The sequence below is a fragment of the Vigna unguiculata genome, chromosome 6 (genome assembly GCF_037176805.1).
Source record: "Vigna unguiculata cultivar grain cowpea cultivar isolate G323 ecotype 2 chromosome 6, ASM3717680v1, whole genome shotgun sequence".
Taxonomy (NCBI): domain Eukaryota; kingdom Viridiplantae; phylum Streptophyta; class Magnoliopsida; order Fabales; family Fabaceae; genus Vigna; species Vigna unguiculata.
Genome location: NC_140797.1, coordinates 5,665,017 through 5,720,166, shown reverse-complemented (window position 1 = coordinate 5,720,166; position 55,150 = coordinate 5,665,017). Strand labels below are relative to the sequence as shown.

General features: G+C 35.9%; 2 protein-coding genes and 1 pseudogene across 2 annotated transcripts; 1 reads left to right on the top strand and 2 right to left on the bottom strand.

Annotated features, from left to right (window-relative positions):
• Positions 1 to 15,116: 15,116 nt before the first annotated feature.
• LOC146885434 (uncharacterized) lies at positions 15,117 to 16,001 on the top strand. Its single transcript, XM_085674926.1, has 2 exons — positions 15,117 to 15,194; positions 15,324 to 16,001. The coding sequence occupies exons 1-2, from the start codon at positions 15,117 to 15,119 to the stop codon at positions 15,999 to 16,001; spliced, it is 756 nt and encodes a 251-aa protein (XP_085531052.1).
• An 8,708-nt stretch (positions 16,002 to 24,709) lies between these two features.
• On the bottom strand, positions 24,710 to 27,948 carry LOC114188307 (wee1-like protein kinase). The gene is made up of 10 exons (XM_028076904.2): positions 27,810 to 27,948; positions 27,678 to 27,744; positions 27,524 to 27,602; positions 27,091 to 27,333; positions 26,905 to 26,981; positions 26,675 to 26,784; positions 26,557 to 26,597; positions 26,319 to 26,467; positions 25,590 to 25,943; positions 24,710 to 25,054 (listed from the first exon to the last, which is right to left on the bottom strand). Exons 1-10 carry the CDS (start codon positions 27,896 to 27,898, stop codon positions 24,965 to 24,967), a joined length of 1,299 nt encoding a protein of 432 aa, XP_027932705.1. The 5' UTR covers positions 27,899 to 27,948; the 3' UTR covers positions 24,710 to 24,964.
• A 15,598-nt stretch (positions 27,949 to 43,546) lies between these two features.
• Positions 43,547 to 46,085, bottom strand: LOC114188305 (uncharacterized; annotated as a pseudogene).
• Between the last annotated feature and the right edge of the window lie 9,065 nt (positions 46,086 to 55,150).

The window sequence follows — 55,150 nt, the reverse complement described above, 5'->3', positions numbered from 1 at the left end:
AATTATCACCATTAATGGCTTCTGAAAAAGAAATTGGACCATTATCAATACTTAAGTCATTTTCTGACTCTTATAGATAAACCACATAGTCATTTGAAATAGCAGACTTTCTATCTCTGTGAGATCTTCTTAATATTACTTCTTGATAAAGAAGTACTAGGTATAGGAACTTGTACTCTAACTTCCTTAATCTCCACATTCCGTGAAGCTTCACTCCCACTGGTTTCACCATTCTCAATGAACCAAGCATTTCCAGTTTCAATGATTCTTGTACTATGGGTAGGACAGTAAAACATATACCCTTTTGATTTTTCTAGATAACCAATGAAAAATCCACTGATTGTTCTTTCATCCAGTTTTTTTCTTGCAGATTGTATATTCTTACTTCTGCCTGACAACCCTAAACATGCAGGTGTCTCAAATTGGGTTTCCTACTCGTCCACAACTCAAAAGGAGTCTTTTGAACAACTTTACTAGGAACCCTGTTCAACAAATACATGGTAGTCTTTAAAGCATACATCCACAATGATATAGGTAAACATGAATTACTTAATATACTCCTAACCATATCCATTAAGGTTTGATTACGCCTTTCTGATACACCGTTTTGTTGTGGTGTGCCTGGCATTGTGTATTGAGCACAAATACCACATTTCTCAAGGAACTTAGCGAACAGACCAGGGTGCTGTCCATTTTCATCATATCTTCCATAATACTCACCACCTCTATCAGACCTTGCAAGTTTCACCTTTCTGTCTAATTGTCTTTCTACTTCATTTATATAAACTTCCAAGGAATTCACTGACTGAGATTTCTCATGCAGTAGATAGACATGTCCATAACGCAAAAAATTATCAATAAAGGTGATGAAGTACCTCTCTTTACTGAAAGAATTTACATCAAATGGACCACATATATCGGTGTGTATTATTTCAAGAAGCTGAGTGCTTCTCGTGGCTCCTTTCTTTGTGTGTTTAGTTTGTTTTCCTTTAATACAATCCACAAACACATCCAGATCAGTAAAATCTAAATCCGGAAGGATTTCATTCTTTACTAATCTTTGCATTTTTTCTTTGGAAATATGTCCCAAACGTTTATGCCACAAGTAAGCAGATCGTTCATCCACTAAATTACGTTTAGGGCCAACATTGTGATGCAAAGTTATAAGAGTTTCAGCATATAAATTATTCAAATTCAATTTATATCACTAGTGCAGAATTCCCATTTTACCTCGCCTTATATGTCTCGGTTGGCCAAAAACCGAAGCATATAATGGCACAGTGGCATTTTTGCAATTAAAGACAAGTTTTAGGCCTCGATTCTCCAAATACTCGAAGCCAAAGAGCGGTATAGGCCCCGGTTCGCTCAAAACCGGTGCCAAAGAGGGGTATAGGCCTCGGTCCAGTAGGACCCGAAGCCAAAAAGTGGCTGGAAGTCAGGGGTATAGGCCTCGGTCCAAGGAGACCCGGTGCCAAAAGGGGGTCAATGGCTTCAGTTCCTCTAACAACCGAAGCCATAGGATTTATTTAGGGTTCAAAATTCACAAAGCCTTCTTCCTCCCCGCGCCGCCTCTGCAATTCCACTTTCTCTCTCTCCGCGAAGCCCTTCCTTCACTTTCCCTTTCTTCCTCCTTCACTGTCTGCATCCCGCGCCGCCGCGCGGATGGCATGGTGGTGGTCACGGACACGGGTGCAGGCAATGGATCTGTGTTTGCTCTCGCTGATGCAATGGAGGTGTTGGTCGCAGTTGCAGATCTGCACAGCGTTGAGGATCGTTCGAATCTGGCTCGCGTGCGGTTGCAGGTCCAGACAGTGTTGTTGCTGTTGCGATGCCAAAACTCGCGGTCACGGTGGTGCTGCTGAGCGTGACGCGGTGGCTTCCATGGAGGTTGGCCGTGGTTATGGTTCGTTGCAGGTGGCGCGGTGGCTGACAGCGAACATATGTAGATCTGGTTCGCTCATGGCGAGGAAGATGGTGGTGGCTGCTGCGTTTCGTCGGCGACGCGTTACGGAACACTATGGCTTCGGTTCATTTAGAACCGAGGCATAAAAGGAACTTTATGGCTTCGGGTAACGACCGAGGCCAAAAGGGGTGCCTTTAGGTCTCGTCCCAATATGCCTCGGTTGCAGACCCGAGGCAAAATGAGGAAAATAACCGGGACAAAAAGCCCTTACTGCACTAGTGTATAAACCATCTGTCGCAACCTAAATCGCGACGGGACGACGAACTAAAAATAAATTCATTTGGAAAAAGAGATTAGAAGTCACCACCATGGTTTATTCTAGAAAACTATGGAAAACCATAAAATTAAAATAAAGTCTGCGAAAACCAAATTTAGGATCCGGGAGTCGGTTACGCGTAAGGAAGGTATTAGCACCCTACAACGCCCGCCCAAAGGCGTTACCTTTAGTTAAATTTGCAAAAGAGATGTGTTTATTTTAAATATTTATTTTTCCCATAAAAATAAGAAAATATTGAACAAACATATATTTTGAGTGAAAGGGACCCGACAAGGGTTAAAACCTTGGTGTTGCGTATTCTCATTAAAAAAGAGAAATCAGGGCTACGTAGTTCTTTATAAAACTATTTGAAAATGATTTGGAAAACCTTTTAATTTTTGGGAAGTGAACCTGACAAGGACTTGCCCTGCTCCTACGTATCTCCATTCATAATGGAGAATCAAGAATCACGTAGTTCTTGATAAAACTTGATTAGAATATTTAATTTTTAAAGTTGTCTTTTGACATTTTTGAAAATAAGTGTCATTTGACGCGTGCGGCCGGGTTGACACAAAAATCATTCATTTTTTTTATACTTTGTATTTATGAAAGGGAGTGTCGTGCGACGCGAGCGGTCGATTAGACAACAAAATATTTTTATAATTTTTTATATTTTTGAGAAGGAGTGTCGTGCGACGCGAGCGGTCGATTAGACACCAAAATAATTTTATGATTTTTATATTTTGAAAAAGAGTGTCGTGCGACACGAACGGTCGATTAGACACTAAAAACAATTTTTATAATTTTTATTTAAAAGGAAATATCGTGCGACGCAAATGGTCAATTAGATACCAAAACTATTTTTATAATTCTTGTATTTAAAAAAGAAATGTCGTGCGACGCGAACGGTCGATTAGACACTAAAAGATAAAATAAAGAAAATAATTTTAAATTTTATTTATTCTTATTTTTATCAATTTTTGAAAATTATTTTAATTTTTATTTCAATTTAAAATATTTTTTTATTTTTGAAAATGATATGATTGAAATGTGATATTTAATAAAATAAAAAGGTAAAATTGAAAATAGAAAATGAAAGTGCATAAGTAAATATGTGGGTGCAATGAGAAAAACTACACATATAGGAATGAGGTGCACCTAGAGGAAATGCATGGTGCATAAAGTAAACACATCGTAGCCTAAAAAAGGAAATTAAAGGAGTGGGTTGTGTGTTTAGTGAAAACACAGGTACATAAGGTAAAATAAAACTAAATATACAGGGTGTGGAGTTATTACATTTGGGAGTGCATGAAGTAAAAAAACAAAAACAAATGGTCTAATTATGAAACAAATCTGCATAGGTGTGAGAATTAAGTTATGGGGGTGCACGAAGAATTAAATGAATCTGCCAAAACCCTAAACCTAAATCAAATTATTCTTCCAGAACGCACATCACCTAAAACTCTTCTTCCCCCAACTTCATCTTCTACCTCAAGCTACACCAACCAAGCCGTCGGCGACACTGCTCACGGCGGCACCACCCACGACGGCACCAACAGCCATCTACGCCACCACAACATCATGTGCGTCCACCAATCACGTTCAAAACACAACCATGCTCGCGGCAAAGCCGCCAACGGTGACGACAACCACTCTCGGAGGTTTGTAAACATCACCACTGCTCGCCACTGCACCACTTATAGCCGTGCGAAACACTACCGCACCGTCTCCTCTGCTCGCGTCTTCTTCGGGCCACCAAGACCACTGCCGCGGCTGCCATTCCGTCAAAGAGATCGTTGCCAACTACTAATGCCTCTTACATCGCCATCTTCCCTCTCTGTTTCTCGAAGCCTATTCAACCCTTCCCCCCTTTCTATTTAATTTATAATAATTATTTACCATTGTTACAGGAAGATGAAGCTCTTTCCATTGGGTCTTTAATTTAACTCACAATGTAATCACCAAAATGAAATACAAGGATCCATAACGTACCTTCACCGTGATTTATTGATTTTCTTGCTCTTTCTTGTATTGTTTCTTTGTTTTGATTTTTTTCTGTCTTTGTACGAAGAATGGTTTGGATGAAAGTGTGTGAAAAAAATGAGTGCAGAGGATGGTTGATGATGGCTTAAAATGTTAGAGAAGATGAAAGTACTTGCATGTAATCAATCTCCCCAAAAATTCTCTCCCCTTTTAAAATAATAGTTCACTAATTTAATAAAAAATTGTCCGCGCGATTGTGAATTACGTGAGCGGCAATTGAAACCGTGAGAGAAGTTGAAACCACAAGAAAAAACTGTTTTTTGTATTTTTTTTAAATTTTTTTAAAATTTTGAATTTAATTAATAAAAAAATGAAAAGTAATTAATAATAAATAATTTTTTAACTTTTTAAATTTTTAAATTTTTTATTTTTTATTGAATCTGATTTTTATTTTAATTAAACAAAATGAAAAATAATTATTAATTAATAATATTTTTTAATCTAAAAAACACTTATTTTACTTAACTTAGAAATTAAAAACATAAATTAAAAAAAAAACATTTTTTAATCCATTTTATTATAAAGAATTTTTTTTAAACAATTTATTTTTTATTCTTTAATTAACATTTATTTTTTGTTGTTTTTTTAAAAAAAAAATTATTCACCCGGACGAAATTGAGTATTGATAGTTGCCCCTCTTTTCTTAGATCTTACTAGATGATACGAAAAATTAGTCATTTTCATATCATCAAAGTAAAATATAAGAAAAGACAAAAACACTAATTTCATCTTGGCTCTAAAAACATATCACATCAATGCAAACATTTAAGAAAAACAATGACCACTCCATCAAAGAGGGTCTTTATATGAAAGATCGATGACCATTGCTTTTGCAGAGGGCCTCGATATGAAGACATATGAAAATCAATGACCATTCCATCGAAGAGGGTCTTGATATGAAAGATCGATGACCATTGCTGCAGAGGGCCTCGATATGAAAGATCGATGCCTATTGCTTTGCAGAGGGCCTCAATATGAAAGCACATGAAAATCAATGACCATACCATCAAAGAGGGTCTTGATATGAAAGATCGATGACCATTGCTTTGCAGAGGGCCTCGATATGAAAGATCAATGACCATTGCCTTCACAGAAGGCCTTGATATGAAAGATCGATGACCATTGCTTTTGCAGGGGCCTCGATATGAAAGATCAATGACCATTGCCTTTGCAGAGGGCCTTTATATGAAAGATTGATGACCATTGCTTTTGCAGAGGGTGTAAGACCCGTGAAATTTAAATAATTAAATAAATAACTATTTAATAAATGTGGGTAGAAGAAGCCTTTATGACATTAAATTTTAACCTTTGTGACGTGAAAAAGTACTAGCTCATGTGGTTGAGAGTACTTTGATTGTGTGAGAGGACTTGGGTTCGAGTCCTATGTATGTTAGTTGTGTGTTATTTAATTTTTAGTATTTTCAAGATATGCTTGGGTGTGATAAGTAAGGATATAATCTTTGATGTATGAATATTATCATGAAATATGACATAGTTAAGTTGGTTGTGTACTTGAATTGCAATTGTGGGGTGAAGGGTTCAAACTTTGGCTTGAACAAAATTAACTTTCTTTTTGCGAAACATTTTTTTTAGCAAGGATGTGAAGAGGCGCAGGAAAACTTAGGAGGCAACCAAGGTGGGTTGTAAAACACAACTCCTAATGAGCCTTGAAAGCCAATTAAAGCCAATTTGAATGCTAATTGCGATTTTGAACCATAAACCCTCATTAAGGGCTTGAGTAATTGGCCAAGGGAGTGGAAAGAGAGTGAGAAGAAGGAGTTCGTGAGGACTGTGTAGGGGAGGGTTTTTGAGCATAAAAATTGAACCTAAAAAGAGTGTGTGAGTCTGATTGGGTGGAGACAAGGGCTTGAAATCAAATTGGAATCGTAAAGGGGTTTTGAAAGAGCAATTGAGCAAGAAATATTCAGGTTAGGGGAAGCTTTCTTTCGTTTCTTTTATCATTGTTGTTTAAGGTGTTAAAATGGCTTACTTGTGTTGTGCATATGTGTTAATGCCTGCATAATATATGTTATGATTTGTTTTGGCTTGAGTTTTGTTCATGGGGCGATTTGCGTTGTTGATATTTGAAGATATCATTGATGTTGAACGTTTCCTATTAATCTCGCGTGCGTGAGGGTTTACAATGGTATGTGAATATGTTTGTCTTAGAGAGTTATCCTCATCCTTGTTGTAGGATTAAGTCCATGAATAGGGGTTCATGCCTACTGTTGCATTTTCTAGCATGCATGGTGCCACTTTATTGGTTTGTGTTTTCTTGTCCTTCATCTTGTTTTGGTCACAGGTGAAAGGCCCTTTGTCTACATTTAATGGATTGTTTCTTTTGCTTGGTTCACATTGGGAGTGCTATTCTATTTGTTCATATTAGTTTGTCTGGCACCACATTGGGATGATTTAGGGGAGGGCTTATGGGTTGAAGAGAAAGTCAATTACGTGTTTAGTTCGGCTCATTTTCTCTTGGAGTCTTGACAGTGGGAATCATTAGTGTGGTTTTCTTCTTCTTTCTACAGACATGAATGGCTTGGTGGAAAACCCATGGCATGTATAAAAGGGTTTCTATTTTGGTTAAGGTGTAACCACACGTTTTTCTAGGGCCATATTATTTCCTCTGTTTTGGGTTTCATTAGGATAATACACCACATGCATTTTAGTTCATTATTCATTTATGGTTGGTGCAGACACTAAATGCTTATTCAAACAACTTTCCATTTAGTAATATCTTTAAACTTTGATTGGACAATACGTACAGGAAGAAGAAGTGCAAGGTCTCATGCATTGATTATCTATTTTAGTCGTGGGTCCCGTTTTAACCAAGTAATGATGATGCTTGTAGGAGAGATAATTTATGTGTTGACTTTTCTCATTGGCTTATTTTTACGTGTTGGAGTTTGACTTTTCTCTTGGTTTTATATCACAATTTGGTTTCATCTATGCATTAATGTTTTTATGAGTGAAAACCATGGGCCACTGTAATTGCTTTTCTTTTCCTTCCATGCTTATCACTTTCACTTTCACGTAAATACTTTTTTTTAAATGTTTAGTATACTTTTCTCTCTTATATTTTATGCTCACGATGCAGACCATATATACTTAGAATTTTTAGTTATTTTATTCATTCTTTTCTCTTTCATTGGTGAGCCATGCTTTAGGACCCTTAGATGGTAAAGAAAAGTCATACAAAATTTAGAGTATATTCATCTTAGGCTTTTGTTTTTCTTTCATTATACTATGTGGTGCAGTGCATTGGGTTTACTGAATGGCTCCTACCATTTGTTTTGGTTGTTATGTGAGACCCATGCATGGTTGAGTGAGTGGATTCCGACTTTGATTTATCACGTCGGAAGAGGAATACCTTAGCATGCATAATATTGGTTTTATTGTTGTAGTGTTTTATTTTTGTTTCACTTTCGTGAGGTTCAATTAAACTACAGTGCATTTATACCACTCTTTCTTATATGCTTAAGTTCACATTATGCATGCTTGAGTGTCTTTAAATTGTTTTTCGGATTATTCACGCACCAGGGATTGTCGGGCGGTGGTTTCCTGCCGCTAGGCGCCAGGTTTCTGGTCTTGTTTCGCGGGGCGGCAAGATCTAGTCGTTGGGCGACTACAATTTTTCTGGTATGCGCAGTTTTTGTAAAACTGCGTTTCCCAGTTCGTTAACCGTCTGATTTAGCTGAATTTTTGACAGACAGTTCATAACATGTTGAATGGTGTGATCTTAATTTTGATGTCTGTAGCTAAATATATATGATATGCATGATTGCTGGATTGTGATCCAGACATATGATTATGACTAGATAAGCATATTTGATGTTATGGATTGTATGTTGAGCGCTTGGGGTTCTTTGGAACTTACTCCAAAGTTCCAAAAACCAGTAGCGGTGACACTACAAGTGTTACGCCTAGCGACGCAAGTGGTGCGCCAGGCGGTGGCGACGAGTGGCGCCTGGCGGCATAGTGAAGTACGCCCGGCGGTGATGATGCAGTGATGTTGCAGGCGCGTGGCGCCTGGCGGTGTGTGATGCCCGCCAGGTGGTTTGGACCTAGTGTCCGTCTAGCGACGTGGGATGCCGGCTAGGCAGTTTTGGTTCAGTGAAGGTGCGCGAGGAAAGGTTTCTACACAGCTTTAGGTGATGTTCATGATGTGAGGCTTTGGTTGGGGGTCCAGTTACGAGTGTAACCCGTATTGGAGTAACACGAGACCACTCTAGGTTGTAGCCTAGTGGTTTAGGAAGTCCAGTGGAGTATGCGAGTTGTGGCTCGTACGGCGAGGTTCGGGTGATTGCCCTCTTTAGAGTATTCTGATAGAGTTTTGGTAGTCTGGAACAGCTACAAACTTTATGTTTGTTTCGGGGAGCTCCACTTGGTGTCACGGTGAGATGCTGTGACAAGGTTATTCCCACGTGAGGACTATCAGGTGGTGGCCTGTAGTCGGAGGGGCAAGTAGACAGTCGTGCAACGAAGATCGATCATTGTTCTCACCTAAAGGGTATAGAAATGATAGACGTCTAATGAAAGTATTGGAAATGGAGAAGTAAGGAAAAAAGGGAGAAGAATACTAACCCGGGTTTAAATGTTTTGGTGTTGTATTTAATATTTTATTGGTTGGTTTTATTTAAATGAGCTCACCCTATCTGTGTGTGTGTGTGTGGCGATGATCATGTAACTTGTTACATGGGAGCAGATGTTGATGCAGGTGAGCGGACAAATGCATAGAGACAGAGTGAGGATCTCTTGGGGATTTTCTCACTAGTTTATTTTATTGGACTATGGTGTTATTGTAATAATTTTTATAGACCATTTTAATTGTATTACAGTATTAATGCGAATTATTTTATCTGTTTTGGAGCGTTGAACTTAAGGTTTTAAATAATTCCCGCATTTTGGGAAATTGTTGAATGATAAATGAGGTTCTTTTATTTAATTTTATTTTTGTTTTAGTTTAATAAGTAATTTCCGGCTAGGACGTTACAGAGGGCCTCAATATGAAAGATCAATGACCATTGCCTTTGCAGAGGGTCTTTATATGAAAGATCGATGACCATGGCTTTTGCAGAGGGCCTCGATATGAAAGCATATGAAAATCAATGACCATTCCATCGAAGAGGGTCTTGATATAAAAAATCGATGACCATTGCTGCAGAGGGCCTCCATATGAAAGATCGATGACCATTGCTTTGCAGAGGGCCTCAATATGAAAGCACATGAAAATCAATGACCATACCATCGAAGAGGGTCTTGATATGAAAGATCGATGACCATTGCTTTGCAGAGGGCCTCGATATGAAAGATCAATGACCATTGGCTTTGTAGAGGGCCTTGATATGAAAGATCGACGACCATTACTCTTGCAGAGGGTCTTGATATGAAAGATTGATGACCATTGCTTTTGCAGAGGGCCTCGATATGAAAGCATATGAAAATCAATGACCATTCCATCGTAGAGGGTCTTGATATGAAAGATCGATGACCATTGCTTTGCAGAGGGCCTCAATATGAAAACACATGAAAATCAATGACCATTCCATCGAAGAGGGTCTTGATATAGACATATGAATGTATGATAATTTACACGTATAATATGAAAAAATGAATTTGCTTGTCTTTTTTTCTTTTTATGAAATGCATGCGTACATGAATGCATGTTATGCATGAATCACCTAAGACCTTTGTCTTTTCATTTTTATTTCTCTTTTTCTTCATATTTTTTTTCTTTTTTTACTTCTATTTTTTTAGAGTTGAAGGAGGCAAATGTTAATATGCTTGAGTGTGCGAATTTATGATGCAAAACTTCCTATATATTTTCATTTTTATATTTTTTCTTTTTGTAATTCTTATTATTTTTAAGCTACAAAAACTATGTTTTTAAACAATATGAAACCAGATTAAGGGGGCCAGTATGAAACTGGGCTTGGGCCAGACAAAACTGGGCTTGGGCCAAATAAAACTGGGCTTGGGCCAAACTAAAATGGGCTTGAGGGCTAGACTAAACTAGGCTTAGGCCAGATAAACTGGGCTTGGACCAGACAAACTAGGCTTGGGCCAGACTAAACTGGGTTGAGGGCCAGACAAAACTAGGTCTGGGACAGACTAAACTAGGCTTAGGCCAAACTAAACTGGGCTTGGGCCAGACTAAACTGGGCTTGGGCCAGACAAAACTAGGCTTGGGCCAGACTAAACTAGGCTTGGACCAGACTAAACTGGGCTTAGGCCAAAAAAAACTAGGCTTGGGCCAGACAAAACTGGGCTTGGGCCAGACAAATCTGGGCTTGGGCCAAACAAAAATTGGGCTTGGGCCAGACAAAACTGGGCTTGGGCCAGACAAATTTGGGCTTGGGCCAGACTAAACTGGGCTTGGGCCAAACAAAACTAGGCTTAGGGGCGTATAGGTCATTCATATGAATGAAGAGGACCATTAATTTGAAAAATGTCAAAAGTAACTTTTGTAATATTAATTTCTTATTTCTGAAAAAAAAAAACATTTGATTGAAGAGATATGTTGCATAATTATGCTGACTCATGTTATGATGATATATTGACACATGTTATGATGATATGACATGCGAATGGTTATGCATTGTAGAACACACATTTATTATTTCAAACACAATCGTAAGGATCGGAACCTTGATATGCATGAATGCATGATGAAAACCTTGTAATGCTTTGTCCTTTTGACCTCTCTCTTTTTTTTTTTGCACGTTCGAGTCAATTGTTCTATTTGCAATCATCAAACTCATTGTTATTTTCAATTTTTCTTGAAAGTAAGGAATGTCACACATCTTGAGGTCTAATGTTTAAAATGAATATACTTAAGTTTCTCTTTCACAACATCAGTGCACGCGTGCTTGAAATCATAAGTGAGTGAAAGGGTAGAAATTTTTGGAAAGTGTTTGGGGGAGACTGGGATAGCCATGTGGGCATGTCGTTCCTCACACATTCCTAAAAGGAGATGTAATTGGTGAATGTTAGTGTAAAAATACACAAAACACCCAAAAGTTGCCATAGTTATGGTGTTTGGGAAAAAGGTATGGGGAAATGGATCTATGAATGTCAAGGTGGAAAAAATTCATGTGAGACACACAAAGTTGCCCCAGTTTTAGGATATGGGTTTTGTTCAGAATAGGTGATGGATATGAAAAACATTGGCAAACAGAATTGCCCTAGTTGGTTTGATTTTCTTTCACTTGCTTTGGCCAGTTAGTAGGGAATTCCCCTCTTCCTGAGACACCATTTTCATTTTTCATTTTTCTTCTTTTACGACCGCATTGTTAGTCATGTGGCTTTATCGCAAAATCAAGCTTATAAAAATCAGAACAATCAATATTCAATCTATGTGGACTTTTACTTGGCTTGTAACGTGGCTATGGGCTATAAAAAGCTTTGAAAGAAAGGATATAAAGGCCCAAATAATTTACTTTTTTTTGCAAGTTTTAATTAAACAAGAGCTACCATCTAGGTATTGTATCAGCTATTTCTCAAGAATTTTTGAACACTTTGCTTTTTTCAAACTTTATTTCAATTTCTTTTCATTTGCCATCACTTTGTGATTACTTTTGCTTTTTGGATTTGTTTTTCCTTTGATGAATTCTCTTTATTTAAACGTTGAGTGCTTTTTTTTGTGCATCTCAAGCTGACTTCTAATGTGATGATAACCCTTGTTTGGGAACAATTTTAGAAGAAAACTTTATTTTTTTTTTTTGGCTCAATGGGGGTAACAAAGGATATTTTACTTATTTGGATGAAGAAAAATGGCCACACATCATTTCAAAATTTGATTGCTTTATTTTCAAAAGATTAACTTTAAGATAAAGCTCGATGACCTTAACAAGAGTCACTTTTCTTTTCCTTTCTTTCTTTTGGTTTTGTTGTTTTTTTTTCCTAGATTGCCCTCTTGGGTTTTCAATCTATCAGACTTCTTTTTTCTTTTTTCTTTTTTTGAAAATTGTTTTTTTTTATTTGTCTCAATAGATTCAGGGATCATCCAACTAGTGCAAGAAGAGATAAATATTGGCAAATCTGCCCTAGTGTGAAAAATCATGTTTATTATACGAGTATAACCAACGGTGTTTAGGGCAAGCCCTTTTATTTTAGGAGAGTGAAGGGTTGAGGCTTTCAAGCCATACATGCACAAGTGGTTTCAAAAGGTCAAGTTCGAACCACTCCTTTTCTTCTCTACGTAAGTGCTCCATCTTTCCGTGCCTGTATTTTCGCTACTATTACTCTTGGTAACTTATATCCCCGTTGTTTCTTATTTTTTTGAGCTCCTTAAGTCGCCCCTTGAGTTGCTGCGTCCCGCTGTTTTGAGTCAAGGTCTTGTGCTAGCCATTTCCAGGTAGGGAAGCTATGGCTTACTCATGTATTTCGTTTTTCCCTGTTGTTCAGTTGTTATTTTGAGGTTATGTAGTTGGTGTGATGTTATGATAGCTTGGAACGTATGAGCATGTTGGTTTTGACTAGTGTGTGTGGCTGTTGCAGGAAAACAGTGGCGAGACCTGATAATCTCGCCTAAGCGAGCCAGTCTCGCCTCGGCGAGATGGGCAGGGACTCAACCAGACCTTTTCACGCGAAGGGTCGCTCAGGCGACCAGCTCAGTTTTTGAGCGAGCGAGCATCTCGCTCAAGCGAGGAGAGACACGCCTAAGCGAGAATGCGTGAAGGTTTTTGTTTCTGTGTGTCGAGCTCTCGCCTAGGTGAAGGGAGCTCGCCTGAGCGAGAGACCCTCTCACTTAAGCGAGACCCTTCAGCCTGAGCGAAGAGCGGGGCGAGTGCATGTTATGGTGTGGTGTTTTATTTCTATTCTTGGATGTTTGGCTTGTTTATGAGTGAATCATTATATACTGGCTTGAAGGGAAATGAATATGCATGATTAGAAGGGTGTACAGATTGTGAATGATGAACTTGAATGAATTTGACATGTTAAAATCATGAGATGGTTAGTTATGAAAGTGGCATGATAATGAGATATGCTGAGATTCAGTATTCATGGATGGAGTATGATGAGTTGGTATGGGTTTGATCTGAAACATGAGAAGGACCGGTAACAAAGGTCGACATAATTTTGTACATGCATGATAAAAGCTTTATTGATTGTTTGGATATGATTGGTCTGTGTCAGTACGTAATTCCTTGAAATCTCTAGGTAAGATTTCAGGGTCGTGCTTTAGTGGTCGGGACGTAATTCCATAGCCCCTGTTATTGGGTGTCCATGGTGGTACCCCATCAATATAGTCTGGTAAGGATTCAAGGTAATGTTGAATCTTGACACTCTAAGGAGTCAGTTAGTCTCACTTAGAGCGGACTGACTCCTGTGGTGAGAGTAACAGGAGGCCTGAAACTCATTAAGGGCTAACCTTGTGTGTGAGGGAAATTGATTCATTGTAACACTTATAACACATAGCTCGGGTGTGAGCAGAGGTATCCACCACAAGTGCAAGCATCCGTTGAATCCGACCAAATTGTATGTATCCGGATGAGTCGAGTCGAGTCTTAGTGTATTGGTTTGAGAGTCATAGCATGCTTGGGTGTTTTGTGTATTGTTGACTGTGAAAGTGTATCAGATTGCATGATGGAATTATTTTGTGCTCTAGCTTACCCTACTTTTATTGTTGTGTGTTCTGCTGTGTGGTACTCTCTTTTGCGATGATCATCAACTTGTTGATGTGAGCAGATGCGAGGAACACCCGTGGTCAACAAGGAGGTGATGGTTCCGCTGCTTAGCCTTTGGATTGACTTCTGCCTTTGGGCTCTTCATTTGGGGCTAAGGCCCATATTGTTTTCCCTGGTGATTTGTTTAAGTCTTTATCTCTCTTCCTTTACTTGGTACCTGGCATCGTGGTGTGCCACTTTTATTCATCCTTTAAGTTTGGGATATATGTATGAGTGACGTCATACTATTTTATTCTCGCTTCTTATATTATTATGTGTGACATATCCTTTATTTAGCTTTATTAAATAAATGGGGTGTTACATTTATGGTATCAGAGCGGTCATTCCTTAGGTTTGTGGACTTGGATTGTTCGCTTAGCTTTCTTTGTGTGTCTCTGAGTGTTTAGTTAAAATCCTGTCTTATCATGCCTAACCAAGTGATTTTCTGTGTGCCGGTGAACTATGGCACCTCATCGTAGGAACACTCAATCCTCCCAAGGCGATGCACTGGACATCGCAAGAGCTATAGAAGCCATGGTAGCGGCTATGATGTAGTAGATTACGGTGATGATGCAGCAACATGAAGCATCGATGTAGCGACAAGCAGCGTCACTTGAGCAGCAACAGTTGGTAATGTCTCAAACAGAAGCTGCTAGGGTGGCTGCTGAAGATGCCCATAGACAGCATATGGAGGCCATCCGCCAGCTGGAGGAGAACAGGACGGCTGCACCCGCCTTCGGTCCTGAACCACGACCTACAGTCAAGGAGTGGAGCTTGTAAGACTTTCTGAAGCAAGACTAGTCCTGACGCCGCAGACCAATGACTGAAGGACCTGGAGTGCATCTATGATGCAAAGATGTGCCCCACGGATTACAGGCTAGCGTTCTCTGTGTATATGCTCACGGGGGAGGGAGCATTGGTAGATCAGTGCCAAATCCATCCTAGAAGAGAGAGAGAGGAGTCGGTGACATGGGAGGCTTTCAGAGAGAGATTCCTTTCCGAGTATTTTCCAAACAGCATCCGGTATGCCAAGGAGGTGGAATTCCTCCAGTTGACCCAGGGAGGGAAGACCGTGACAAAGTATGCTGAGAGATTCAAGCACCTCAGCCGCTTCTATACACTACCACTTGAGGAGGAGTAGAGATGCCGTAAGTTCGAGAATGGTCTCTGCGGTGATATTCGTTTGATGGTGGTTCCCTTGTCCATCAAGAACTTTGCTGCTCTGGTGGAAAAGGCCAGAGTGATGGAGAAGATGAAACGTGAGGTAGAAGGCCAGTGCCCATAGAGGATTGGTGGACCATATGGGTCCAAACCTAGGCATGAGGAGCGGAGGAGGCCGTATGATAGACCCCACCATCAGTCCCAGGGGTCTAGGAGTTTCTCTCCCGAGTAGGGCCGAGTACAGTGTTATATATGTGGAGGCCCTCACCTGAGGAACGCCTGCCCACGTTTAGAGGGTTATCGTCGTTGCAACAACTGTGGCAAGGAAGGCCACTTTGGGAAGGATTGCCCCAACCTTGCTAGGGCAGTGACACGCCCTCCAGTTCAGACTCCCCACCAGCACGAGCGGAGGGACATAGGCAACAAGCCTCAAGCGATAGGCAGAGTCTACGCTATGACAGGAGCAGAGGCTGCAGGCTCAAGTAACCTTGTTATGGGTTATTGTGTGATTTCTGGAATGAGATGCTGCGTGTTATATGATTCTGGAGCGACACACTCCTTTGTGTCAAATGTATGTGTGGAACGGTTGGGTATGTCGGTTGGCGAGCTGCAGTGTGAGCTTGCGGTGTCTACTCCGTCGTGGGGTTTGGTCATGACGTCATCCTTATGTGCTAGGTGTCCAAAGAAGGTAGAGGGACGCAGGTACAAAGTGAACCTAATCATCCTGCCTCTACAAGAGTTTGAGGTAATCTTAGGGATGGATTGGCTCTCTACCAATCGCATTCTTATAGATTTCCGAGAAAAGAGATTGTTATTCCCCGACTTAGAGGAGCCTGAGTTGTTATCGTCCCAAAGGGTTCTGAAGGAGCTGCAAGGTGGTGCTCAGTGCTCAATGCTCAGTGCTTCGTAATCTTCACGCATCTAGAGGTGGAAGGAGGACAAATGAAGTTCGTCATACTAGTGGTGCAGGAATTCGAGGATGTATTCCCAAAGGAAGTGCCAAGGTTGCCTCCCCACAGAGAGGTGGAGTTCTCGATCGATCTAGTACCGGGGACGGGTCCGGTATCGATGGCCCCATACCGCATGGCTCCGGCGGAGTTGGTTGAACTTAAGAAACAGATAGAGGAGCTGATGGAGAAGCAGTTTATCCGACCCAACACTTCACCTTGGGGAGCACCAGTATTGTTGGTGAAGAAGAAGGATGGGAGTTCACGTCTGTGTGTGGACTACAGGCAGTTGAACAAAATAACGATCAAGAATAAGTACCCTCTTCCGAGAATTGACAACTTGATGGATCATTTGCATGGATCGTCGGTGTTCTCGAAGATTGATCTATGGCCAGGATACCACCAGATATTGGTAAAGTCTGATGATGTACAGAAGACGACCTTCAGGTCCCGGTATGGACACTACGAGTATGTGGTTATGCCTTTCGGTGTGACCAATGCTCCGGCAGTGTTCATGGACTACATGAACAGGATCTTTCGGTCCTTCCTAGATAAGTTTGTCGTAGTCTTCATAGATGACATTCTCATCTATTCTAAGACCTAGGAGGAGCATGCTGAACACCTGAGGTTAGTGCTTGGTGTTCTGAGGGAGAAGCAGTTGTATGCCAAGTTATCCAAGTGCGAGTTCTGGATGGATGAGGTACAGTTTTTGGGCCATGTGATATATGCACAAGGCATTGTAGTGGATCCAGCGAAGGTTGAGGCAGTGCTTAAGTGGGAAGGTGCTAAGTCGGCCACAGAGATTAGGAGCTTTGTGGGGTTAGCAGGCTACTATAGGAGATTTATAGAGGGATTTCCAAGATAGTGGCGCCTTTGACACTGCTTAATCAGAAGGACCAACCATTCACCTGGACGGATAAGTGTGAGGAAAGTTTCCAAGAGCTGAATAGAAGGTTGACGAGTGCTCCAATTCTAGTGATCCCTGATGTTGGAAAACCCTTTGAGGTTTATTGTGATGCCTCTCATCTAGGATTGGGTTGCGTGTTGATGCAGGAGAAGAAGGCAGTGGCCTACGCTTCAAGACAACTTAAGGTGCATGAGCATAACTACCCCACTCATGACCTAGAGTTGGCAGCCATAGTGTTCGCCTTGAAGATCTGGAGGCACTATCTCTATGGTGCTCAGTTTCACGCATTCAGCGACCACAAAAGCCTTAAGTATCTGTTTGATCAGAATGAGCTGAACATGAGACAAAGGAGGTGGATGGATTTCCTGAAGGACTACAATTTTGAACTGCTATATTACTCGGGGAAGGCGAATGTAGTGGCTAATGCCTTGACTAGGAAGACAATGCATATTGCACACCTCATGATTAAGGAAGTGGAGCTACTTGAGAAATTCCGAGATATGAAGCTACAGGTGGAGTTGGGATCTGAGTTCATTAGATGTAGTACCTTGACTATATCTAGTGACTTTTTAAGCTCAATTAGGGAGAGGCAGTTGTTGGATGCTAGTCTGAACAGAGTCAGAGAACAACTTGGGTCAGATGAGGCTAGGGACTTTGCTTTGGGTGATGATGGCATATTGAGATTTCAGGGTAGGATTTTTGTACCTAATGATGCAAAGGTAAAGAAGTTAATCCTGGAGGAAGGACATAAGAGTCGCCTTAGTCTGCACCCCGGCATGACTAAGATGTACCAGGATCTCAAGGAAACCTTCTGGTGGCAGGGGATGAAGAAAGATGTGGCTCAATTCGTATCAGCCTGTTTAACATGCCAGAAGGCGAAGGTGGAGCATCAGAGACCCGGTGAGAATCTACAGCCCTTGGAAATGCTAGTGTGGAAATGGGACAGCATCTCCATGGATTTTGTGACCCATTTGCCACAGACTTGTAGGGGGCATGATACAATCTGGGTTATAGTGGACCGACTGACCAAAAGTGCTCACTTCTTGGCGATGAACTTGAGAATGGCTATGGCCAGGTTGGCTCAGTTGTACATTAAGGAGATAACGAGGTTGCATGGGGTATCGTCAAGTATTGTGTCAGATAGAGATCCGCGGTTCACTTCACGGTTTTTGCAGACACTACAGAGTGCTATGGGTAGCAAGCTCACCATGAGTTCGGCTTATCATCCTCAAACCGATGGTCAGTTTGAGAGAACGATCCAGTCACTGGAGGATTTATTGAGAACATGCATATTGGACTACTTGGGTGCTTGGGATGAGGTACTGCCTTTGATAGAGTTCACCTACAACAACAGTTTTCATGTAAGCATTGGCATGGCGTCATACGAGACTCTTTATGGTAGGAGGTGTAGGACTCCTCTCTGTTGGTATCAAGATGGAGAAGCGGTGTTGGTTGGACTAGAATTGTTAGAGCAGACCACTAAGAAAGTGAGGATTGTGAGAAATAGAATGCAGGCTTCTCAGAGTAGGCAGAAGGCCTATGCAGATCGTAAGAGAAGGCCTTTGGAGTTCGCAGCTGGCGATCATGTGTTTTTGAGGGTGACCCGAACCACTAGTGTGGGAAGGGCTCTCCGCTCAAGGAAGCTCTCTCCTAAGTTCCTTGGCCCTTATCAGATCTCCAGGAGGATTGGACCGATGGCATATGAAATAGCTTTGCCTCCTCAGTTGGCAAACCTTCATCCAGTATTCCACGTCTCACAACTAAGAAAGTACGTGTTCGATCCGGCTCATGTGTTTGAAGCCGAGGATATACAGATCAGAGAGGATCTTACTATGGAAGTACCCCCCATTGCTTTAGGAGATAGCAAAGTTGAGGAGAACCGAGGGAAAACAGTCAACCTTTTTAAAGTCATATGGGATAGAAGGACAGGTGACTCAACTTGGGAGTTAGAGGAAGACATGAGAAAATCACACCCACATCTTTTTGCCTGTTAAGCTTTCATTTTCGAGGTCGAAAATTTTTCTTGTTGGGGGGAATCTAAGGCCCAGTTTCCCGCCCTAAAGTTTTAAGGGTTGCCTTTTAAATAGTAGGCCTAAGGGCTGGCCCAAAGGATAAAACCCCCTAAGTCTGCCCTAACCCTAACACTCCTTCTCACTTTCAGAAAACTGTTCCTGGTCCTAAGAGTCGCAGCCGTCTTTCTATCTCTGCTAGGGCTTGGTACCACCGTGAGCATGCAAGTTCGAATCAGTCCTTTTCTTCTCTACGTAAGTGCTCCCTCTTTCTGTGCCTGTATTTCCACTAATGTTACTCTGGGTAACTTATATCCCCGCTGTTTCTTATTTTTTTCAGCTCCTTAAGTCACCCCTTGAGTTGTCGCGTCCCGCTGTTTGGAGTCAAGGTCTTGTGCTAGCCATTTCCAAGTAGGGAAGTTATGGCTTACTCATGTATTTCATTTTTCCCTGTTGTTCAACTGTTATTTTGATGTTATGTGGTTGGTGTGATGTTATGATAGCTTGGAACGTATGAGCATGTTGGTTTGGACTGGTGTGTGTGGCTGTTGTAGGAAAACAGTGGCGAGACCTGATAATCTCGCCCAAGCGAGCCAGTCTCGCCTAGGCGAGATGGGCAGGGACTCACCCAGACCTTTTCACGCGAGGGGTTGCTCAGGCGACCAGCTCAGTTTTTGAGCGAGCAAGCATCTTGCTCAGACGAGGAGAGACTCGCTTAAGCAAGAATGCGTGGAGGTTGCTATTTCTGTGTGTCGAGCTCTCGCCTAGGCGAAGGGAGCTCGCCTGAGCAAGAGACCCTCTCGCTTAAGCGAGACCCTTCAGCCTGAGCGAAGAGCTGGACGAGTGCGCGTTATGGTGTGGTGTTTTATTTCTATTCTTGGATGTTTAGTTTGTTTATGAGTGAATCATTATATATTGGCCTGAAGGGAAATGAATATGCATGCTTAGAAGGGTGTATGGGTTGTGAATGATGAACTTGAATGAATTTGACATGTTAAAATCATGAGATGGTTGGTTATTGTTGACAAAGATTGATTAAAAGATTTTGATGATGATAAAGATGTTGAAGAAAACACTTGAAGATATTGAAGACAATATAGTTTATGTTTAAAGATTCTTATTGTAATAGACTTAAACTTTTTCTAGTTAGGTGCAAAATTGTTAGAACAACAGCCAGCTCGCAACTCCTCTGAGAGAAACTAATTTTTTTTGCAAAAATCAGTATGGTAATCGATTACCAACTTATAATAATCGATTACCAACTCAAAAAATTCTATTTTTCAAAACCTACTTAAGATAATCGATTACCACGAATGGTAATCAATTATCACTTGCAATTATAACTTGGCTCTTGAAAAACGACTTAAAATAATCGATTACCATTTCTGGTAATCGATTACCATTGACAGTTATAAAAATATTTGTTCAAATTTGTACATGAGATAATCGATTACCATTTTGCGTAATCGATTATCCTTGGCAGTTTTAGCTAAACTCTTCATTTCTAACTCAGCCTGCGAAAACCTCTTTAAATAGAAATTAGTTTCCAAACTTCAAATTACCTTTTTTAAGATTCAGAGTTCTTGTGTTGTAACTCCAAAGTGTTGCTCTGTGAGATTCTTAAAAAAATAGCTTTGAAAAGCCTAGTGTGAGTGAGTGATAACTTTTTCTAAGTGATTTCTTAGAAGATTGAGTGTTGCGCTGTTGCTAGGAAAGCTGGTCATCCTCTGTGTGATTCAAGGGGAGCTTTTTGTTCATCTCTTGTCGTTGTTCAAGAGAGGTGTTTCTAATCCTTACTCTTTTATAATCTATTGTAATCCGATTATTATAGCGATTGAGTTAATCTCTTTGTTTAAGAGATTAACAACTGGACGTAGGGTCTTTTGATCTGAACCAGTATAAATATCAGTGTGGATCTTCCTCCCTTAACCTCTTTATTTATCTGCACTTGCATTTAAAGTAACTTTGATTTTAAGTTAATCATTTAAATTTTGAGAAAAAATTTAAAACCTATTAAGACTTATAAAAATCCAATTCACCCCCCCCCCCCCCCTCTTGGTTTTTTACCAAAGATTATATATTTCGTTGCGCGATACCAACAATGAAAGTGGCATGATAATGAGATGTGCTGAGATTCAGTATTCATGGATGGAGTATGATGAGTTGGTATGGGTTTGATCTGAAACATGAGAAGGACCGGTAACAAAGGTCGACATAATTTTGTACATGCATGATAAAAGCTTTATTGATTGTTTGGATATGATTGGTCTGTGTAAGTGCGTAATTCCTTGAAATCTCTAGGTGAGATTTCAGGGTCGTGCTTTAGTGGTCGGGATGTAATTCCATGGCCCCTGTTAGTGGGTGTCCATGGTGGTGCCCCATCTATATAGTCTGGTAAGGATTCAAGGTAAGGTTGCATCCTGACATTCTAAGGAGTCAGTTAGTCTCACTTAGAGCGGACTGACTCCTGTGGTGAGAGTAGCAGGAGGCCTGAAACTCATTAAGGGCTAACCTTGTGTGTGAGGAAAATTGATTCATTGTAACACTTATAACACATAACTTGGGGGTGAGCAGAGGTATCCACCACAAGTGCAAGCATCTGTTGAATCCGACCAGATTGTATGTATCCGGATGAGTCGAGTCGAGTCTTAGTGTATTGGTTTGAGAGTCATAGCATGCTTGGGTGTTTTGTGTATTGTTGACTGTGAAAGTGTATCAGATTGCATGATGGAATTATTTTGTGCTCTAGCTTACCCTACTTTTATTGTTGTGTGTTCTGCTGTGTGGTACTCTCTTTTGCGATGATCATCAACTTGTTGATGTGAGCAGATGCGAGGAACACCCGTGGTCAACGGGGAGGTGATGGTTCTGCTGCTTAGCCTTTGGATTGACTTCTGCCTTTGGGCTCTTCATTTGGGGCTAAGGCCCGTATTGTTTTCCTTGGTGATTTGTTAAAGTCTTTATCTCTCTTGCTTTACTTGGTACCTGGCATCGTGGTGTGCCACTTTTATTCGTCCTTTAAGTTTAGGATATTTGTATGAGTGACGTCATACTATTTTATTCTCGCTTCTTATATTATTTTGTGTGTCATATCCTTTATTTAGCTTTATTAAATAAATTGGGTGTTACAATCCTCATTAATTTTAATAAAACAATAACAAACATAAATATTATTACAAATTAAAATAAAATTATTAATTATTTATATAAATAAAATAATTAATATTAATTTAATGGTGACGTAAACCAATAAAAAAATTACTCATCTTAACTGATGCACGATGCACGTTCACACACATGGGCACATTCACACTAATATAACTAAAACTTTCAATGCCATTTACTTTGCCATTCACACAGTAACGGTTTTTAAGCCATTCACACATTATTGCATTCATTACTTTATTCCAAATTAAAATTAACAACTTTCGTTCGTACACACGTAACAGCGGAAAACATGATTCTTTTAAAAGCACGCATACAATTCCAAGCAGCAACGGGATGCAATATTTTAATGTCGGTTCATAAAATTAAATTAGGGTTTATATCATTAGGGGAAAACATCATAAAGAGAAACATCACATAATAGGAGAATTATAAATCCTATGCTCTGATACCACATGTAAAACTAAGGGTCTTTAGAATTTAGGATTCTCACACGATAAAACATAGTAGAGCACTAACATTTATCCATGGGAGATCCTGTGAATATGCATTCTTCAATTTTGTAATCTTGTGTGCTCTTCAACCACTGTTTTCCAATCTATCTCTTTGTCTTTCTTTCTCTTCTCACATGTTCTTGATGGGTTACTATGAAAAGAACCTTATAGCTAGAGACAGAACCACAATCCCTTTATAAAACCCAATGTCCATCAAGTTGGTTTTTATTTTATCTTATCTTTATTTTATTTTGTTATCACTTCCAATAATAATAACCAATAAGTCTTTAGATTTTATTAAATTACAATTGGACCCATCATAATATTTCAAATGAATCATAATATAATTAATTCGTCAATTAATTCTAACAAGAGAGGGTGGGAGGCAGTGGCCTAAAGGAGAGAAGGGTCCTTCATCCATTGGTGATATTTGGGGAAGTTTGCTTGCATGTAAGGGACCAATATCACCTTCTCTCCCTCTAAGCTCACACTCCCTTTTTCTCTCTCTCCCATGGCATCCATTCTCAACCGTCACCGCAAATCACTCACAAGTTACACCACCGTCCCTAGCCACCATGCGTTTGTTTAAATGTTTCATATATGCGACCCAACACAGCACCTCAAATCTTTCTCTCGCATGCCTCCAACTAATCAAAACTCATGTACATCAAGTAAAAATAAAAGCCTTTATTTTAATTCATCAATTTCGTATAAATATTTTCTAGTCTTTAAAAAATTGTAAAAATTAGTGTTTCACGACGTATGATTATTTTCTTATATAATTTCACTCCTTATTTTGCTGAATTTGTAACTTTGGCCCACAATTTATTTTGCAATTTTTACAATGCCTATACCTAGCCAAATCACCCACATACACCACCACAAAAATCCACCAAAAATACTCCGAAAAAGCAACCAAAACTGCATTTTTTTTTCCTGTGCAATTGGACCGTTTCACTCTTGAAAGAATGAATTCAGCTTCAGGTTGAATGAATTTAAATGTTACTATTTTTAGTAAGATGATTTAAATATATTACAATTATTGTAATATAAAAATTATGATAACAATATATTGTAAGGTTGGTTTTGGTAAAATGAAATTTAATAAATGTATATTTATTTAGTTAAAATAATTTTTTAATAAATTTTTTGGTGTAATAAATTAAATAATAACATGATTGGAGGTGAAATTATTTGAAAAAAAGTTTAATGTAAAGATAAAAATTAGGAATATAATTTTATGTAGTTTTAATTTTATTTTTAAATAGTCAGTGGTAGATGTTTAGTAAAATAAGAATGAAGAATAAGATAATAATTTTAAGCAGATTGATTTGAAAAATAATGAGGTATTTGGAAAATATTATTGTTTACTAATGATTAGTTGTAACTTTTGTAATGATTTCGAAAGTGGTATTTTTGTGTCTCGTAATTTCACCAATGCTAAAATGCATTTAACATCATTGGAGAACTCCTTCAAATGTGTATTTTTAGCCATTGAATTCAATGAAAACACCAACTGTTGAGTTAAAAAATCACAAATCCAACAATGAAGCAATATATATTCATTACACAGTATCTTTTTACATCACTTTAGAGTGACATAAGTTTAACACATTTTATCTCATACATAATCTAAAATATGTTTGAAACCACTACAAACTGTATGTCAAATTACATTCATTCGAATGCACCCCTATTGGTTTGTTACCTAGAATGAAATTTTGAGTTTTTTAATAGTTTAAAGAAGTATCACAATCTCTATTAAGGGATTTAAGAAGATATTTTTGTTCATAAAATACACTTACGGGAAACAAATGAAAGAATGTGTTCGAAGATACAAAAAGACGCCAAAAGAAGATTGCTCCACTCGCATTTACATTATTTTCAAGAAATAGTTGGACTTAAACCATGAAGGCAAAAATGAAATTGATGAGAGTAGATCTTGAAATTACATCTAAATGTTGAGTTAAAAAAAATCCAACATGAAAAGTGTTTATGTATTATATCAAGTATGAATAGACTAGAATTGCATAGACCAAGATAAAAACCAAAAATTAGCCAGTCACAGCAAAATTTGAATCAGATTCTTCTCCTCTTCACCAAAGTAAAATGAATATCTCAGAAACTGATATAATCATTTTCAAATTAGTAGATGAAATCATATAATGATCAAATATTTCATGGTTAGTGTTTCTTCAATGGCTACTACCATGTAAACACTTCTGCAATCCCCATTACAATATGTACTACATTCAAAATATACATGTTCCAAAAAATAGGACACAAAGTTGGCCAATTACATTATACATGGTCAAGTCCTCCAAAATAAAAATTACCAGAACCTGTCAAACTTATGTCATTTTAAGGGATCCTCTGAATATTGAATTTCCCAATATCTCAGTGGCAGAAGGACGCTTAAGAGGATCAGGGTCCATCATGACCTGTAAGTGAATTACCATAAACTCGTCAAGTAAACCAAATCAAACCTCAAATTATAATATTCAACACATTCACGATTTGATTAAAGACCACTAGTTAAAAACGTTCTGCTTTTAAAATTTCTTATGCACTAGAACACCAGTTAATAGACCAGTTAACACCGGAATTTAAATGTCACAATGGCAAGATGACTCAGCAGTAAATAGAGAAGCAACATACTTGACAGTTAACATTCACTATATTATCCTAATTACCGCTTACAGATCACATTTAAATAGAACTAAATATATATTTCACATAATTAAATAACAAGCAAAGCATAATAAACAATTATTATATATACGTATCCATGTCTAGTTTCTTCACTGAAGTGTACCCCATTGGACTTCCCATTACTTGTATAACATTTGCTAAACAGTCAAAACACTGAAAGAAGATTTTAGAAACAAGGAAGCAAATAATTATTGCAATATTTCAAAACTCAAGCCAAAACGTGTTACACAAGATTTCAGGTAAAAATAGAATGAAAAGAAGCACCTTGAGCAAGTTTTGAAACTGGATTGTAACTCCAGGCAAGTGTGGCACCTTTCCCTCTTTAAGTTTAGAGAACTCAGTTTCTGCTTTTGGCAAACGTGATCTTTGAATTATGTCAAACATGGAAGCTCCTAGGGAGAAGATATCTGCCTTCCCTAGGTGATCATAATTCTCATTGAGAATCTCCGGCGGCATGTACTGTGCATCACCCGCTTCAACATGCAAGCTATTGTCTAATAGAGTCGCACATCGAAAACCACCAAGCTTATAAATGCCATCTTTGACGTAAATATTTTGTGGCTTGACATGAAGATGAGCTATTCCCTTTTCATGTATAAATTGCAATGCACTAGAAACCTGAGCCAAAATTATAACCACAAATCAAAATATGATCGCCAAACAGAAACAACACATCCAGTAAAAAATTTAAGTAGGAATGCCTAAACAAATCTGATTTGCACTATACAAAATTATTCTTAAACGTATAAAAGTTAGGTCGTGTTGTAAAGTTTTGTGCAACTATTTAGTCATAAAAATGTAATTTTAAGAATCAATTTGACAGTATTAGGAACTAATTTGTCATTGAACTATATGGATCAATTTGTATCTTCTACATATTAAGAAACTAAATCAGAGTTCCCATTATTTCAACGATTAAATTGACAACTTCTCACACATTGAAGAACCAAACAGATCATTTATGTAGAGGACTACATATAAGATAAGGCTAACCTGATATAAAACTTGCAGTTCATGTCGTTCGGTAAGCAATATTGGACAGTTTTCATAAGATAAGTTGTGATCACAAAACTCCATCTGAGTATACATTTGTTCAACCTCAATCCAAGAATAATAGTATGTCACTATATTTTTATGGCGCCCTAAAGCAGCAAGGAGGTAAATATGACCAAAGAAACAACATGAAAGTCAATATAGAACAAAACAAGAGTTGAAAGCGTAGAATAGAAACCTATGGCAGCCAAAGATTGAACTTCGTTAAAAGCTTTAAGCCTACAAGGATAAAAGATTGGCGTAAATAGCTAAAACAAACACACAATGAACATCCATAGGTATGATCAGGATGTCACCTTTCTGGTTCCGTACGCAACCTTTCGATGGTACGTTTCACAGCATACATGCAGCCATCTAATCGGTTCATTACTTTAAAAACTTTGTTAAAGTTTCCTTTACCAATTTCCTGGTAACAAAAGGAAAAGTTACATATGTCATGAAAACCAAAATCATAACTGCAGCCAGTGAATACCAATCCAAAACAATTCATGTTAGGCAGTTACAACTTCTTTGTCAAAAATAATACCTTAATCTCACGAAAGTCATTGATATAGCGTGACGAACCATTACTACCAATAATGGAAGGTGGACCATTTCCATAGTCTGCATATTCATAATTATATACAGTGGTAAAAAGCAAACATTTGCCACTTAACCCTAAAGGTGAAAATAAAATAGCTAAACCAACAAAAAAAATCAAAATCATTCGTACCATTCCATTTTAATGTTTGGATTCTAAAAATGTTCTCTTCGTCCTCTGAATTGCTGTTCAAAAAGGAGTTTCTATTGCAAAGAGGAGGCCGGCATCCAGCAGAACGCGACGTATGAGTCCTTAATATATGAAAGTCTTCTACTCGATCAAAATGACTCTCAAATCCCACAAATGGCTCATGGTTACTGCCAAGTTTCACAACTGGTTCACCATCATCGGTAAAACTGAGAGTATCACCGTCCTCTATGACAGATAGAAGGTAAATGTATTAAGTGCGTGTATATATTTATATTACATTCAAAATAACACCATTATAGCTTATTTTCTGAGATAACAACCGTACTTAATAGTTAAAAATCAAATCTTTTTCAAGACATTGTAATTATTATTACTTTTAAATGAAAAAAAAGTATCAAACAACACTTATTCTTACCCACTCTGCGTCTTTTGAATTTGGTTTCATACGGTTTCTCCTTCCGGGGTGACTTGGGGCATGGGTCATCTTCCTCCACCTGAGACGACAAAAAAAAACTATAAAAATATGAAAATATAAAAATATAAAATATATAGAATGAAATGTCAGTTACCTTGTCGATGTCACTATGGAAGCCTTTCAAAGGAAACTGATCTTCCGGAGTTAAGTAATCCGGTGTGCTGGGAAAGACAAACAAAGGTGAGAGTTAGAGAGAGAAGGTTGAAGGGAGTAAGACAGTTCTTACCAAAACAGTTGCTGACTGAGAATGATGCCGTCATCCTCTCCGGCAGAAGGCTCCAGCTCCGGCTCTTCGTTCTGCCTTTTCGTATTCATCTTAAGTGTGGGAGATGAAGTGTTTCAGAGCAATAAAAGACTTATTTTATAGGTGATATGACCTGTGATCGAAAATCACAGCTCATGATGGCAAAATATAATATTTCTAAACTTTATTTAATTAATATCAAAATCATTCCATATATTTAATTTTATTTCTTCTTTTACTATTGTACATGTAAAGAACACTTCAAATCATTTTTCAAACAAAATATGTTGTATTTGTTTATTTAAAATATAAATAAGATGTAAAATAAATACCGAAAAATAAATAATAAGAAGTAGTTTACGAATTAGTTATACATTTAAAGGTTAAAATACTTTTTTTCCGATGTTAAATTTTGTCAGTACTAATTTTGATTTTGTATTTAAATAGGTTCTAATTTTCGTTAATTTTGTTCAATTTGTCTTTTTTTTTGCTAACACCGTTTAAATCATTAATAGATATGAACAATGACTATCACGTGTCACTTTGTGGATTTTTTTTAAAAAAAATTTTATTATTTTTTTTTTTATTTTTTTTAAATGTCCAAAAAAAATTTGAAAAAAATCCAAAAAGGACATTTAAAAAAAATTTTAAAAAAAATCCAAAAAAACACGAAATGACACGTGGTAGTCATGCCGCTAATGATTTAAACGGGACTAGAAAAAAAGAACTTAATTAAACAAAATTAACGAAAATTCGGACCTATTTAAACATAAAACCAAAATTAGGTCTTATTTGATAAAACGAAAAATGGGACAAAAAAGGTAGTTTAACTTATAGGAAAGGAATGTAAGGAAATAATTGTTTAAACAGATATAATTGTAAAAATAAAATAAAAAATTGTATACATAAAAATTATAGTAGCAAGATTATATTCTACTAAAGCATGTGGAAGGTAATTGTTTTTACTAAGACTAGAGTTATGTTTTTTTTTTCTAACAATAGACAAATTTTGTGTATGTTAAGATAGAAAAATTAATAAACTTGGTATATGAAAATTACACAAATTATAGAACTTGGAATCGACTTTAAATTAAAAAATAAAAAAGTTGTGTTCAAACGTATGATTTTACTCTCATTCATTTTCTTTTTAATTTAATAATTTAAACAAAAAAGTACTTTTTATATACGTATTTTATGTAAAGAGTGAATTCTTAAGAAATGATTAAAAATTTAATTAATTTTTAATTAACTTTTTTGTTGTAATTGCTTTTAGAAAGCTACTTAAAAATTTGTATACATTTTTTATACACAATCGTAACAGTTATATTTATTACAATAATTTGATCTCCTATTATTCAAATAATTTGATTTTTCAGTAGCCGTCCATGTGACAAAAACATGTCATATTTCTTTAAGGATATAATACAATCTTTAACAATAACTTTTCTGATAGAATTTCACATAGTCTTATAATGTATCAAGAACATTCTTTTATAATTTTAGAATACTTTATTTAATTAGAGAAAAAAAAAGACATTCATATACAGTGTTTAAGATGTGAGGGTGAGAAATTGTTAAATATATATTATATTTGATATCTAATTAATTGTTAAATATGTATTATATTTGATATCTAATTAATTATCTAGGGTATCAAAATCAAGTGATTGAAAAAGAGTATCAAATGCATGGAAAGGATATTTCTTGATACGAGAGCCTTCGAAAAAGTGACAATATCAAGTGGTTTTGAGAGATCATCATGTAATGCTCCCAAAGGTTAATAGTGAGGAAAAATTCACCATATAAAAGACTATTTGACGCTCAAGTCAATAAAGAAATAAGAATATTTTTACAGAAAGTATAACTATAATGTGACAAAATAGGTAATTATTATAAAATAAAGCTAATTAGAGAGAGAAGAATGAGAGGAAGAATAGAGAATGAGAAAGTAGGGAGCAACTTCTATTTGTATGTGTGTCTTATTACGGATAGGACGAGTCCTATTTATAGATACAACATGGTAACCAAAAAAGGATATAAATCAAATAGTTAATACAAAATATTACATAAATAGTAATGAATCATATGAGTATCAATCATATCAATTATATGAGTAATTGTATCAAATCAATGGACAACCATTAATACATAACACTCCCCCTTGGGTGTCCATTGATAAAAGAATGTGTCTCGTTAAAACCTTACTAGGAAAAACCCTTTGGGATAAAATCCCAGTGAAGGAAAAAGAGTACATCATTCTATATAATATTGTTCTTTACATCTTCTATTTTTTCCCCTCATGTAAACTTACATCATCAAGATGACGAAGTCCAATCTTGTGAACCAATTGCTCAAAAGTTCTCCTTGGCAAAGACTTTGTAAATAAATCTGCTAGATTTTCACATGAGCGAATCTTTTGGATCTCTATATCACCATTTCTTTGAAGATCATGAGTGAAAAAGAATTTTGGAAGAATATGTTTTGTTCTGTCTCCTTTAATATACCCTTCTTTCAATTGAGCAATGCATGCACTATTGTCTTCATATATGGTTGTTAGTTTCATTTTTTCCAAGGATAAACCACAAGTTTGTTGCACATGTTGAATTATAGACCTTAACCAAACGCATTCACGACTTACCTCGTGTAATGCTAAGATTTCTGCATGATTTGACGATGTTGTTGTTATTGTTTGTTCCATAGATTGCCATGAAATCGTTGTACCACCACATGTAAACAAATATCCTGTTTGTGATCGACCATTATGAGGATCTGATAAATGACCTTCATCTGCATAACCCATTAGATCTAATTTTGAATCATTTGGGTAAAATAAGCTCATATTCATAGTGCCCTTAAGGTAACAAAGTATTTATTTTACTCCATTCCAATGTCTTCTTGTAGGAGAAGAACTATATCTTGTTAACAAATTTACAGCAAATGCTATATCAGGTTGAGTATAATTAGCAAGATACATTAGTACTCCTATAGCACTAAGATATGTTACTTCAAGACCAAGTAGTTCTTCAACTTTTTCTTGAGGTCTAAAAGGGTCTTTATCAACATCTAATGACCTCACCACCATTGAAATGCATAATGAATGTGATTTGTCCATATAGAACTTTTTAAGCACTTTCATTATATAAGTTTCTTGATGTACAAAAACACCTTTGTTTAAATACTTAATTTGTAATCCCAAACAAAACTTTGTCCTTCCAAGATCCTTCATCTCAAATTCTTTCTTTAAACAATCAATTGCTTTTGTGAGCTGATTAGGAGTTCCAACTATGTTTATGTCAACTACATAAACAACAATTATGGCAAATTCATTATCAGATCTTTTCATATAAATACAAGGACAAATAGGGTCATTTTTATACCCTTCCTTTAACAAGTACTCACTAAGACGGTTATACCACATATGTCTTGATTGTTTCAATCCATAAAGGGACTTATTCAATTTTATTGAATAATTCTCTTTAGAATTTGCTTTGTTGGGCAAATTAAATCCTTTAGGGAGTTTCATATAAATATCATTCTCCAAAGAGCCATACAAATAGGTTATAACAATATCCATGAGGTGTAAATTCATACCTTCTTTTGCAACAAGGCTAATTAAATATCTAAATGTTGTTGCATCCAACACTGGAGAATATGTCTCCTCAAAATCAATACTAGGTCTTTGTGAAAAACCTTGAGCAACTAACCGTGCTTTATATCTAACAATTTCACCATTCTCATTTCGTCTTTGTACAAAAACACATATGCACCGAATAGGTTTTACACCCTCAGGTGTGCGAACTGTAAGACCCGAGGAATTTAAATTTTTACATAAATAATTATTTAACAAATATGCAGGTAGTGAGAGCCTTTATGGCATTTAATGTTGGCTATTATGATGTGAATTAGTACTAGCTCAAATGGTTGAGAGTACAAAGTTATGTTGAAAGGACTTGGGTTCCAGTCTTGTGTATGTCAAATTGTGTGTTATTTTAATTATGTGTTATTTTAATTGTGTATTATTTTGATATTATGATTGATCATGATGAGTGATAATATAATCCTAGAATTTTAGGAATTAACACGAAACATGAATTGGTTGAATGGTTGTGCATTGACTTGACATTTGCATGATTGTGTGTTCGAACCTTAACTTAAGCAAAATAAGGTTTCTTTTTGCTAAAATTGTTTTTGGTATGGATGGGAAGGGTCAGAGGACACATGGGGTTGTTTCTGCAAGGGTGAGGGAAGAAATACGATTTTGATCAATTGTGGTGCAAGAGGACTCTAGCATTTTTCATTTAAGGGGAGCTGACTAGTTTAATTTCTTCCTATGAAAGAAGATTTTAAGTTTTGTTTGATTGAATTATTGTTTACAATAAAATTTATGTGATGCATTTGTTTTATATTTTAGAAATTTTGATTGTAATGGTGATATAGTATCGTTAAATTTTCGTTTGAATGTTAAGTATGTGATTGATGAATTTTAGTGATACGAAATCTAATATAGCATGAATGCATTGAGGTTTTCTTGATTTGTGGGTGGATGATGCAAAGGAAAGGTTAGGGTTTTTCTTTTACAGTAACGTGACTTGGGGTTGCATTCTAGAGCTTTCACTTTTTTAGTTATATGAAAAAGTAGATAAATGTAGTGTTATGGTATGTTATAATATTTTAGGAGGATATTTTACGACATTCATCATATAGTAATTTATATAATATTAAAGAAAAAAGAAAGGAAACAAATTATCTGCTTTGATGCAGAGCATCGATTACACTAAATATATTTTTTTAATATATTTAAAGAAGGTTAGAAGTGGGACTGACTTTTTTTCTTTTTTGTTGTATTTGATATTATATATGACTTGTAGGTTTTGTGTATTAAGCCTTGGTAGTGACTAAACTTTTTGTATGTTGTAGTTAAGGTTTTAGCATAATTAGTAATTTTCTTTGGTAGTTTTTTCTTATAGAAATTATGATGGGGTTAGTAATTTTTATATTAGTAATTTTTAAGAGGGGAAGGGAATAGTTATAGAAAGTGTTTTATAAATGGGGATTGTATAGGTGATTTTATTAATTTGGGTTAGTATTTAATTAATAATTAATTGGCTTTAGTTGTATTCGACTTCTAGGGTGCCTATTTAGAGTTCTTCTTCTAAACGCAACAAATTCATTATTATTATTATTATTATTATTATTATTATTATTATTATTATTATTATTTTACCACTATTATTGTTATTATTATTCTTATCATTATTATTATTACTATTATTATTATTATTATCCTTTATTACTATTTTATTGCTCGTGCGATATTTTGGGGCAATGATTATGTGTTCTTCCTGATTTGTTTGGTTGTTCATGATTGTGTGTTGGGTATAACACTTTTGTTTTGATGGTTTTATATGAGTTTAGAAAGGGATAGATGTGTGCTTATAATTGAATGATGCATATGAGCTGTGATGTTGTAAATTTGAGTATATGAAGTATATGAATGCGTATTTTAGTTCCTGGATGTTTGAGAATTGAATTGTTGGATGCTAGGAATTGAGTTAGAGTACCTAAAACAAGTAGTGTCACATTACTGGTGTAGCTCTTGACGATGCAGAGTGAACCACTAGGCAATAACCAGAAATAAGGAAGCTTTGTGTGTCATGATGCGCGACAATGTTGTGGAACCGCCAAGCAATCTGCACTTCCATTTCGCCTGGTGGAACTTAGGCAGCGCCATGCGATAGTGCAGGGTTATGGATCGTTGCAGATGAATTTGCATGGACGATCTTGAAGGCTTGGTCAAGGATATGCTAGATTAGTTACGAGCGAGGAGGTTCATAACGGATATGTGAGATGCGTGATGGATACGGGCGGGGAGGTCCATGTTTGTTGTACTCTTGTGTGGGGATACGAGCGGGGAGGTTTATATGTTTCGTGCTCACACTTGAGGCTGCTATGATCGGGGAGGTTCATAGTAGGTGTTCACACATGTTGGTCTACGAGGGGCAAGTTCGTAGAGTTGGACCACGAACGGGCAGGTTCGTGGAAGCATTTAAATCCCTAAGACCAGCTTTAGTGTGTATCTTGTATAGGGCAATGTGTTTTTCTTACTTTCATTTTAATGTGTTGCGATGTGAACTTGGACCAGGAGATACTTGATTGTGTCATGAGCGGGTAGGTTCATGGTTGGTGGTGAACACGTGATAATATGAGCGGGGAGGTTCATATATTTTGTGCTCACACTTGAGGCTGCTTTGAGCGGGGAGGTTCATAGTAGGTGTTCATGCATGTTGGACTACGAGCGGGCAGGTTCGTAGAGTTGGACCACGAACAGGTAGGTTCGGGAAGCATTTAAATCCCTAAGACCAGCTTGAGTGTGTATCTTGTATAGGGCAATGTGTTTTTCTTACTTTCATTTTAATGTGTTGCGATGCGAAGTTGGACCAGGAGATGCTTGATTGTGTCATGAGCGGGTAGGTTCATGGCTGGTAGTGAACACGTGATAATATGAGCGGGGAGGTTCATATTATGGTGCTCTCGTGTGAGGATACGAGCGGGGAGGTTCGTATGTTCCGTGATCACACTTTAGGACTACTGCAAGCGGGGAGGTTCGTAGCTGTTGGATCACGTATGTTGGACTACGGGCGGGGAGGTCCATAGAGTTGGACTACGAGCAGGAAGGTTCGTAGAGGTAGGACCACGAGCGGACAGGTTCGTGGAAGCGCGCCGCACACACACGCAAATATATATATATATATATATATATATATATATATATATATATATATATATATATATATATATATATATATATATCCTAAGTCCATGGTCAAGAAATTTTGGGTTGGAAACCTTATGGCAGTAAGGTTTCTTGTTTAGGCATTGGCTGAAATAAAGTAATTTGGGATGAACTTATATGTATTAAATTATACGTTTATATTGTTACATGAGCTCACCCTTTTTGTGTGTGTTTGGCGATGATCGTGTAATTCATTACACGAGAGTAGGCGTTGTTTCAAGTGGAGTTGGTGACACTTAGAGCCGGAGAGGGGATAACTTGGGAAGTTTTATAGACTATGTTTGACTATTTTGTAAACATTTAGTTGATTAGTTTTGAATTATGTAAACTTGAAGTTTAATTTATGGTTTTGAATTTTGAGACATTTTATTAGGTTTTAATTTTCCCGCATTTTGGAAAAGAACTTAGAAAAATAATGGCATATTTAATATTATTTTACTTTATTTTATTTAAATTAGTAATATCCGACCGGAATGTTACACGAACTACAGGTCCAAAAAATTTTCGTTTAGCAAGTGAATCTAATTCTGCTTGGATTGCATCTTTCCATTTTGTCAAATCATTTTTTCTCGACTATCTTAAATTGTCAGTGGTTCTTGATCCTCATTGTCAGTTAGAACATCCTTTGCTACATTATATGCAAAAACCTCGTCAATATTGACTTTATTTCGGTTTCATATTTTATGATTCATGACATAATTTATTGAGATTCCATCATTTTCAACAATTTTAGGCACTTGAGGTTCTTCTAGAACCGAATCATTAATTATGTCAAAAGAATCTTTTGGGACTTTTACCCCCTCGATTAGGCCATCTTGCATTTTTTCCCTTTTTCTCATCCGAGGATTTTTATCTTTGGAACTGTCAAGCCTACCACGCTTCAGGCGTGTTTGAGATTCATTTGCTATATTAGATTGTCCAATAGGAATATCAATTCTGATTGGAGCATTAGCAACGGGTATATGCGACTTAGTTATCCTTTTTGTGTGAGTAAAAGCATCTAGTAATTGGTTGACCAATTTTTGTAAATGAATTATCCGTTGAACTTCTAGTTCACACTCTTTTGTATGAGGATCAAGATGAGATAATGATAAATCATTCCAACCAATATCCTTTTCCAATTTCTTTCTTTCTCCCCCCAACGTTGGAAAAACTGATTCATCAAAATGATTATCAGCAAATCCAGTTGTAAATAAGTCACCTGTTGATGGTTCAAGATATTTTATTATCGATGGAGAATCATATCCAACATATATTCCCAAACGTCTTTGAGGACCCATCATAATCCTTTTTGGTAGGGAAATTGGGACATATACAACACACCCAAAAATTCTTAAATGAGAAATATTAGGTTGCTGACCAAAAACCAACTACAGAGGAGATTAATTGGAAGATTAGATTTTATAAGTAAAGGTCTTGCAATCAATTTTAGACGTTTTATCAATGATTCTGCAAGTCTATTTTAAGTATGAACATGTGCTACTGGATGTTCAATTTCAATTCCAATTGACATACAATACTCATTAAAAGCATGAGATGTAAATTCACCAGCATTATCAAGATGAATTTTCTTAATTGGATAATCTGGGAAGTGGGCTCTTAACTTGATCAATTGTGCTAATAACTTAACAAATGCTTGATTTCGAGTTGATAGTAAACAAATATGTGACCATCTAGTGGACACATCAATTAATACCATGAAATATCTAAATGATCCACATGGTGGGTGTATTGGACCACAAATATCACCTTGTATTCGTTCTAGAAATTAGATTGACTCATTTCTAATTTTTTCTGGTGATGGTCTTATTATCAACTTTCCCTGCGAACATGTAGTGCATGAGAAATCATTGGACTAAAGAAGTTTTTGACTTTTAAGTGGATGTCCACATGAGTTTTCAACTATTTTTCACATCATGATATATCCAAGATGACCCAACCGATCATGCCAAACAAGAAATTCATGCTTATTTGTAAGCTTCTGGCTTACATTGACATGCGTCTCAATCGCATTAATATATGTGTAGTACAAGCCATAAGAGAAGGCTGATAATTTTCCAATACACATTTTTTATTTGACTCAATTTGAGTTATATAAAGATATTCAATATCTCCTTCATTATTTGTCTCAATATGATATCCATTTAGACAAATATCCTTGAAACTTAATAAGTTTTTATTGGACTTAGGAGAATAAAATGCATTTTTAATATGTAATCTTGTACCTCTTGGTAGAAGTACAATAGCTCTTCCGGAGCCTTCAATTATATTTGTAGTACAAGAAATAATACTAACATTGACTTCTCGCATTATCAAATAAGAGAAAATTTATTACTCTTGAGAATTATGAGTTGTTGCACTATTAGCAAGGCACAAATCCTCATCATTGGTGTTAATACCAATATTCATTCTTGATATAAACATAAATATCAATATTAAATATTTCTTTGTAACAAGAGAAGAAAAAAATAAATAAAAATTGAAGATTTTATTCATTAAAAAACTTTAAATCCGATACATGGAAGTAAATATAAATAATATTCTTTAAACATAAAAATTATAATACATTTAAATTACCAATATGTTTAAACATAAACATTATAATTAAATTTTAATATAATAATGTTAAAAAATCCTCTACTGGCAATTGAGTTTCATTTTTTTTGTCAAACTAATACAAGTACTGCCAAAATAATATTTTCGTTTCGTAATCAAGTTTGTCTATTATGACTATATATCCGTTTATAAAAGAGGATTATTCAATAAAAACATAAAAACTTTTATATATATATATATATATATATATATATATATATATATATATATATATATATATATATATATATATAAATATAAGAGCAACATGAATTAAATATAAAACATTGTCTTAAAATTTAATAACATAATATAAAATAAAATAAAACTATTTTCTAACACTCCCATCACCAATAAGGTGATCAATGCTTCCATCGAGTTTAGAAAAGAAATCACCAATATCAAGATGAATAGTATCCATATGGCCATAATCATAATCACCATCTTCATAAGCAAAGTGTGTTTTTATATTCTTCTTTTTAAGTGATTCTTGGTAGAGTTCAACAAGATGCTTTGGTGTATAATAGGCACAAGTCCAATGACTTTTACTGCCACAACGATAACATATATTTTCAGCTTTTTTGCCATTTTTTTCACCCCTTTCTTTTTCCTTTTTTGCATTCTTGTTCCATTTATGTTGATGAAGTTTCTCTTTGAAATTTCCTTTATAACCATGTCCATGACCATGATTAATAGCACGACCACGACCAAGACCATGGCTACGACCACGACCAAAATTATGACCACGATTATTATTATGGTCCTGACCTCGTCCATGATTATATGGATCAGATGTTGCTACATTCACTTCTGGGAATGGAGCAGAACCAGTTGGTCGGGCCTCATGATTTTTCATCAAGAGCTCATTATTTTGTTCAGCCACAAGAAGGCATGAAATCAATTCAGAATATTTGTGAAAACCTTTTTCACGATATTGTTGTTTCAAAAGCAAATTAGTTGCATGAAAAGTTTAGAATGTTTTTTCCAACATATCCTCATTAGTAATTCTTTCTCCACATAGAGTCAATTGAGAAGTAATTCTAAACATTGCATAATTATATTCACTTACAGTTTTAAAATCTTGCAACCGTAAATGCATCCAATCATAATGAGCTTTTGGCAAAATCACAGTTTTTTGGTGATCATATCTTTCTTTTAAATTTTTTCACAATGTAGAAGGGTCTTTTACAGTAAGGTATTGAACTTTCAACCCTTCATGAAGATGGCGACGAAGGAAAATCATAACTTTAGATTTATCTTGTTCAGATGCTTTATTTCCTTCTTTTATAGCATCACCAAGACCCATTGCATCTAGATGAGTTTTAGCATCTAAAATCCATGATAAATAATTCTTCCCCAAAATATCAAGGGCCGCAAATTCAAGCTTTGCAAGATTTGACATATTTTAGAACTAGCACATAAAATATTAATATAATTAAATTATATATGAAATTACTGAAATCAAATAATAATAATAAGACAGAGAAAAAACAAATCAAACAATTATCATCACAATATATATATATATATATATATATATATATATATATATATATATATATATATATAATCAAATTATATATAATATAAAGTTTGTGAATGAGAAAAAAAGAAGAAGAGAAGAATGTATAGAACCTCGGTTGAGGAATGTAGAGCATTGTCCTTAGGGAAAAAAAATATGTCTTCACGCTCAGTTGGATGACCCGTATGCTAATAACATGTTATAAAATAAAAGTAATAAGAGAGAGAAGAATGAGAGAAAGAATAGAGAATGAGCGAGTAGGGAGCAACTTCTGTTTGTATGTGTATCTTATCACTGATTGGACGAGTCATATTTATAGATACAACATGGTAACCCCATAAAGGATATAAATAAAATAGTTAATATAAAATATTACATAAAGAGTAATGAATCATATGTGTATCAATCATATCAATTATATGAGTAGTTTATCAAATCAACGGACGACCATTAATTCATAACAGTAACAAAATATTAATTAATATCAATGAAATGATAACTTACCGTGATATCATAATAAGAATTATAATATGATAACTTACCATATATACTAAATATCCTGTGTATATTTAGTATTATAGTATAATTATACTAATAAAATTTGTGGGTATGTAAATATTTCCCTTAATAGATGTATTTTGGTGGACTGTATCATCTATTGGGTTGAGCATGTGCATAAGCCCTCAATCTTGTAAGTATGATCTACGCAAATTGAGACTTAGGCTTTGTTCACTTGAGATGATGGATTTAAAAGAGAGTGAGTGGATGAATTTGAATAGATTTAATGGTAAAAGTTTTGCGTTTTTTTTAAGAGATTTGGAGGTGAAAGTGAGTGGATAAAGAGGTAAGATTTGTGAAAGTTTGTGATGATTTGATAGATGTGATAGATAAAAGAAAAAGTTTTAATAAATAAAAATTTAAAATTACAAATTTATCCTTATAATTAAAAATAATATAAAATAAAAATTTGATGAGTGTAAATTAATTTTAAAAAAGTGTTGATGAATAGTTTTTAAATAAAAATTTAATAGGAGTAATAAATAAAAAAAAATATGAAGAATAGTTATTATGTATGATGTGATGCAGATTTTTTATTTATCTAATATATATACTAAAGCTTACGAAGAAGGATCGGTTCCAGTGTATTCAGAACCGAATCCAATCTTATGCAATTTCATTCAGCACCAATTCCAAAATAGGGACAATAATGTAAAATCATTTTTTCTACCTTCAAATCTTCTCTTTTTCAGCGGGATGGATTAATATGCCTATCCTGTAAATCATTGCTCTCTTTTCTACACAAATCATTAGATACGGACACATCATTTACTCGTAAATTCATCTTTCCTAATCCCTTCTAATAGTAATTCGTTTCAAACGAACAGAGCCTTAATGAACCATATCATCTATTAAGTCAGACAGGTACATAAGCCCTCAATCTTGAAAGTATAATTTACCTATAATACTCGTGACGATGTTTGACCATGATGTTGTAGTTGGTTGTGTAATGTTGTAGGTGAAAGGACCGTTTGGCCAGAATATGTGTATTTGTTATTGGTGATCATGATGAAGTGTTATTTATCTAAAATTTATATAATTAATGTTTTTGTAATTGTTCTTTATGATTCATCTCTTCTTTTTCATCACCACTTTATCAAAAAAATAAAAAATTATTGTCGTGATAGTTTTTTTTAAATTTTATTGAGCCTTCTTTAAACCTATGTATCTTGTTATAAACCTCCCTTTATTTTAAACCTATTTTAATAATATTTTTTCTAAATATCTCACCTTTTATAACATGTGTGGGTAGGTATTATCTCAACTCATTTTTCTTTTTACGGGGTTTTCGCATTATGGAGTGGGAGTTTTATAAACCTCGACGCATAAACTTAAGTTATTGTTTTTAGGCTGTCTACTAAAAGCTTTTTGTTTTCCAAAGTTGTGTAAAAGTTTTAAAATTTATTCAACATCTCTTAAGTTAATTTGCTTTTTAAAAAGCGTGTACAATAACTTAATTAAGCTTAAGTTTCTAATTTTAGTAGTTCATATGTTTTCCCTTAGTAAAGTTAAAGAGTTTTGAGCTAAATTGTATTATTATTTTGTATTGTCATGAGTGTTTTTTTTTTTTTAAAAAAGCATTTGAGAAATCATGTTAGATTGAGATTTCTGTTAAATGCGAATGTGAGTGGAATAAATAATACTCATTTATGTAAGTAGGAAGTTACTATAAATAATACTTGTTTGTAGTCAACTGTATTTGTACCACGGGTATTACTTAAATTTTATTTAATATTAATAGAAAAATAGGATTGATTAATATTATGTGTAATAAAAAATTATCAAAATAATATATATAGTGTTAATTTAAAAGGGACAAAATTAATTTATTTTAATAAAAATTGGGACTAAATTAAACAAAAATAACCAATATAGGAACTAAATTGAACAAAAAAATAATACTATCACAAACTGACATGTGGCACTAGCACTGACACGTGACACAATTGTGACTTGACATGTGGATAAATTTTTTGAAAAAAAAATTAAAAAAAAAATTAAAGAAATTTAAAAAAATTAAGAAATTAAAAAAAATTAAAAAAAAAACCATGAGCTGACATATGACATGTACTATTCAAAAACGTTAACTATTTAAACACCGTTACTAAAAATGACCAAATTGACCACAATTTGACAAAAATGAGGACCTAATTGAACACAAAATGAAAATAGAGACCAAATTAAATTAAAACAACAAAAATATGGATCAAATGTATATTTAAGTCTCTTAATTATGATTAAAAAAAATTCTAATGATTAAATATAATATGATGTGCTAAGTTTGAAATACATTAAACAAATAAATGATTTTGTGTGAAAAAAATTATTATATATTATCAACAATAAATAATTCAATTTTTATTTATAATAAATAATTTGATTTTTCAAATCAATATAGTAAAAAAACATATAAAAATATATACAAAAACAATTGAAATAAATGGTAATTTGAAGTTATTTGTTTGAGTTGTATCATTAGTATTTAAACCAATGGTAACATTGAAATATTTATAAAGTTCTTGAAACTGTATTTCATTCGATAAGTAATTATGAGTTTAGAGTTTAGAGAACATAAATAATATATATATATATATATATATTTCTTTATATAAATATTTTTATATAATTATTTATACACCATGCTTTTAAGTTGCATGGCTTATATTTTCATTTATATCAAAGTATTTTCGATCATTTCTTTGTTTTTATATAAAAAACAATAATATATAATTTACATATTGATTCTGAAAATAATTAACCTTGAATTTTATATATTGTTATGACAGAAAAATATAAAGATATCAAATATCATCTTTTAAAAATTTGAAAGAATTAGAATTAGAAGAAATCAAATTCATTGTTAAGATAAATATTTTTTTGAGACCATTGGTTTTATGATGACAGTGACAAAAATAACATTTTATCAAAATCATTACCTTATAATATCATGCACAAACTTTAAGTTTATAAAAATATAATTCAAATTTAATATAAGTATTATTTTTTTTGTAAAATTGAATAATAATAATAATACTTTACTATTTTTATATTGAAAATTTATCCAAGTCATTTGCATACTCTCTCAATAAAATGTACTTTATCATATAATTATTTTAAATAATATGTTAAACAGAATATATTTTTTCAGTATATGAAACAAATAAATTTTCAAAACATAAAATAAATTTAACAACATACTAATATATATATATATATATATATATATAAATATTGGTTGTGAAATTAAATTCAAATAAGTTGTAATTTTGAAAAAAATATTTAATTATTTGTTATTTTAGACTCTAATTTTACAATTTTAAATTTAACTTTAATATTTATAAGTAATTAAAATATATTAACTGCATAAAATATATTTGAACTTTTACGCACAAAAATAATTTAATAAAATGAACTATAAATATATTTTTTTATTTTTATAAATTAAATTGAATTAAAAAATAACAATAAAATATAAATACCATTTATTTTTTTTAATATAAAGCTTTTGTTAGGGTTTTCGAGCATTTTACATCTTAGCAATATTAACATACCAAAATCTATTTATAATTAAAAATATAAAATATAAAATACAAAATCTGTTTCGGTATATCCAATAAGTTTCACACTTAGTAATTGTACTGCACCTAGGCAGACTAATAAAACTACACGACTAAACCCGCCTACGTATAGCCCTGAAAGCAGTTATCAAATGAATAATTGGAAAAGCATAAGCGGCCTAGGTCGCCTGCTTCAGAGGACAAGACGACACTTGTTGACTATTCCAGACTTAGAATATTACAAACAAAGCCCCTAGTACCAACAATCATTAACTAAGGGCCTAGGCCAGGCCCCAAGTCCATCTATGACCCAAACAATGGCCTAGCCCACGACAGGATCAAACATAATTAATAACTCTATAAATACACATGGACCCCAGTAATTAAAAGTACGCATTCATTAATCCATTAATCAAGACATTTGACTTTCTGAGAATCTTTTGGCTGACTTTAGTGGCGGAACTTGACCAAAAATATTAGGGGGGCCAAATTATATTTGTTATATATAATTTTTTTTAATTAAAAAATAATAATTTCTTTTAATTAAAAAAAATTAATTTTTTACATCATTCTTTTATTCAAAATAAGCACTCATGACAATGGAATCTAAACAATATAACAATAATATATATGAAAGAGTAACATAAAGTTTATCATCAACAATAATATAAAAAAAAACAAAATTTACCTTTATTCAGAGTGTTCCTTTACGCTCTTTCAATGACTTAAAATCTTCAATAATTGAATCAGAGCTGAAGCTAGTTGCAATATCCCTTTCAATATAAATTATCATAGTGCTTGCTAAAAATTCAGCCTCCATCTTATTTCTCAACTTGTTCTTGATTATTTTCATTGCAAAAAAAGATTTTTCAGTTGTAGTTGTAGAAACTGGAAGAGTCATGATAAGATGAAGTAATCTATCTATCAAGTAGTAAACTTCAGACTTTTTTGTTGTTGCCAAACATGTACATAACTCTTGCATTGTTGATAAATTCTTCAAATTTGAATCTTGACGAGCATTAATAATGAAATGTTGAAGTTGAAAATTCAAATTAATCTTCTCTTGCTCATTGAAATCCATGGGATAATATTTTTCCACAAGAGTGCAACTTTATCAATATTAAAAGCTTTATAAGGATTCTTAGGATCCAAAGTAGAGCTTAGAATTAATAACTCCATTGCTTGGTCATTAAATCTACTATTTAACTCTTGTAATTGCTTATCAATGGTAACAAAGAATATTTCAACTTTGAAATAATGTTCCACTGTAATATGATCCATTTGGTGACGAGAGCGTCCTTGCCTTGCTACATAAGAAGCCCCAAAATTAGGCACCTCAATATCATGTTTTTCACAAAAAGAAGTCACATTTTTTAATAACTTATCCCAACCATTTTCTCTCAAGTTTTGAATAAGTCCTTTTGTAGAACAAACTAGATGCATAGCATTAACTATATCCTGAGATTGTTGTTGTAATGCTTGACAAAGAACATTTGTTATCCCCATAATTTCTCTCATGAAATACAAGATCAGTATAAACTCAAATGAGGTTAAGCTTTTGTAAGCATTATCAGCATCACCACGTTGTGAATAAGTAGATCCATCAACAGTAATTTTTTCTAGAACTAAACAAGTTGCATCATACATATTGATCAAGCTACAAATAGAAGAGAAATGGGAGCTCCAACGAGTATCCCCAGCTTGTTTTAAAGTACCAATTTGATTTGCCCCTTTACCCTTTTCAAGCTCATCAATTTCTAACAAATATGCAATTTCATCTAACTTGGCAGCTTGTAACTCATCATGACGTTTACTAGAAGAGCAAACAATATTGACAATGAAAGTCAATTTTGAAAAGAATTGGTGAATTGGAATAACTTCTCTTGATGCAGCAACCAAGGCAAGTTGTAACTGATGAGCAAAACAATGAACATAATATGCATAAGGACAATCAGTCAAAAATAATGCTTGTAATCCATTCCATTCTCCTCTCATATTGCTAGCACCATCATACCCTTGACCACGAATATTAGAAACATCAAGATTATGTCGAGATAGTACAACACACAATTCATTCTTCAAAGTTATTGCTGCAGTGTCTTTAACATGCACAATATCAAAAAATCGCTCTTGAATAAAACCGTTTTTATCAACAAATCTCAAAATAAGAGCCATTTGCTCTTTTTTTGATTCATCACGAGTTTCATCGACAACTATACAAAACTTGGAATCCCCAATTTCCTCACGAATATGATTTTTCACTTTACTAGAAAGAATATTCAATAACTCCTTTTGAATTTTGGGTGAAGTATATTTGGAATTGAATGGAGCATTTTCCAACACAACTTTTGCAACTTCATCATTGTATGATGCTATGAGTTTTATCATCTCAAGAAAATTACCTTGGTTCCTCGATTCAATACTTTCATCATGACCTTTAAAAGCACAAGCTTGAAGTGATAAAAAACGAACCATGTCGATTGAAGTCTTGAGACGTAACCAATTCTTCATAATTTGATCTGAGCTTTGCACTTCCAAAACATTCCTAATGTGACAATTTGATTTAACAAGTTTTGACAAGCAGACACTGCAATATTGTGTGGTGAACAAGGATCTTTCCCAATGTGTTTAAGGAAAACACAATTTTTTCCATAATTAACTTTCCTCCAATTTTTAAAACCTATAAAATAACATTCAAAAAGTTAAAACATGTTGATGACAATAAACTTATTGCCAATTAGAATTCAATGAAAATAAACTCAATTACCTGTAACAATGAAAACATCTGAGCCAGGTCATCCACTTGGTTTTTTACTAAAAAGATAGCACGGTAAACAATATGCAGCATCTTTTAATGGCGAATACTCTAACCATGAAGGAAATAAGCTAAACCATGTGTACTGAAATCTTTTTGGATGATCATCTTTACCAGAAAATGGATAATTTTCTAGACGCATTTGATATGAACCCCATTTTAGATAAGCCCTTCGTACCTCATCAATTTGATTTGGTGGGTATTGCCAAATTTGAAGACGCTTTCCCAGATCACGTTCTAAAGTATTTTCAAATTCATTATGTGTAACTTTAGGAACCTTAGAGAGTTATTTTTCACTTTCTTCAATATTTGGATTCGCATGAAGTTTCTCAATTTTAGATGATGTATATGCATTTTTTTCATCTTCATCACAAGCCTTCCTCTTGAAAAAAGAATCAATTCTTTTACTCTTTATCATAATTTTTCTAATATAAAATTTTCACCTCTCACCTATTTACAAAAAGATAAAATTATGAATACCCCAAATTAAATCTTAAAAGCAAGACTCAATATTTTAAGAAAAGTAATAACTTCTAAATGATTAGCTTCCCTTACCTTAGAGTAGATTCCTAATCTTGTTCTTCCCTTACACAACTTCAAAGCTTAAAATAGCTCTATCTACATAAAGAAGAGTTTGATCAACAATTAAAGCATGATTTTATGATCTCTAACAGATAGATAAGATATATGCCTAGAGCGTAGAAAAGCCACGTACAAGAGGGAAACATTGCTTCAAAAATAAAAAGGAAAAGATGAACTTACTCAAAAGAAGAAATTGTTCGGTCCAAAATCTTCCTTAACTCTTCAATTTTGCCGTAGTGCAATTTGATTTTGAAAACAATAAGGAATTGATGGTGAAAATTGAGATGAAAATAAAAAGGGAGAAAGAGATGGAGGCACGAAAGAGAGAAACCAAATAGAAAAGTATAAGAAATTATAATAGAGAACAAAACATGATTTTTAAATTTTAAAAAAGATTTTTCAAACTAAATTAATATAAATAAGGTAATAATATATAAATAAAATAATAATATATAAATAAAGTAGTAATATATAAATATTTTTTTTAAATATATAGAAAATAAAATAAAATAAAAATTAATTAATATAAATAGAGTAATAATTTTTAAATATTATTTTTTAAATATATAGAAAAAAAAGTGAAAACAAAAACGGTTGGGGGAGCCGTGGCTCCCCCCTGTCCCTTCATTCTTCCGCCACTGGCTGACTTGATCGTTAGAGCTCTTTTCGCAGGTAACCCCTCATGGGTCCAAACCGTGCATATCGGCAAATGACATACGCAAGTCGAGGAGGAGCCAACTCGAGAGATTGCAGATTGAGGTAAGGTGATATTTGTGTCTGAATTCTCTTATTTGTTTCCGCAGGAACAATTGGTGCCCATCGTGGGGCATGAAGTAACACCTTACCTAGCAACCCGCATACTGTCGACAATGGTTTCTACTCGTAGCAGAGCTGAAGTCAAGAAGCAGCCTAAGGCGGGTCCCACCGCGCCTTTTAACATCACCCTAGACTTGGCCGCCATCCTTGAAGGCCAAGTCAAGATGCAACAAGAGCTCGCTAACTTGAGAAAGCATAGTGCTGACGAGATGGAGGCACTCAAGCAAGAAAACTCACGGTTGAGAAGGAAGATCGAGGTTGACCCTACCCCGGGGAAGACCAAGGAATCGTCAGAAGCCCCCAAGTCTTCGGCTTACCAGCCCAGTGAGGAAGAAAGCGAGTACAACCCAACCCCACACACCTTCACCACCACTCAACAAACACCCATCATCTCTACCCATCACACAAACATCCATCCCACCATCCCCATACACACCGCAACACCCACCCCGCTGCCACCCTTCCCACTACCCATATACCACCTCATAACTTCACCACTACTTTCCCTACCCTCGTCCATCACCCCATTCGACCACACCCGTTGCCACCCTAACCACCCAAGCGTCGCCACCCTTTCATTGATGCTATCACCAACACCCTTCTCCTTGCCCAATGGGAACCCTTCACACTAGACAACTATACGGGAGAAACCGACCCTAACGAGCACCTCAAAATATACATAACCCATGTCGCCCTCTATACATCCCACGATGTCGTCTTCTGCAAAGCTTTTCCCACCACCCTCAAAGGTCCTGCCCTTGAATGGTTCACTAACCTCCCACCATACTCTATCAACTATTTTGACACCCTCTCCCACATGTTTACTACCCATTTCGTTGGCAGTCGCCCACATCAAACCACAACCCTATCCCTACTCAGCGTCAAACAAGAACAAGACAAGACGCTACAGACTTTCATTGACTACTTGAACAAGGCCGCCCTCCGCACACCCTACCTCAACCAAGAAATGATACTGTAATGTATGGCCCTCACCCTCAAACCCATACCATTCGCTAATAACGTCTACCTCCAGCCCCCACATCCATGCACGAACTTAAGCTTCGTGCCGCAGACTACATCCGCATGGAAGAGATGCAGACCCTTCACACCAAGTTTTGCAATGATTACACCCTCTCAACTACTGCCCACGATAAACCACCTAATGAGTGCATATTTTTGCCCTCATTTAATGTTTAATTATTGGTATTTAAGTGAATTTGTGTGCTTAAAGATTGATTTAATTGGAGTTTCCTATAATTGGGTTTATTGAGCATGAGATACAAAAACATGTTAAAAACAACTTTTTAGTTGCATAAATGTTCTTTGGATATTTTGAGGTGTGTTAGTGCAACTGCAGCTAAGTTGAGCTCATGGATGTGTGGAAATAAATTGCTTAAAGCTTCACGACACCTTAAAGATAAATCCAAGAATAGGAAGTTATCAAAATTACAAAAATCCAAGTCAAGCATTCCATGAAGACGACAATAAAAGCTTGAAAAAGTGAAAAGCCAAGAAGAGAGCAACAAAAAAATTGGACCATGCGGTTTTCTTTATCTTTATGATAGAAGATAATTTGTGAAAAATATATCTTTAGATATTTTATTTGATATGTTTAAATAATTATCTTATTTAATTATATCATAAAATATTAAAAAATAATAACTACCAAATCTTTTTAAATATGACAAGATCTTCTTGAATCTTTTTAGTTTCACAACAAACAAATATATCTTGAAGATATTGGATTATTTAGAAGATAATTTAAGGAGATTGCAAAGGGTTGATTTGGAAAATTAATATAAATACTAATTGGTGAAAACTTATCATATATCTTTAATTAATTAATTAATTAATTTAATTATATTAGATATTGATATTATCAACCAATTATATTTGTCAAGTAGTCTATATCTCTCCAAATATTTTTAAATATTTATCTTTATCTTTATTTTAAAAGATATGTAAGAGATTTTTAGCAACAGAAAAGCCCAGTCCAATTCCTATATAAAGAGACCAAGGGAGAAGCAGAAAGGACAAGCTTGAGACTTCGGAGTTTAGGAACTCTTTAGGGGGGCCTAACTTCGTTTCCTTTCTCTCTCCATTCTTCTATTCTTTTTATTTTATTTTGCATTCCATGAAAGGCTAAGCTTCAAGGGTTAGTTCCACTGTAATTTCTTAATTGGATTCTGAGGTTTTAATAAATTGTTTATTCTTTTGATTCTTGTTGATTTATTTTCATCTATGTCTTTTGGTTCTTAATTTAGTAAAAGTAATGATTTTTACATTGTAGCAAGTTAGCACAATGTTAAATCTACATAACACAACAATCGTATGAGTCCAAGGGTTTTTAAATTTTAATTGAGAAGTTACTTTGATTAATTTTAGAAACTTTCATGTGATTGAATGAGTTTTTTCTAATAATTGAGAAGTTACTTTGATTAAAAGTGAAAACTTAGATTAGAATTAATCAAGAAGTTACTTTGGTTAATTATCTTTTTACTAGATATAAGAGGTAAAAGAATGGAGATGATTAGGATTAGTAATATTTAATTGAGAAGTTACTTTGGTTAAATTTACTAAGATTAATCTACAAAGTGCTTGCTTTTGATTGAGAAGTTACTTTGGTTGAAAGTAAGGGCGCCAACAAATTAATTGAGAAGTTACATTGATTAATTTGAAGTCTTAAACAAGAAATCAATAACAATAATCTTTAGGAAACCAATGATGCATCCTATTTTAAAAAAGCAGTGGAATCGACCTATTTTTATTTATTATTGTTTCTATCTTATTTTATCTTTTTATCTTTATCTCTCATATTTTTATTATTTTATTTGACAAACTCTTTTGTATAGATATTATAAGAACTAACTTGTTAAAGATCAATTTCGTGTTCGTTGGGAGACGACTTAGGGTTAACTTAACCCATACTAATTTTTTGACTACTTTCTTAACAATGATTACACCCCCTCAACTACTGCCCGCGATAAACCACCCCCACGACTTGACTTTAGGCCCACAGAGCCTAGACAACCACGTTTCACCAGATATGCGTCGCTAAGTGTCCCCAGATCTCGCCTTCTTGATGAAGCCCTCCGTGCTGACCTCATCCCACCACCTCACAAAACATTCAACCCCCAATGTAGACATGACCAAGTACTGCCGCTACCATAGAAACAATGGCCACACTATAGATGAATGCAAAGCACTCCAAGATAAAATAGAAGAATTGGTTCGTGCTGGGCATTTCTGCCGCTGTCCACAGAGACGAACACCCGCATCCATCGCGATCTGATAACAGATATCCCCCCTGCAATACTCGCCATGATCGAAGCACCACTCAACCAACCAACAAGGACCCGTAACCTACCCGCACTAATGTCACCCCGACTGATCCCCCACTACGTGGTGTAACATCCCGTCAGGATATTACAGATTTTAATAAAATAAAGAAAATTAAAATAATAAGTCGCATTTAATAATACCTCATTTCCCAAAAACGCGGGAAATTTAAAAAATTAAATAAAAAGTACTTAAATCTATAACTCTCAAAACTAGAATGTCATAAAACGAACACCCGTATGGGTTTACAACTCATTTCAAAACCAATAAAAATAAAAATAAAAGATCCCCGAGCTATCCCCCCTCCACAGCTAAGCCCCACCAAAACCACCTACATCAACATCATCTGCTCATGTGTACCGAGTACATGATCATCGCCAATCACAAGAAAATAGGGTGAGCTTAACAGATAAAGCATATAAATAGCATACACATATAACACACACACACACACACACACACACACACACACACACACACACACACACACACACACACATATATATATATATATATATATATATATATATATATAGGCAACCCAATCATCCAAATGAATTCCATCCCTTTTAAATTCATACTACCGGGCCATCACCAGGATGTCCGTGTTCTACCCCTTCTAGTGATTACTTCAAGATGACTTGCTGCCATACCTATCGGCCACAACCGATAGAGCACGTGCGAGAACCATTGCTACGAATCATACACCGTAACGCCAGGTGGAGTTCCCAAATGCGAACATAGTTAGCAACGTCCCAAGACTACCAAACTCGTCAATCAACCACTGAGGAGGGCAATCTATCTGGACCCATCCGTACTGGCCACAACCAGCACACTCACACCGGCAACACTTGCCAACCCGAGCCACAATTCAAGGGTTCCTCGTGTTCATCCGCCATCCCGAGCCATAACTCAAGAGATGCTATTCTGAGCCACAACTCGAGGAATACCACGTGCTTTAACCCCTATCCCGAGCCACAACTCAAGGGATACGTTCCGAGCCACAACTCAAGAAACACCAGCAATCCCACATTTAAAGCATCACTAGAAGCCTTGTAGATCACGCCTACGGAGTCAACAACTCAAAGCTACAACAGCAAAATCGCCTTGTGGGGGACACGTGTCACCAGGCTCAAGGGATACGTTCCGAGCCACAACTCAAGAAACACCAGCAATCCCACATTTAAAGCATCACTAGAAGCCTTGTAGATCACGCCTACGGAGTCAACAACTCAAAGCTACAACAGCAAAATCGCCTTGTGGGGGACACGTGTCACCAGGCGCTGCCAGCTCCAAGCGCCAGCACCTCTGATTAGTTCTCGCTACAGGCACCGCCTGGCGAAAAGGCCCTCACAGGCGCACACGACTCAACAGTTCCCTGTTGAAAGGCTATCGCCTGGCAGAACCACTCATGCTGCCAGGCGCCTGCGGTCTAGGTGCTATCTATTTGCACGACTATCGCCTGGCAGATTCCCTCCATCGCCAGGCACTGTATCAGAATAATAGATTCTTCTGGTTTGTGTTCTCTAACTCAGATTTTCCAATGCTAGTAGACTTCTAGCACCCAATGTAGAGCTTACCAAATGTATCATGTCATGTCATTTCTTACAAGTTTGGCTAATTACATATGTATCTCCAACCACTTGGTTTCCCAATTTCAACAGTTTCATATTTAACTTTATTAAGATCAATACTTGAAGCTCCAGTCTAGCCGAATTGCTAATACCAGCTAAGATATTGTAAGGCCCCATTTCTTTTCTGCTCTAGAGTTGGTGGGCTGCCCTTGTAAGTGGGCCTAAAGGCTGGCCCAACGTATATAAACCCTGCTATGTTGCCCTAATCCCATCTCACACTCACTCTTTCAGAAACCAGCCGTCAACCCTCTCACCAAAAGAGCTCTGCTAGGGTTCCTTTCTTCATCTCGAACAAGTCCGCTCAAGCTCCGTTTTTGTTTTCTGCTCCTTGTAAGTGATCCCCAATCTCATGCCTTTTCCACGTAAGAGCTATTTTCTGTATTCCTTCACTTAAGGTTCCATAATAACGTTGTTCTGCTACTGTTCAGTCGTTCTGCCAGTTTTTCCAGCCCGTCTCTCGAACTGCCGTGCTCCAAGGTCCCGCGTCGAAGTTCTGTTAAGCCGCTTTCCAGGTACGGGAAGTTAGGGTTTTAGTTTCGAGTCATTATTCTGAACCGTGTATGAGTTGGTTGCTGATTTTATGGTGTGATATTTCGTTCTGATATGTAAGAGTGTATTGCATGAGTTGTTTGGATGAAGAACATGGCTGTGCAGTGAAGAACAGTGGCGAGACCTGTTAATCTCGCCCAAGCGAGTCCATCTCGCCTAGGCGAGATGAAACAGGGAGCTCGCCTAAGTTTTTTGCGCGAAAAGTCGCCCAGGCGGCTCGCTCAACTTTTGAGCGAGCAGGCAACTCGCCCAAGCGAGAGGGATCTCGCTTAAGCGAGATCCCGTGTTGCCCATGCCCTTGTTTTTGGCGCTCTCGCCTAGGCGAGGGAGAGGCTCGCCTGAGCGAGCACGTCTCGCCTGAGCGAGACCCCTCAGCCTGAGCGAGATGCTGGGCGAGACAGTGTTGTGATTTGGGTGTTTGATGTTTCCCGAGTGATCCATGTTGGTTGAGTATGATTGTATGATGATGGACATGTATGTAATGGGGCATGAAGCATATTTTTGGCATGATTCATGAATTGTGGATGAATGGGTTGGTATGAGGCTTAGCGTGAGAAAAGAATGTGTGGTTTGAAATTAAAGGAACATGATATTGACATGAGACTAGGCCCCAGACTCATTGGGGTGGTGATGATCGAAGGTATGGATTTGAGATGTGATTGATATGAGGATTAAACTTCAAGGGTTGATATGAAATTGAAAAATATAATTCAATATTCTCTTATTGTTGATTTATGAACGTTGGTCCGTGTCAGCGTGTAATTCCTTGGGGTCTCTAGGTGAGACCTCCGGGGTCGCGCTTCAGTGGTCGGGACGTAATTCCATGGCCCCTGGTAGTGGGTGTTCATGGTGGTGCCCTATCTGTATAACTAGGTAAGGATTCAAGGTAAGGTTGCATCCTGACGCTCCGAGGAGCTAGTTAGTCTCACTTAGAGCGGACTGACTCTGGTGGTGGGAGTAGCAGGAGGCCTGAAACTCATTAAGGGCTAACCTTGTGGTGGGAGAGATTTTTGATTCATCGTAACACTGGTAACACATAGCTCAGGATCGAGCAGCTCAAGGTCGAGCAGGGGTATCCACCACAAGTGCAAGCATCCGCTGAATCCGACCGAGTTATACGTATCCGGATGAGTCGAGTCGAGTCGTAGTGTATTGAATGAAGAGTCATAACATGTTTGGTTGCTATGTGGATGAGATGATGAGAATATATTTGATTGCATGTTGAATATGTTGATTGGCTCTAGCTTACCCGTTTTGTTGCATGGTTGTGATGTATGTGGCTGTTCTTTCTTGCGATGATCATCGACTTGGTTGATGGGAGCAGATGGGCGAAGTTCTCGTGGTCAGCAGGGAAACGGTGATCCAGCAGCTTAGCCATCTGGGCTAGATCTCACGCTTCTTCTTTTCATGTTTTCTTTAGGGCTATGGCCCCTGTATTCGTAGTTGTTAGATTGTAAACTCTTAAGTAATCGGTTATCCTGCTTTTAGTTGGCATCGTGGTGTGCCTAGTTTTGTAGGGGTGACGTTATGAACCCCAGGACTGCATTGTTGATTTATCTCTGTGTGACGTTTCCTTTAATTTTATGTATATAAATTAAATGGGGCGTTACAGATATTCTGTACCTTACTCTAAGTAGTACATGTGTCTCTCACTAAGCTTGCTCTCATCTTTCCGTCTTCATGGCTTATAAACCTACTAAACCAACGCATCATCTTATGCTTCTATCTTAAAGAAACTCTTGTATTCACTTTGACCTCCAACCAAATCCCATCAAAACTATATAGTTTTGTTTAGACCAGATTACACACCTCATCAGTGTCTTTACAACTTTTACAATCTAACAATTCCATGTACTTCACTAAACATACTTAACTACAATTTAAATGAAAGGCAACTCATACGTTCATGACCCCATGACCCCAGATTTCATCATCATGAATCCATTTCTTTCCAGAACAACTCTTCAGACCCAATTTACCCATCCTAGTCGCGTAGTATTGTAACTTCTGCGCTGGCGCCTGGCGGCAAGCCCCGTGCCGCCAGACAGTGCATACTATCTGGGCATTTCCAGATTCCTCCCCAGAACCTGTAACCCCACCGTTCATCCAATCACAATTAAAGTAATCCAAAACCTAATCACATTAATCACTTATTCTAGTTGCAAATTCACAGTATTTAGTGTCGAATCATACATCAAGATACCCCAACATTCAACCCTAAAAGGTTTTCATAACACTTTATCAAATTGAACATTCAACCATATGAAATTCTACAATTTACATCATCAATCCTCAAGTAGGACTACATTTTCCCCCGATCAGAATCACTCCAGAACACACAGGACATCAAAACTGAGTCATTTCGACTCGCGTCACCTGACGGGTGTTCATCACCGCCAGGCAGTTCATCACTAAACCCAAAAACTGGGTTGCAGATATGTGGCGCCTGGTAGTACAAGGATTCACCGCCAAGCAGTTCCTCAGGGAACCAGAAACACACTAAATTGGCATGTGCCGCCTAGTGGCTATGAGCAGCCTACCAGGCGGTTTCTAGAAAAATTCC

Coding starts and splice junctions, on each gene's coding strand:
- LOC146885434 (XM_085674926.1), top strand. CDS start 15,117: ATGGTGGTTCCCTTGTCCATCAAGAACTTTGCTGCTCTGGTGGAAAAG. Junction 15,195..15,323: donor TGGAGAAGATGAAACGTGAG/GTAGAAGGCCAG, acceptor TCTCCCGAGTAG/GGCCGAGTACAGTGTTATAT.
- LOC114188307 (XM_028076904.2), bottom strand. CDS start 27,898: ATGAATACGAAAAGGCAGAACGAAGAGCCGGAGCTGGAGCCTTCTGCC. Junction 27,603..27,677: donor TCCATAGTGACATCGACAAG/GTAACTGACATT, acceptor TTGTCGTCTCAG/GTGGAGGAAGATGACCCATG. Junction 27,334..27,523: donor ATTCAAAAGACGCAGAGTGG/GTAAGAATAAGT, acceptor TATCTGTCATAG/AGGACGGTGATACTCTCAGT.